Genomic DNA, 72,089 nt, shown 5'->3' on the forward strand with positions numbered 1-72,089 from the left:
TTGGAGTCCATGTACTTAGCTTAGAGGGAAATCTCTACAATGCAAATGTCTAAAGATATGTGATATTAATTCAAAGAATATAAGCCAGACTTCTCCAAGAAATTCTATGTTTTCCAGTATAGTTTAATACTAAACAAGGAAATTTATAATTAATATACTAAAATCAAGTATACCTATGAGTGTTTAAATCTTCCAATAGAGAATGTGGAAATAAAGGATGTAGGGCAAAACTGAATTTAGATGCTGCAACTCTTGTGGTGGAGACATTTTGATTTCATCCAGCTCTAAAAATGGAACCTAGTATAACATAAGTTCACAATGCAGGAATATATGTTACCAGATATAGGTAACTGTATTGTGGGAATTCAATAAACCATAATTTGTTACAGTAAATTGAGTTATGTGTAATAAAATCAGATGTGGATTTTTCAGAATGTTCTGTGACGTTATAAATGAATTTTTGATTAAAACCACAATTTTTGTTGAGGCATTTAAGGCAGAAAATAGGTTTTAACAATTAAAGCATGTAGCAGGATAGCTAGCTTTAAATTTGTTTTTAATTCATTATTGTGCTCAAATGCTACATGATACTTTCCCAAGTCAAGTAAACAGAAAGACCATGAATGTGATTAATGTCCAATGTCAATGAATACAGGATCAAAAGTCATAAGTATTTTGTTTTACATCATCCTTACTCAAGATATAACAAAGCTTTACAGAATCATTCAAATTTGTATTGGTTTTTAATTGAATAGTCTTGATCAGCATTTCATTTAAAAAAATAATATTAAACACATCTGTTCAATATTCAGTCTCAGGCACGTTGTTTTGCTAAACCTTTGAAAAAATGCCAACACTATCAGGCTTTAGTAGCTGATGTCAGTAACTATGTTTGATAGTTATTTCTGGTTTCTTTAATAATTTAACCCAATTTGTGTATAAATATGGGAAACCAGTCTTCTTAAAAATCCCATAAATTATTTTAGAACTCACTCCCCAGTTAAGTTTTCTTGCAATAGTCCTCTGAAGAGAATAAATATAAATGTAGTCTTAATGCTGAATTTGAAAGGAAACCTCATTCTGAAGGCAAATTATAATAGTGTATATAATACAAAGTAATTTGTTTAATATAATTTCATACAGTGACTTCATTCAGCAGTTGGCCTGAAAATGAGAACCTTTTAATTTATTCTGTTACCCAACATAGTTTTAGAAACATAGAGTGTAAAACTAGTGTGATGCCAGATCTTTGCTATTTTTATTCTGAAATGGGTAATTATATTTGCTTAATAATATATTTTCAACCTTGAGAATCCTTATACCAATTGCAGAAGTATTTTAAAAATTTAGAAGAGTGACAATAGTATTCCTATTATTCAAGATCTTCATTATAACTATAGAAGTCCAAACTGATTTTTTCTGTATAAAATGAAACATATAGGTACAGCAAACTGAAGATCTGGGTCTTACTCTTTTGTTGCAATGACTCCATGAAGTGCTACAGGCTTGGGAAAAAGTGTCAGGAAAGCTGGTAGAAAAGGACATGGGGCTGATAGTTGACAGCTGCTGAACATGAGCCAGCAGTGGGCCCAAGGTAGCCAAGAAGGCCAGTGGTATTTGGCCTGTATCAGAAATTGTGTGGCCAGCAGGACCAGGACAGTGGTTGTCCCCCTGTACTCAGCACTGGTGAAGTCACACCTCAAATCCTGTGTTCAGTTCTGAGCCCCTCTCTGGAAGATGGACACTGAGGTGCTGGAGTGAGTCCAGAGAAGGGCAAGAGAGCTGGTGGAGGGTCTGGAGCACAAGTCTGATGAGGAGAAGCTGAGGGAGCTGGGGTTGTTTAGTCTGGAGAAAAGGCGTCTCTGTGGGTATCTTATTGCTCTCTATAAGTAACTGAAAGAAGGCTGTAGCAAAGATTGATCTCTTCTCCAAGTAACAAGTGATAGGACAAGAAGTAATGGCCCCAAGTTCTGCCAGTGAAGGTTTCAATTGGTATTAGGATAAAATTCTTTACTGGAGGTACAGTCAGACATTATAGCAGGCTTACCAAGGCAACAGTGGAATCACCATCCGTAGAAGTGTTCAAGGTGTGCAGATGTGGCACTTGAGGACATGGTTTAGTGGAGAACATGATGGTGCTAAGTTAAGGGTTGAAACTGATGAACTTAGAGCTCTTTTCCAGCCTTGATGATTCTATGATTCTGATGTTTGGGTTAACCCACTTTTTCTTGGTGAAAAGAGAGAGATCCATTTAGCATCATCTGTATCTGCTCATCTCTTATTGGAAAATGTTATAATCGGACATGTTGTGCCTACAACATTGTTTTAAAAATAATTTTCTCAAAAGAAGTTCTAAACTTTCAATTTGGGTATATGTTTAGACTGTGCCATTATCTCTGAAGATTTATGTTTGACTAATGTCATGTAATACTGAAATCTTAGTTGGAAGTAAAGTTCGGTTTCTTCTTTCTCTAGAGTGAATCTGAAATTTGAAATTTGCCACTGGGAAGCAACATATTTTTTAGAAATTGCTGAGACCTGTTGTTTTGGAAAAAATGGCAATTGGTTGAAGTATTATTGGTATATTAAAACTCTAACAGGAAAAACAAATAATAATTTAAAATAAATATTATATCTTTCATCATTTCAGAACATAATCCAAAGTGGAAAATATTGGTGGTTTTTCTCAAGGATGGGTAAATTATATCTGTTTTATTGAGACATCTTCATACAAACTTTTCTTATAAGAAGACAGAAACAAAACAATATGACATTGTAAGGTTTATAATTAATATTAGAGATCAGTTAAATATCCTTAGGCTTCAGTGTTGTACACAAACTTGTCTTCCTAATTTTATTTCAGGTTAAGAAGGGAGAAACAGACACTTATCAGGCAAAATTAATCTGAAACATTTAAGATATCTACATTAAGGCAAAATCAATTATGTCCTGAAAATATACCATCTCATTTATTTTGTTAACCATTAAGACAGCACAGGGATTTTAACTCAGATGTATTTGACTGAGTAATTCCTTCTCCTTTGCCTCAATATAATATTTTTTCATATCCGTGACTGCCTTAGCAACAGCACAGCCAACTACCCCGCAGCTAAAGGAGGTCACTTTCATAGCTTCTCTTTCCAGAGATACTAAGGAGCAATACATAAGTTCTCTCATCAAGATCAACATCTTCATCAACTTTTAGTAGTTAAACTGATGATTCAGCCACTGACTGAATTCATTGAATCACAATCATTCATGGACTAGCAGAATGAAAAATGCGTAATAAGCCAGGATGCTAATATTTTATATGCTAAATTTTCTGGATTAATTTCCCAAGTGTGTGCACTTTGAGTTCATTAGGACTGAGGTAGATCTTTTACTTTCCAAGTATTGAAAGTTACCTTGAACTTTATGCCTTGAATTTTGAAACTGTCCAGAATTCAGCCCACTAGATGAACCTTCATGATCTACTTTCCTGTATTATAGTGTCTTCCTAGAAAGAGCATGCCTCATGTGGAAGAAAGACTTAATTTGTACATGGGGTTTCCAGGTTAATCCTGATAAATAATGCCATTATTTTTATTTTTATATTATCTTGCAAAAACCACTGAGGCACAGCACAAACATCTGTTGATTTCTAATGGTGGTAGCAGGTGTCCTGTGGCAGGTAGGCCATAATGATTCAAGGGCAGAGATGGTGTATTGTGAAACTGCCATTTCCAGTGATATTGTAATGTACTACTACCTCAGAGCTGATGGACTTCTCCTTTAAATCAAGCCTAATATTTTGATTTCATGCTAATTCACATGAATTCTCTTCTTATTGCTGGCAGCGTAATTGCTGGTTTCTCTCAAAAGGAATATCGCTGTGGATGAACCCTTTAGATGGATGTTTTTCTGAGGAGTTGATATTTTAATTATAAACATGGTGAAAGAAGTCACCAATACACAAAAAATTACTTTCATATGAGTTTTCCTTAATTTATCTAGAAGTGAATCCCACGTTTTTTGTCATTTCTAAGCAAGTCCTCAGAGAAAGATACTATGCAAAGGCTGCTAAGTGAAAGGGTGGGGACAGGGGCATACATAATTGATTGCTCTCAGTGGACTGGCATCGGCTTTTCCTTTATTACTTTCTAAATAGCTAAACCCCTACTAGTTTTTAGTAAATTGATAGTCATCTAAAAAGATTTGTCAAGGGGACAGTCAGAGCAACAAACCCACCAGTAGAGGAAGGTCTTAGCACACATCACCATCTAGTGTCATCCTTTTCAGTTTGCCAGGGAGCCAGAACAGCTGGGCAAGAATAAGTGTAATGCCCTCCAGGGTTGTCTTTGGAGCTCTCAGACCATAAAAATTCATTTTATTGGGCAGAGATGTACAGAGCAATCTTAAGCTGCATGACTAGTAAGAAAGAGAGTTAAAAAGCTAAGATCGCAATATTAGAATCAGGATGGAAAAATAAACTAAAATTTGAAGTTCTTTGCAATCATAAGCAGCCATTTTAAATTTTTGTTTCTGTAACATATAAAACCAGAAAATTATGTGCAATTTATTTCATTTTGCTTTTAGGTATTGATCATGCAAATCTAAATGTTTATGTATTAGCAATGTATCTCATATGCACAAGGGACAGAATTTATCCTTGTTTGTCTGAAATTTGAGACATTTTACTCTGTATTGAAGTATTCCAGAGATGCCTGCTTCTTTGACTGACACTGTGGGGAAAATCTGTTGTCTAGTCAAGGTGAAAATCTTTACATCTAGTCAGCTGAATCTAACCTTTAATCATTGCATCCCGATATTTTTATAATGCAAATTAAAGGGACAGATATTACTATATTGGTAGTTTAAAAAACTTATGATTGTGTTGAAATAAAGGCATATTGTATTTATGTAGAGCTTGGCTAAATTTTGTAAAGTAGTTTTCATTGACATAATTATGTTTATTGGTCTCAATTTTATCTCAAAATGTAATTTTTTTATCTTCACAAATAAAGAACCAAGGAGTGCAATATCAAGCACAGGCAGATAAAAATTCTAGTCAGAAGGATAAACAAGACTTTTCAGAAACATTGAAAAAAATATATGAGACTAACAATCCAGAAATTTGGGTCAATATTTAGAAAACATGCATTATTCAGGAGATCTACACACAAAACCGTATGGAAGTAGTATAGGCTAAAAATAAGAAAGTGCTTAAATGAGGAATTATTAAATTTTATAATTACTAAACATAATAAATATAATTATTAAATGTAATTTTAAAATAAAAATGTTAATTTCATAACAAAATTTAGGTTATGATTGTGTAATAGGTTTCCTACAGGCACTCTCACTATACAAAATTTGCATAAATAAAAACCTTTTATGAATCCAGGCTTTTGGTTCTGTTTATAGACCATTAGCTAATACATAGTTGTTTGCGGCTTTTTTGACTGTTTGCTTGTATTGCAATGTCTTTTTAAAAGAAATGAAACTATTAGATATATTAGAAAACACATCATCATATTTTCTCAGATATCTCTGTTCTTTATTCAGTATGGGACTGGTGTAACTTCTTTTGTAGTCATTAGCAAAATTCCCAGTGACTGCAAGAAGGAAATGAGGGAAGGCTTAATATGTAAACATAATCTGTTACTCTGTCTTGAATATAGCAGTTGTATCTTAATAGTATAATTTTTTATTATACAATATTTTATTGCCTGCTTGTATTGGTTTAGTTATTTAATGTATTTGAAAACCCCACCAAATTACTCTAAATGCAGACGTATTTACTACCAAATAGTAAAAGTCCTTAGAATATGTAAACTCTTGTGTTGTTAGAAAAAAAAAAAATCTCTTCAGCAACAACTTCATATATTGTATAAAGTGAAAGCAATTAATATTAATTGTATTAAAATGTTAAGCAGAACAGAGAGAGAAGAAAACAGGTAGACAAAAAAAAGAGCCATACGATAGACTGCTCAGCTACTTATTATCCTGAGCTACTTCTCCAAATCTGCTTGTTACTAAACTACATCTTATTTTGACACATAATCCTCTTAACAATTGATCTTCCCTTGTAAATGCAGCTCACTTCAGATTGTAAGCAAATTGGTTTGCAAGGATTGATTGATAAAGGGAAGCATGTATTCATCATGCACGATAGTTGCCTGTAATAGAAATGTGAAGGGATGACATTTTCCTCTGTCTACCCTTCCTTGTACTGGTCAAATATTGGTCTGGTTTAGCAAATACGAATTGTATTGCAGTAGCAAAGCAAAATAAAAAAAAATAAAGATTAATTTAACATTTAATTTGGAGCTTGACTCAAAATATGCACGTGTCTTATTAAGAGAATATTACTTAGCTAAACCTTAAACACTTTATTTATCTTCTTATTCCTAAACATCACTTGTGAAGCCTTACAGTCTTTCAGATCAAATACTGAATTTATTTATGGGTAGTCTGTGAAATTTCTACTTTCTGAAAGAATATAATTTCTCGTAGCAATCCCCTGACACTTCCATATATGACTCTTCAGAAAGTAAAGGCTGAATTAAGCTGAAGGTTCACTGCAGTGGTTATTATTTGTAGTATTCTTATACAGTATAAGACCCTGATACTATGTGACATTTTTATTCTCTGGTCATATCCTGCAGGAAAGTATATGAAATAATTCAGCTAAGAAAAGAAAAAAGGTTAAATTAATAAACATGTTCTATTACAATATTTTTTTCCATAAGGCATATTTCTTCCCATTTTTCATCCCATTTTTCACAGACCTGAATGCTCATCAGATGAGTAAAAGTAGAGTAGATAGAGTAAGCTGGGCAAACACAGCATATCTGGGTATCTTCAGTGTGCAAATTCGGGGCAAAAAGCATAAGGTCCAAGCTTAACACAAGATCAGCTGCTACAGAGCTCAGCATCATCTGAGAGCAAGTGACAGCTGCTTTCCTGCAGACAATAATCTGCTTTATGTGAGACAAGAATCGTTATGAGAAGTAGTAAAAGAGGAAGGATTTATGACAACTTTTTAAATGTGTAAGAGTCTCCCTAAAGTAGCATCATTTGAACAAGGAAAATCTTACACTGAAAGATAGGGATTTGGGGCTGCCATTGAGCTGTGAAATCAGCATTAGAGGACCGTATCCATCAAAACACCTTGCAGAAATTTGTGGATTGCATCTCCCAGTAAATTCTGGTGTCAAAGGTGGCTGAGGAGTCCTGAGAATGCTGGAAAACTCCCAGGATCTCTTGCCTCTTAAATTATTATCTTTTTAAAATTAACACCCAAGCACTTACCAAGACTCCGTCATTTCTTCTTTATAGTGTCTTGGAATTGAGTTGTGTTACAGATTACGTAAAATAAATAAAATTCACTTGAAGAGTTGCAAGACTCAGGTACTGTCACTGACCCACTCAGTTTAGACACAACTTTTGCTGTTTACCAGATCTTGCTACAAGAATTATTTCACATGAGTAAGAGACCAATATCAGATGATTGGCAGGTTTTTTTCATTCCCGAGGAGTGATGGCTTGTGCTCCTGTTGACTCTTGCAGGTTTGCTTGCAATAAATTATTTTGATCTCTTTAGTAATTCTGGATAAAATCCTTTCTTTAGCAAAGAAATTGTTTGCACTTTTTAACCAAAAAGAAAAAAAAACAAAAAAACAACAAACCAAAACAAACAACAACAACAAAGCCACTACAAATACTCCCATTAAACTGTGTTGTAAAAGAGGTTGTGGTGCTTCCAGCCATCATATATATGATCTACAGAGAGAGAAAAAGCGTACTAAAGCCATATAGTTTAAGTTTGACCTTATCATGTGTTCAGATGTGACATTCAAGTTCCTTGTTCAAATATGCCTGCTAGAAAAATCATGCCTCAGAGACTCTTTAGCAAAGGAACACATAAAACCCTGATCTATACAAATATAGCAATTTGTACAAATATTTCTTAAAAATACAGAAGTTTACAGACTCTGGCATTTAAAATTGCATACAGAAATATTAACCATAATAAAGTCATGGATTTTATTGCTATTTAGGTCACTAAATACTGCATTTTTAAATGTAGAGTAAATGGGACATATAAGAACCACATATCACCTCTTCTTCACTACAATATCTCTTTGACTATATGAATCCTAGTCCTTTGCAGTTTTTTGCATTTGTTTTGACTAAATAGGTGGGAATATGAAAGTAGCTACAATGAAAACAAATGCTGGTTTAGAAATACAGACTTTGAATGTAATCTGAACCAGAGATACATTATATGCTGCATCCACTGACACCACTGCATAGTACATTAGGTAATGAGGTGTTTTTTAAAGCACTGAGCCACAACTGCCTTGACCAATTATATAATTTATATCTGTCCACCTGGACTAAATGCAAAAAGAACTATTTTGCTATTATAGAAATCCATCAATTTTGAAGAGGCACAAATGACAGGCGTAGAGAATCTGACTTTCTTTCTAAGAAAAAAAGGGTTCTTGGAAGCTCCCCTATACAAATAAGGTTAAGAACACCAAAGTTAATGAAATTCCTCACATTTTCATGGGTAAAACATAGGTCAAAGATGCTGATACTCAAAAACATTATTCCTTATTATAGTTTGATTTTTCCTTATGAGCCTTAGGTTATCCTCCTAAACCCAAGTTTTTCTAATACCAGTTCCTCCCAAAATAAGATTTCTGGCCATTTTCCACTGTTATGTAGTCTGCCAGCACTGGAAATATCTTGATTCTTCCTTCTTTGGAACTAACATTCAAGAAGTTGACTCTGCTGCTAGGGCATCCCTTAGCCCCCTCTTCCCCAGACAAAGAAAGTTCAGTGTCCTCATTTTTTCCTCCTGAGCCATATAGTTAAGGCCTGATCACCTTGATAGGTTTCCACTGGAGTTTCTTCAATTTTCCTGGTCTCCTCTTCCAGGCCTTCTGAGCAAAAGAGCCTTCCATCCATTTGCTAGCCATATTGCTACTGAAGCACCATGGGATGTACGATGTACTTGCACTCATTGTAGCAAGTGGTTCATTCCATTTGCAATGAGTGAACTGTTGGCTTATACTCAGCCCGGTGTCCACTGTAACTCCCGGGTCCTAATCAGCCACCAGTTCCTTAGACTGTACCAAGGCTGTGTTTCTCCTTACTGAAATGGTACATACAGAGGTCTGAGAACAGAATTCCTGCTTACATTAATCAATAATTTTAGTGTAGTCCTTTCTTACCTACCTTAGTTTCCTCCTCTGTTATGCTTTGTGTTTGTGTCTTAGCTCATAAAGAAGGCCCTGCTTATTCAAGTAGATTTTTTGCTTAAAGTCTTTGTCCATAGTAGGATGACTTATTAATGAGTTCTTTTATAAAACGTATTGTTTTATGTAAAAAAAAAATCAGTAAAATGTCATCAACTTTCCTGGTCAGCCTTGTTCTTTATGGTTATTTGTCAGAGAGTAATCCTGATTAGACCTAGAAATTCCCTAAATAAGCCAGATTCTTCTGTCATGAATCCAGAATCTAAAATCCTCTGCTTCCTTCCCAAGACTCTCTCAAGATTCTGGGCTCAATTGTCTCGGTTTCTGAAGCCCAGACCAAGGTACATTCTCCACCAGTTTAGGAGTAGCAGATCAAGAGCAGCATTATGATCAGAAGGTCCTTCTAGCATATGCACCAGTATACTAGTGCTATCTAGATGCTTCTGGAGTCAGATAAGGGTCTATGACCAGTGCAATTATGACAATTAATTCTAGAAAGCCTTGTACAGCCCCTTCTCACAGAATCATTTAATATCTTGAGTTGGAAGGGGTCCAGGGGGTTCTTCAATTCCTGACTCCACACAGGGCAACTTAAAACTGTCTATGTAAGGGCCTTATTCAAATACTTCATGAAGGCCAACAGGCCTGGGGCCATGACAATTTTCCCAGGGAGCTTGTTCCAGTCCTTGGCCACCCTCTCACTGAAGAACTTTTTCCTAATATCCCATCTGAACTTCCCCTGGCAACTTTAACATTCTATTCTATTACCAGAAACCAGAGAGAAGAGATCAGCACTTCTCTCTCTCTCACACTTCAGGAGAAAGCATTGACACAACTCTTCAGTCTCCTCTAAGCTGAATATGCTTCTTAGGAAAGTAGTCTGACCCTAATTTAATTCTTTCACAATATCCCTATAATTGATTCCTCCTGATCTTGACTCAGTGTGGACACAGGACTAATTCTATACTGCAGGTAGTCAAGGCAATGTGGGGGAAGGTCATTCCAAACAACAGTCCTCAGTATCAAGCAGCTCTCCCTGACCTCCATTTTTTTAGCAATAGACCCGTTTTCTGATCTGGGACTTGGCTGCATGGCAAAGCTAAAACAATTTGGTCTGTGCAGTGCTGTGTCAGAAAACACAATAATAGAAATGAAGGACTTGGCATTTAATATTTATCTGTTATTCAGAAATTGTAGGATCATTTTTATATGAGATCCTTGAAAGATTTTAAGTTTTAAATATATCTACCACCTATGAGTAGAATGAGACATTAGTTTGCAGCCAATTTTTGTAGGAAAGGATACTTCTGAAAAACCTACAAAATTTGAAGCTTTTATTACCCAGCATATTTAGATGTCAGCAATTCTTTACAGCAGGTGTATTTTGATTATTTCCTTTGCAAGCTTACTGAGAGTGTTTTAAAAATACATGCAGTTTTGTAGAAGCTGATCCTTATAAGCATAATACATAAGAAACAGCCAATAGGATTAGTTGTCCAAGAGTAAACCTATACGTGAAACTTTACTTTTTTCAAAAAAACATAATTAATATACCAAATTTGCTTATAGATATCATTCTATACTTTTGGAGCTAAGAACACCAGATAACAGTGTAACTACTTTTATCTGAGGTAAAAAAAAACATTATCTTCCTTTACAGATGGTGAACTGAGAAACATCAAAGAAGTTTTCTATCTACAAAAGCGTAAAGTTCACTTCTCATGTGATCATTATCTACACAAAAGAAACAAAACAAAATACCAAACCCAACAAGCCTCATCCTTTTTTTCACATGATTATTTTATGCCACAGACATTTTGTTAAACCTGGAAAAATGCCAAAAGAAAAAATAGATTCATCTAGATATTCAAGGAAATACCTATGCTAAGATTCATGCATAGATTCATGTCTAATTCATTATATGAATCCTACTCAAAGTCTTAGTACAGCTTTATACCAAGATTAATGGAGCATCTGAAAACCATCACAGACCCTTAAAGTGTACTTAGGCACTGTTATCTTACTGAACAAAATGATTTTGTATATATTAATAGTACTGACAAAGATTTGTGCTTCTGCTTCACTTGCTTTCATAAGTAACTACATCAAAAACTGCTATCAGAAGTATAAAAAAGAGCAGAAAGCAAGCATGAGGTGATAACACCAAATGTTAAATCTCGTTTAAATATTCACAGTGTTTTTTTCCTTTCAGTTATGTACTCTGTCTTTCGATATAAAGTATGATCCATTGCCTGGTTTTATTTTAAAATGTTTTAAAAATGCAAAAAATACTACATTTGAAGAAAAAAAAAAAAGGCAATATAGCTTTGAGCCATTGTTGCTACTGTAAAGTGCAGTCCAGTTTTCTAAAAGAAAAAAGAAGAAAAGTTGATAAAAAGAAAAGAAACACAAAGCTTAAGCTGAAGTAATTCTTGCTAGTCATGACATTTCACTGGTAAGGCTTTTGTTAGGGAAGTACATACACACAGAGTTGCCCACAGTCACACACAGACACACACAAAGACACAGACACACAGACACACACACACACAGTCTCACTCCTATGAGCTTAGCAAAGACCAGGAAAACTTTTAGAAGCATCAAACTGTGTAAAACATTGCTTTTAGCTGCTTCTCTCCTCAGCAGTTCTCAGCAGTGTGTCAGAGAATACTCTCATTATCTGAGCTGGAGGGTTATTAAAACCAAATTAAGAAGAAGAGGAAGATGATAACAGAGAAACAAAACACACACAAGAGAGGAAACTCAGCTTTCCTTTTTTACCCTTCAGACTTTTACGGGAGTACTCAGTGTGTGAAAAGGTGATTTGTATTTTAAATGCTCTGTTTTACACCTGATACTAGGTACTGTGAATCTGGGTAGGGCACACAGGGTACCTATTCTGTGCAAAGTTAAGTATTTAGCTGACATTTCTGGGAGTCATCTAGATTCACCTTTCTGGTTCCTTTTGGTTAGGTTATTGCTCAAGCACTTTCTTATTGACCTTAATCGTGCTGTGCTGGATCTACGAACATTTTAGGGGATTTCAAGATGTAGATGATATTCAGTTCATGCATCTCTGCTCAGTTCCTTCCTTCCAAGCTAAATTACAGTTTCTGGATAATTGTGATCAGTAGATGCCCTATTGAATAATGCAGTTAGAATTCATTTTTAGCACTTTGTTTTGCACAAATTAATGTTATTTTAGTTTTTTTTTTTTTTTTTTTAGTTTTTTTTTTTTTTGTTTATAAAATATTATGTCTCCTTGGATTAAAAAGATAGGCTATAATGGCTAACATTGACATTAAGCCTTGGTATCAAGAAATTAGCAATGCTTTCTTAGTTGATGATGCCACAGCCAATAAAACTACTGGCAGCATATTAGTTTAATTTTGTGATATACCCCAGCTTTAAATAATGGCAAAGCCATTTCTGTCACAAGAACAGTCCTTAAGAGTGAACAGGCATCTACTGATAACAGAAGCTGATTCATGATAACTGACAATATATATCCTAAGTAGGCTTGAAAGGTCAGTGTTTTTCACCTTGGTGTGAGAAACATTTACTTCTTGTAGGAGATTTGTCTATCTAACAATCAGAAAACAAAAAGTGACTCATCAGATGGCAGATTAACTGGAAGAAGGATCATTTTGTTCAGAATTAGACATCAGGATTAGTTGCTCTTTATTCTGTGATTGCAGCAGAGATAGAAAGCATTACTTTTTATTTTAGGTAAAAGGCCTGACAGGATTTGTTGTTTAATATTTTCCTCCCATAAAACTGCAAATCATCTTCAACAGCAATACTATGACTGAAGTCAGAGCATTTGTCTGGGCATTTTTTAGATCTAACAAGGTAAGTGTTGCCGGGATGAGGCACTTTTGAAGGAAATCCCTAAATATGCAAACATTTGCTTTGGTGACCTAATTTCTTCTTATAGAAATGCTGCTCCATTAGGGAGAGGAAGAACTGCAAACTGAGGAGTCTGGGTTCAATGCAGAGTAAAGAACAACTTCCAGAGTAATCACAATCTTTAAAGATTCAGTGAGTTTTCATGATAGAAAAATGAACCTCAGCTATTTTCATATTTCATTCCATCTTTTAAACAAGCCTTCTAGCTCGGTACATCAAACAGTTCACCATTGTTTGTTCGATGTTATGCACATTTTAACAGCATCATTGCATGGTACAGAAATTACTGTTTTATGACAGGGAAGCAATTTCTCTGTGTTTAATGCATAGAATAAGTTGGGGTAGGGCTGCAAAAAATCATAAGGTACATCAAACACTTGCAAACACTTCAACATGTTTCAACCTTTTTGGTCCTGGCAATATTATCTATTCCTCTTTGGGACTTCAGCAGACTTCAACACACTTTGGCAAAATAAAAGTTTGAAGTCATGTTTCTGATGAGACAAAAGCTTTCATTAATAAATAAATGATAATAATTATTGTATCCATGTAATTTACAGTGCATGATTTTACAGTTTACTTAATTTTAAAAATTGGTTGTTCTGTTGTGAGTAGTAATTTTGTGTACTACAGTTTTCATAACCTTTGCAAATGATGTTCATATTGGGGTGTGATGAAAAACAAATTTTTGAATCCTACTGTCAACTTATTCACATTATAAATGAGATTATGCAGGAGGCCAAAAGAACATTATATTCTATCACACTTTATTTTAAGGACTTTGGTTTGATTGGAAAAATCATGTGCAATAAGTAAGTGTTGCATGTCCATTGTTATTATTTAAACTATCATTCTTCTATTTAATTCCATATATTTTTTAATTTGTTACAATTGCTAAAAATAACAGTCTCTTAAATTCATCTAATAATTTCCAATAATTACAGTGTTAAAAAGGGTCCAGAAAGTTATTAGATAAATTATATTAAAAATATTTTCTTAATTTATTCACTGTGCTTTTTCTTCTCTTTCTAATATCAAATTTCACTAAAAGAAAACAGAAATTAAACAGTACAGGTATTGCCAAGAGTGTACTCAAATGCATCTTAGAAAAATACTTTCAGTTTGTTAACTTTAGTATTTTGTTGTTTTAATGCTTTCCATAAGTGAATTGCCATTAACATCAGATATTAGAAATCCATTATGAATAAATATTACCAAGGGCAATACAAGGGCAATAAATATTACCAAGGGTAATGACCAAGGGCAAATACATTTACTTTGCAGAGAAAACAAATAGGGAACGAATTATATAAAGTAAATTTCAACAGTTTAGTACAGTAAAAATATAATATTAAGAGAAAAAGCACATTAAAATTTAAGAACAAAAGTGGAATTTATACAGAATCAGATTTTTTTTTTGTTATGATAGTGTTTCAGAATATATGTATTTTCTGACATTTGATATTTAGGTAAATAAACTCTCTTACAAAAAAACATAAATGTGAACAGAAACATTAATTTTAAAAAAATTGAGGTTTTCTATCCTTCTTTAGTTCTTCAAAGAGAGGATCTTTAAATAGAGATAAGTTCTTTCATTCATCATAGAAAGTTAAACATTTTGGCTTCTGTTATAATCATGACAGAGAATAGCTAGAACTACAGTATCATCGCTGTTTACTGGAACACTAGGTAATTTAATTGGTTTCCTACATGTGTATTTCCTCTACTATATTTTAATTTATAAGTTCATTAAAATTGAGAATAATCTTGGGTTTAGTAGTTTGGGAACTTAACAAAAGTTAACCTCATAAAAGAGAACTTTGGCTAGATAGAACTCTTTAACATATAAACAAGATTAAAGCATATAGATAAATGCCCTTTCTTCTCAAGGATAAATCAAAATTTAGACTTTTGTGTAAATTTGAGATTTGTTTCATATTATAATATCTTTTTTTCCATTTTCTGTTTTCCTGAGAAGGAGGAAAGGGAGTGAAATAATTATGTGGTTTAGTGATCACTATTCCTCATTAGCATCACCCCTTAATGTATAAATAAATAAGAAATTCAATAGGTCATTCTTTGCTCTAAGTAGACCTATGCATTTGCATTTCATTTTCATTTTTACCCTGTCAGTTCCTTCACAATCATATGGACTCAGTTTTTAAGAATATCCAGTTTAAAAAAAGAATCTGAAATAATTTTAACCAAATTTCTCAAGCATTTCAGGCAGATCTGAAATGTTTTGCCTACATTAGAACATTATACAAGTGGAGATGCTCATTATGTTCTGGATGAGTGGAGAATTAGAGGAATATAACAGGTAACTGGGTGGTCGGGCTTCATGGGCATTGATTATTAGGTGATATCACAGGGTTTGTATTGGGCTGAATCCCTTGCCTTGTCAGAAGAGTGTGATGTATCCATGACTGTTCAGCCTGGAGGAGAGATGGTTGTAGGGGAGAACTGAACATCAGATCCCCAGTGCCTGCAAGGAAGTGGACCCAGGTTCTTCATACCCATGTGTGCTGAAAGGACAAGAGACAATGAACATATGTTGGAAAAGAAAACATTCAGTTTGGATACAATGAAGATAAAATTCCCAACAGCATAGCAAAATGGTTGCAATTCCCAATAGGATAGCAAAAATTTGTTGTAAAAGTTTGTTCTGGTTTGAAAGCAATACCAGTGAGAGATTTTAAGTCAGAAATACAATTTATTGGAAAAAGGGAAAAGAAACAAAATACATGCAATAATACAAAAGGAAGACCACTGACAAAGTCAGAATACAACCTGACACCCCCTTTGCTAGTGTGTTGGTAGCAGTCCAAATTGGAATGGCTGCAGTCCTCTTGGTGTGGCAGATGTAGTTTTTATTGGAGCAGTAGTCTTGTAGATAAGATGTAGTCATTTAGTGGAAACTCCAGCTGTGTCTTCTTGGAAACTTGTGGGAAGGCTGCCTCTCTGCCTAAAAATCCTAGAATATATCTAGGTGGGAATGTTTAGCTCCTCCCCCCTAGACAGAGCATCTCACAATGGGCTGATGTTATTCTGAGTCATGCGGTGGGTCTTTGATTACTTGTTAAACAGAAGTGGCTCTTGGAGGGAGTTATTTCTGAGTCATGTGGCAAGACATTGATGGGCTCATTAATAGGAGATAAGGAAAACTGCCCAGAAGACAACTGCTACACAGATGGTAATAGAAAAGATCTTGATTTTCAATCTAGGACAAAGATTCTAAAGCAATGGTGATTTTTAAGACCTGACTAGATGTAGCATGAGCAGAGTTGAGCAGATCTGACTAAGCAGCTCTGAATTTAGCACTTCTTTTGGTGCAAGATGGACTAAAAACTTCAGGAGATAGTTTCCCAGTGGAATTCTTCTATGGTCGTAAGGCTCTATATCCAAAATATAGGTCAGAGGCATCATGATAATGGTAAAAAACTCAAGGAAATCTCACTGAAGATGATTATGTATAGTTCGATGAAACTATCTCAAAGTATAATCAATTTTATAACCTCTCTGTAAGATTTGATAACACTTTATGGCATCTCTATAGCTGGAAAGGGTGGGAAAGAGTGAAATAAACATATGCCAATGTGGAGAAACAACAAATACATCTTTGGTGGACTAACATTTGGCAAATGCAGTGACAAAAGTTTAAATTAAGCATAAGACTAAAATGTTGAGACAATTTTTGTGCTTGACATTGTCCTTGCTTGCTCATTTTCCCGTAAAAGGAAAACAAATGAAGCTGTTTTGTTTGTTTGATTGCTTAGTTTGTTGGGCTTTTTTCCCCAGGTTACTAATAGTATGTTTAATGATAGATCTTGTCCGTCACAGCTTCCTGGAAAGAAGCTTGGGCTTGGGGAGGGTGGGGTTTTCATTTGTTTCTGCTATTTTGCTTTGGGTTTTTCTTGAGTTTGTTCTGGGGGTTGTTTGTTTGTTTTTGTTTTTGTTTTTGTTTTTGTTTTGCTAATGAAAGCAAATTAAATTACATGCATCAAATTTGAAATAGTGTACTAATTGTACTCTAACCACAATTGGCATGCTGTAGCTAAGGAAACATAGAATTATCTTGTTCAATATTTTGTAAATAATACTGTGAATCTGCAAAGAATCATTGCTTAAAATTTACATAAATGTCCTACATTTACAAAATTACTGAGCAATTTCATTGTAGCAAAATGGTGCCATTTCCCCTCTTCCATTATCACACTAATGTACATACTCTATTCATGACAGAATTTTCTTTCAATAACATATATTTAGAGCCAGGAATTGACATCTCTATATGATTTATTTTTATTGAATGGCTCTGTAAAAGAAAGAGTCTTTGTTTTCCCCTCCCCTTAGAGGTATGTATAATCTATGACGGAATATTCCCTTCTAACTAACACAATTTTGTCTTTTGCATGGAGCAAGGCATTAGAATTCCTGTTCTCAATCTGTTATATTTATTTTGAACTGCTAAGAAACTTTGAATTCTCACACTTGTATTTCCATTATTATTTTTTAATGAGTCAGGCCAAGTGTGATAATTTGCAATATTATATTTCTCATGGTTGCTAGTAACAAACATCTGACTTAAAGTAGTTGAATTTTAATTTCTTTCTTTTAGACTAAAGGACATCCTTTGTTTTATTTAATATTATGTATTGTGTTTCTAAGTGAAATTCAAGACTATTAAATCTTTCTTAACATCAGTTATTCCTGCATGACAGTTTCGATTGTACCAAGCTTACTTTAAATCAATTTTTCCTTTTATGGTGTGAAAATTCCCAACCTTTTTTTTATTATCTTTTGCTTTTATCTAAGCCTAATTAAGCACTTCACATGGAGATGGAGAGAGACCACTCTGCTTGTTATCTTCTTTATGGTCAAGTGCAGCTGATCTCAATAAACTGTGTGCTTGAACCTTCTCATTTCTTAGTTATATAAAGACAGAGGATTACAAGAAAATGTCATAATATTTGGTCATAAATAGAAAATAATTATTCACACTTTTAGACTGATATAATTCCTTCCTGGTGGCTGGCCTTTTAAAGAATTACTTTAGATAAGAATTGCTAATAAAAATATCTTCTGAATTTCCTGTGAGAGTTAATCATGAATGTTTTTAGCTGAATTTTTAAAAATGTTGTGACGACTTATGATAGCTGTAAGTCTGGAAATTACTGCATGCAACCATTATCTCTCAATTTCTCCACCTCTTTCATGTCCTGGGAGCTGCCCCTTTCTTCCTACCACTCCTTCAACCAAAATAGTGGTCCTCACTGGTAAAATATGAAGCCCGTAGCAAGCCCACATGGGTATTGCTGAGGATTGTAAAGGATCAACCTTCTTCACTTCTGAAGAGAGACTGTGATATGAAGATGTATACAGAATATTCCAGTCAAGTAATCTTTAGCACATTACTGTAGGAATAAATTATATTCTGGCTCTGATAGTGGTAAATGGACATTGAATATTTGTGATTGGATTCTTCTGTGATGTGTGGGATATACTTTCTGTCAGACAACATAATCTTGTCATATCAGCCTGGACTGCCAGGTAAATGAAATGGTTCCATCTTGTTCCTGTGCTATGGTGTAAGGAAGAGATTAAGCTGTTAAAGAGCATCCAGAGGAGGGTTGCAAAGGTGGTGAGGGGAAGCCATATGAGGAATGGCTGAGGTCACTTGGTCTGTTCAGCCTGGAGGACACTGAGGGGAGACCTTATTGCAATATTCCTCATGAGGAGAAGAGGAGGGGAAGGCACTGATCTCTTCTCCCTAGTGACTGGTGACAGAACCCAGAGGAACATTGTGAAGCTGAATCAGGAAAGATTTAGGTTGGATTCAACTAGGTTCCCCAGGGAAGTGGTCACATCACCAGCCTGACAGAGGTCAAGAAGAGTTCGGACAATGGCCTCAGGCACATGGTGTGATTTTTGGAGCCAGAAGTTGGCCGTAATAATCCTTGTGGGTCCCTTCCAGCCCAGCAGATTTTAGAATTCTATTGATGTAAAAGAGAAATGTTTCACAAATTATGTTAAAACTAGTTCACAAAAAACAGTTTAGAGTGTTTGATAACTGTTGTCATATATCCACTCTAGCACTAAAAAGTTACTTTTCAGTATTTTCAAAACAGAAGATAGAGCTGTTGGCAGAGGGAGAGAGCACATAAGGGAGAGCAACAGAAAACTTTCCCCATTGGCCAGCTGCCAATAGAAGTGATAGGGTATCCAGATGAACATCATCCCCTGAGCATCATCTCCACTGCAGCAGATCATCTCTCAAAACATTTTCTCCAACTATATCACTTCTATCAGGAACTATTCAAAATGTCTGTGTTTAGGTTTGCTTATGATGTGCCAGTACTAGCTGCAGCATGTGTTGAACACGGAAATATACTTGCTGTTTGTTGTTAAACTTTCTTCATATGTATTATTTAGTCCCTTAAAGTAAAATAAAAGCTATTAAAAAATAAAAATAGGAAAAGGGCAGAAATGCTGACAAATAAAAGCTAACAATACTAGCTAAAGAGCTATCAATGCATTATACATGCAAAATGATTTTCCTTAAGAAAATTCTTTACCAGTGTAGGTTTGACTGAAACAACCTTTTTTCTTTCCCCCTCCCCCTGCTTTAAGAGAAAACAGTGTTTCCTGTAAAATAAGCTGAATGCAAGCACCTGCTACAAAAATGTAAATGCTGTTGAGATAATTATGATTTGAAATTTAAATTTCAATGTAACATTGTGAAAAACAGACCTTTCTGTCCTGTAGCTGGGTGAGACTACTAGTGTTAGTAATAGCAAAACCCAAATAATTTACTTCTAGGAAAAAAACCTAGATCCCAACCTGTGTACCTTAAAACATGTACGTACATGTTGGATAGGTGAAATTTGATGTTGCTTTGGGTTTTGCAAAAAAAAAAATAAATGCTTTTGGAAAAAGGTTATTTTTATTACTTTGTTTTTTGATTCTTTACTTGTTTTCTATAAAGTACTTTTACTAGAAAATGTCAGATCAACAAAACTGTATCTTATTTATGTGCTACTATCTGGCAAAACAAATAAATAAAATCAGATACCAGAATTTACCCTAGAAATTACTGTCTCCTTAACACTCAGCTGAATTAATTGATATGTGTCCACAGCAGAAGTTATTCAGAAGAGTTTTTGGGAGAAAAAATACCTTGTATTTTTACAATTTATGTTTATTCAAACTCACCAGGCCTGGTTACACGAATTATTTTTTTACCTATTCCAAAAGTGAATTCTTTATACTAAATATGGAAGTACCTTAGTTAGCTATATGAATCTAAAAGTCTTGAATTCCCAGACACAAATTATATCCAGGTGTTAAATCTGTGAAACCATTCATCATCTCTCTCAACTCGTTCACTGTGGGCGATTGCCTATGTAAAGACCTCCCATAAAGCATGTAAAATTATTTTATGAATTCCAGGACTTTGTGTGTGGATGTGCATGTAAATCTCACTGTGTAAAAAAGACAAGTTATTTGGAGACCACAAATAACCTGGTATAGGAATGAGGTATTCTTATACTGGGAATCTTGTTATCATCAATCAGTGTCACAAAGAGAAGAAAAAATGTTCCTATTTGACCCTTCAGATGACCTCTCTGAAAATATTTTTTAAAATTTCTTTTAAAGAAGTATTTATCAATATAGGTAGCCTACACAATAAAATGTTTATTATTCTTTGACTACCTTTTAATAATAATTTTAATCATAATCAAACTGATTCTATAACAAATAATTAATTATTTTAAGATAAATTCCATTGTAACAAGTATTTAACTGTTTATTCATGGAAAAGATACACTTGTTACTAATTTCTTCATGAGAAAGTTTTAGAGGATCTGGTCCAGTCATGTTTCGAAAAGGGTAGATATGCCAAAGAAGCTACTAAGCTTCTTCAAGTTTCCTAAAACTGTCAGCTGGGTAGGTGTAATAGATCCAAGTTAATGGTACCACTGAGTGAATGCTTTGGTTTGAAATTAAGGGTTTTTGGTTTTTTTCCCCTCTTGGCCATTAAGTACACAGCTTTACAATCTTTAACCTTCTGTTCAGCTATTGTCAGATCTTTGCATGTAGTGGTAGGTGGAGAAAGACTAAGGGGACAAATACAATATTGCAAGAGAGAGGAAGTAATGAAAATAATGAAGAAAGAAGGTGACTTGCAATGGAGATGATTTAACACAGAAAACTTTACCCACTGAGAACAAGATTTCTGTATCTCATGCTATAGACAATATTTTGTTGACTTGAACTTAGCAAATATTATTTATATACCCAGAAAATTACTCAAAATGTTTTACTGTAGTATATCTACAGATGTAAATTATTTGTTTAAATTACATTATTTATTTACCAAGTTAAAGTTTCAGAAATTGCAGGATCCATTTAAATAAACTGAAGCAGAACGTTGAATAGATAGAAGATTTTGAGTTTCTAATGCAGCTGAGGTTTAGGAAGCAAGATCTACAGCAGAAATATGCTTTAAGAGAAGCAAATTCTGCAACAAATTTTAAAATATTTTAATCTAATATCTAACTCCTGATATGACATTCAGTTAATTCTTCTGTATAATTAAGAAGTAGGCAGGCTTATATGTTCTTACAGATGAAAAAGAAAAATTTTGAAAAACCACACAGTAATTTGAAAACTTACTGTCTTTGATACATACAATAATTGGAATTTTTCTCAGACTTGTACTAATTTCTCAAGTGAGATAAAAAGGCACAGATATTGCACAATATCCTCCCAATTCATTGCATTATAGTAGTTAAATGCCTTTTTATCTGAAAATCTCCTAAGCACTTTCAAATATAGCAGTTCTATAAAAAGTTATGACTTTAAGCCAAGCTGTATTTTTAAAATATTTAGGCTCAAATTTCAGTGTAGAATTTGATAGGGTAGTAAGCATGTTATGAAGAAGGATCTGACTGGAGTGAAAAATTTTAACTAGTATTTGGACAAAATTTCCCAGGTTTTGTTACTGACAAAATTCTGAAGTATTATGCTGATTTACACATATTTTTAGACTTATTTGTTTACAGTTGAGACCAAAAAGTAGCCTTTTTTTCAACTTTTGTTCACAAACTATCAATTCATGCATTGTTGTTGTTTTATGAAAGCTATAGGGTTTGTTCAGTTCTTATACAAAAGCTTTGACACCTTTCAACATGCTATGTAAAGCATTGTCTTCAATTTAATTAATTTAATTTAAATTACAAGTGTTTAGCATTTAGTCCTGAGACTGGGCCATGTAATATGGATTAAAGACACAAAATGATATCATTTACAGAAACATGGATGAAGCATTTTAAAATTAAAACTTTTTTTCAGTTGAGAATTTGGGGCTTTCTTCTATTGAAATAGCAGAAAACAGTAAAATATTAATTTATATGAACTAGGATGTATTTCAGAACTAGGATGTATTTCAGAACTAAGATGTATTTCAGACATATTTAAAAAGGTGCCCCAAATGAACAGGTTTATCACAACATTAGGATTGTGTGAGGAAAAGATGGATAAAGATGTTTTAGTACACTCTGTCATTTCTGCTGCAAATCTAAATGGCTTGTGGTTATTTCTTCTGAACTTTAAGTCTGAAGAACTTAATTCTGTTATTTTCTTTTTTTCCCCGACAGTTTCATAGTTTGGAATCCAATCTTGTAAATATGTATAAAGTAGCATGAACATGTCATAATATTCAGATGATTATGTTAAACAAAACACAGATTAAAAGAAAATTGTTTTATGAGTGGCAGAGAAATGTAAAGACGCAGCTGAAGAGCTATTTATCCTAAGGATGAAGGAATAGTTACATAGGGTAAATTTGCACAGGCTTGCAAATTTAGAAGAAAATGCTGAGTAAAAAGTTTGAAAATTAAATTGTTTTAAAATGTAAAAATAAAAATATGATCTTAAAAACTACTTGTCACATTTTATTTATTAAAGAAAATAAGTTTGCAATTTTAACAACAGCAATATGGTCATTTTGAAGATTTAGCAAACAATCTTTTTCTTGTTTGTTTTTTTGTCAAAATGAGAACATATGGACATAAAATATTTGTGTAAAAACCTATACTAACCTTTTCCAGATACTGCATTTTCTTTGAATTCTTACAGTAGTGGTGTGAACCAACATCAGTTAAGACAATTAGAAACTATACTGAAGTTAATTTGTTCTATATTTAGTTTAATATCAGTTATCTGTGAATCATCATAAATCAACAAGCAATAAGAATTTCCCTTACTTTGGATGCATCAGTCTGGAGATTAGCATTTAATCTCTTGAAATTAAAATTAGTATGTATGCCAGTATTTTTATGTATTAGTGAACTTCAGTAGCAAGCAATGGACCAAAATATGTTTCAAGATTAAGAACAAAAAAATACAATACTGTACACAGCTGCAGTTCTGCTGACAAATGATCAATGTGGAGTCATGCAATAGGGTCAAAGATGTTATTTGAAGGTGATAACAAAAACACCTAATAAATCATGTTATAAATAACAGAAAGAACTTCAAGTAACAGTGCATTCAGAAAACTGCAATAAAAGAATTGCCCCTCATGAATTTAGCTGCAGAAAATTTTATGACAACATAGAAAATAAAGCTAGGATAAAAAACAACTTCCAGAGTACCATTCAGGTGGCACTCTTTGGAGAATTTCAGAGGGAAAAAACTTTGTAGAACATAAATTTCAATTTAATCCCTATCAGCATGACTAATATTCATAGAAGACTTAGACCATCGGTCCTCAAGAAAACAAAATTATTGTAAATAAAATATCGTTTCAAAAATAACTGATTTTGAATATTTGTGGACACTGAGATTTCATGGTTATTGCAACCAAGTTTGAACATTGCTCACCAGCCTCTCTTTGTTGGTGAGAACAAAGTCCAGTATAATACCTCTCCTTACTGGCTCTTCTATCTCTTGAAGAAGGAACTCATCTCACATCGCATCATACAATCATATTACATCATCTCAAATCAATCATCAGGGCTACTAATGGCCCCTCTCAATTAGTCTTGCACATGATTGCTGCTATTTGGTGCAGAACACAAAATCTGCTGATCCGATAATATGTATGCACTAATTGTTTTCTTTTCAGACATGGAGATTTTGGAATGTTAAATTTAGTGGGAATGTATCCAGAGAAGCCTGACTGGACATTCTGACATTCTAACCATCAATAGATCCAATGTGGCTCTAGAAAGCAATATTTAAGTCAAACTGACAAGGAAGTAGCTTTACAGTAGTTAAGATAAAATAACTGCAATAATTTCAAGTATGAATGAAGAAAAAATCCAAGAACCCAAAATTAATCCAGCTTTTTCTCTACCTTGAGGAACATTTGCCATCTACAGAGGAAAAGCATCTGTCCAAATATCTAGTCTGTACTCATCCAAATAACAACTGTCACCAAATCCCATGCCTGACTTGTGTCTATGAAATAATACTCTGTAAAACTAGAACTGAGTTCCTGCAAAAGATGATAATCTTCATGGATGCCTCTGAGTATATGAGCAAATAGTTTTAATATGTGCTTCTCCGTCTGAATTAAAGGAGTGATAACCCATCTGACAGCATTATTAGGTTGTTGTCTTACAGACAGGTCAATCAGTATAGAAAAAATTATCCCACATCTCTCAGAACATAATCAGGTTCTTATTCAAATAAAGTAAAACAAAAGCTGTTTTGCATAAACATGGGGAAGGATACAAAACAAAATGAAAATATAGCTGGAGGGATGCTGGTTTTAATCAGGTAAAGACTGGCTATTAGAACAAGGGAAGATGAACATAGGAGAAAATTATGACAGCTGACAAATTAATCCAATTCAAAAGCTGCTCTCTAAGTTAAGTTTTTCCTTCTCCATGGGTTTTTAATGCAGCATGAAAACATCCCCCAACAAAATAACAAAAATAACCACAAAACAAACCACATTAAATGAATGTGAGGAAGCCAGATCTTCCCAGGCTTAGAACATACTGAACTTTAATCATAGCCATTATTCCAGAAGTAGCAAGTCTTTATTATCAAAACAGCTTTTTTCTTTTGACAAAATTATTCTCTCTTTCCCTTTTTTTGGTAAATATATATATTATTTGAATAACAACTGCAGATGAAATATTCACATCTTCTATACTAAAAACAAGGTCTTTTAATTTCAGTGAATGTTATGCTCTGCCTTGACAGAGCAAAATTTTCTATAAACATAATAATTATAGCTAAAGGTTTCTCCTAAGCATTCTCTCTTTGTCTCACCTATCTATTACACCACGCTTCTGTTGTGCATTGGAAAACTGCAATTTGCTTGTTTGCCTTTTTCATTTTAAAATAATCTACCCTCCGTCACCACACTCGAGCACAAATGAAAACAGTGCTGCCAGAGAAGACATTCTAGTTATGACTGCATTATTAATTTTTTTAACTGAAACAACTGAGAATAAAAAGAAAATCAAAACAGTTTAAATGAATTGTCTCAAATAAACATTTGATTTGGAAGATGAAACAAAGAGGTATATACAGAGTCTCAAAACTAGCACTGGGAAAAATCACATGAAAGGAGCTTGAGAAAACTATTTATAGGAAAAAATATGAATCTTGAAATCCTGCAAATAACTAATAGATAAATTAAGACTATGATGCAATTAGCTCATAATTTCATTAATAAAAATTATATTTTACTGTTGGGGAGTTGATTTAAATTTAAGGGAAATGATGCTCTCCCTCTACTCTGTTCTTGTGACAGCCTACCTGTATTATATCAGCTCTGGGATTCCCAACATATGCAAAACACAGAGCTGTTGGAGAGAGTCCAGAAGAGGCAGGCGAAGATGATCTGAGGACTGAAAAACCCAGGATGAGAGAACTGGAGGTGTTCAGCCTGGAGAAAGAAGGCTCTAACAAGGCCTTACAGCACCTTCCAGTAAGAAAAGAGAGGGACTTTTTACAAGGGCATAGAGTTATTGCACAATGGTTTTAAACTGAAGGAGAGTAGGTTTTAATTCAACATGAGGAAGAAATTCTTTGCTGTGAGGGTGGTGAGGCACTGGAATAAGTTTCCAAGAGAAGTTGCAAATTCCCTGACCCTGGGAGAGGTCAAGACCAAGTTGGATGGATCTCTGAGCAACCTGGACTAGTGAAAGATATTCCTGCTCATGGCAGGGGGATTGGAATTAAACAACCTTTAAGGTATCTTCAAACCCAAGCCATTCTAGGATTATAATATTTTATGGATATTTTTTCCAAATTCAGGACACTTTAAACCGTATTTATTGAGTGATATTGGAATCTAAATATATAATAAGAACATAAGAAAATGAAAAACAAAAAAAAAATAGAAATAATCACTCACAAAAAAAAAAAAAAGAAAATAAAAAATTGAAGAAGTCTATTAAGAGCTTTTTTCCACAATTTATATTTTATGTCAGCAAGACAGAGCTCTACCTTTGAGCAGGATTCCATTGGTTTATGCGGTACATTGTTTTACACAGAAACAAAGTTATCTGCCAAACGTTAAATAATGTAGTTAGGAAAAAAAAAATTATTAGAAAATCTTATGTATGTTTCCTAAAACATTCTCAAGAATCAAAGGATAAATTTTGGGGAGTATACATCTTTCATGATGTGGAGCCCTCATGCCATGAGGTAATGAATTTGGTTCTAGAAATGCTAGCATAGAGTTTGTCACGTTGCATTCTAATGGCCCGAAACACTGCTATAATGTAGTACTACATAAAGTGCACCATACTAGCTCTATCAGCTCCTGAAAAAAATGGTCATGGACAAAAAGGTTTTATTAGCTAGCTGTTACCCTGAACTAACAGAAAGCAACTTTTCATTAATGACTGGCCATGAAGTCAGTCTATTTCTTCTCTCATATTTTATTACTATTGCCTTTAAGGTTTACTTACCACATCTCTTCATTTTCTCCCATGTTGTGATTATAATCTTCAACTTTTTTGTCAACTCCAATGTCTTCATCATTCTATATTCCATCTTCTAATTCATAACAGTCATCTTCTGTTCCATCTATGGGATATGAAAAACAGCCTTTCTTAACCTCTTTTGCTATAAATTTGTCTTATCTCTTCCTTTTAATCCAGTGACAAACTGTTTGGCACAAGGCGCTTTCATTCCCCTTGAAGGGGTTAAAGCATGACCTGATGCCAGAATACATTTCAACTATGACAACTGAATGGTCTATTGTATAAAGTTTTTGTAGTTGTAGCATCTTTCCTCCTAGGGTGACAAGATCAGAGTTTCCTTCTCTAGCAGCAATCTTCACTGCTGACAACAGATAATCTTTGAAGCTTCTAGGACAAACATTCCTGTTTCTCTCACTAGCAGACATATCCTACTGTAAATGACATTCAGGCAATCCTTCACTAAATTTGCAGATATTCATCCTGGGTTTGACACTTGACAACTATTCTAGTAGTAAGCTGGTACTTTGGCATTGTTTTATGTATCAAGAACACATAAGGTGGTAATTTTATACCATCTATTGACACTGCCAATGATAAAGCAGTGTAAATGTCTTTTCTGCCTTTTTACTAAAATGGATTTTATGCCTCCTGTTTCAACAATGTAACTTGATGTTTCAACTGCTTTATCTATTTGACTAAGCACATAGCCATGATCTTTACATTATTCCTGGAATGCAATGAGCTTTTTTGTGAGGTCAGAAGGTAGAAGTTGGCAAAGCACAGATCTCTCCCAAAGGAAAAATATATGAAATAGTATCATTCTTATTCCCCTCTACTGACATTTGCCTTCTTGCTCTGAAGTATTATCTGATTATAGTATTTCTTGATCCTTCAGGTTAATGATTTCCCAGGTAATTGGGATTCATCTTTTGTTTGAATATTTGCAAATACCACAAGTCATGCAGTTTAAGAATCATTCAGAAAGAAAATTTCTATCTAGTTCATCCTTCTACTCAAAATATGGCCACCACTAAATTCAGATCAGATTTTTTTCTCTCTGTTAAAAACATTCCTTTTTTGAGGGGTCAACTGAATGATTTCTGAATAATTAGCAGATGAAAACTTCATATTTCCATTTTCATACTTAAGTCCCCCCTTTCTTTTAGATTTCCTCTCATTCTCACCATTATTATGCTGTTGGGTTTGGTGATTCAGGTTTCTGTTTATTTGCAGGGATTCTTTTTTTTTTATTATTTTTTTTTATTTTTATTTCTTATAGAACCACCACAAGTATAAAATTTGAACCATAACTTTTCCTTATGCCTTTTTGAAGTCAGGTGTCTCACCTCCAAACCCTCTGCTATTTTACAATTAATAGCAGAATTCAAAAAGACTCATAAAGCTACCAAAATCATAATGAGCTGTGCAGTTCTGTAAGTAGGAAAGAGAAACAGTATCAGTCCACTGCTTTTGACTGTGTCATTACTCCATTTCAGGAAAATTTATCCTCCTCTTAGGAAAATAGTTTCCGATGGAAGGTAGAGCTGGGAGGACATCCTGCCCATACAGCACAGCAAGGAAATTTACCAGCTCTTTAATCTGTCAAGGATATAGTTCAAGAGTAATACAGCGTTTCCATGGCAGAGTAGATGATACTTTCAGATTTGTAAAATGGAATTTAATCTTTTTCCTAATAAGGATTTCAGGAACAATAACTAGATTCTAGTGAGAGAAGAAAACTGGAAACTCTTCTAGTTCCCCTATTTGAAAGACTCCCCACTTTGAAAGACTTTAACAAATGGAGAAAATAGTGTGTTTAAAACAAACAAGGAAGCTGCTTTGAGATCTCACTGCTGCCTTATGGGTTTTTTCTCTTTCTCTGAGAATGTAAGTGCATCCTACACCATGAAAATGGGTTCATGCAACACTGTAGTTACATCAATCCCTTGTTGTATTGCAGTATGCCCACCCTGAGGCCTTGGCTAGATCTCATAAAATTAATGAATCCATCATCATAGGGACTTTGGTAGTTCTATACTACATGTGAATTCTCTTTCAATCCTCTCTTCAGTAGTGTAAAAAAAGCATGGAAATGTCAAATAGACAAGGACCTAGAACAAATTCTTGAATGAGACTAAAAAATGCATTTGGTGAATTGTAACTAAATGGAAAAGCATTCAAAATAGCTGATTATCATTCCTATCAGACTAGGAGTTGACCTTGCAAAGGTTTTATTTCTTGTAAAAATTCAGTTACTCCTCAAGCACTTTCAGTATAAAGACAGATTCAACAGACTCTGCTCAATTTAAATGAAGAGGTAATTTAACATACTTGGAGTGATACCAACTAAGTATCACCCAACAGTAATGCTTCTTTCAATGTGTCCAAAGCATTACGGATTTTTCTTGATCCACCTCTTTCTGTCCAAGATTGGGGCCCCAGGTTTGTGTGAATACTGTAACAATCAGAAGCCATATTTCTTCACTGAATTAAGATATATTCAGCTACAATTGACCATCATAACCTTATGTCCAGGGCATAAGTAACTCTGACTGATATCCCTGTGTTTTTTCTTCACTTAAAGAAAACCCACATCACTCAACTCAGTAGGCAATAGAACCTCTGACCATCAACTTCATTCCACACAGTGAAGAGCTAGAGATGGGGATCTTTAGTTTTATGAAAAAACCTGTTATTTTTCTATATAATGACAAAAGATGAGAGAGAAAAATAATCACATCTTCCTTATGAAGTCCCAACTCCTGTCATCAAAGGTAAGCAGACAAGGACAAGTACAGCTCAGAAGATGTCAAGAGAAAAACAGCATGACCAAATAAGCTGCTGTAATAAAAGAGAAGAAAGAAAAAATATTATACTCTTTCCCACAGAGAGAAGCACATTCCTTAGCAACCATGAATTGTTCAGGTAGCAACAGCATGGAAGTACTGTAAGACACAGAGAAAAGCTGTAAACTATGTGGAAAATTCACTGAACGGCCTGGGCTCAAAGGGCAGGGTCAATGGTTTGAAGTATATTAGTAGTCAGTCACTTGCAGTGCCCCCAAGGTTAATGGAATAAACCTATGCAACAGTACAGCCATGGTGGGAGCTGCACAGAAAGCCATTCTGCCGAAAATAACATTGAGGTCCTGATGGACAACCAGTTGAACATAATTACGGATGTACCCATGCAGCAAAGGCCAATTGCATACTGGGCTGTACCATCAAGAACACAGCAGATTGAATGAAGTAGTTATTCTAATCAATGCAGAACTTTTGAGAACTGATATGGAGCACTGTGTCCCGTTTGTTATCAGCAAACTGGAAGAAGTGTGATGGAAAGAGGCTCAGATTTTTAGGGAGCTGCAGGTCATCATTTATAATGAGAAGTAGACACAAATGGATTTATTCAGACTTAAGAGGAGAAAGTTACAGTGAGATCTTACACTGCCTACAAATATCTAATGGGAAGTATATGCAAAAGAACAAAAGCAACAGGTACAAGTTCCAGAAAGAGAAACTGCAGTCAGATATTAAGATATATATTATTTTTTTAAATAATGGTAGTTAGCCAAGTATGGGAAAAGGGTTTCACAGAAGTTGTGGAATACCTACACTCAGTTGCATAGATTCAAAACTCAAGCAGACAGCATAGTGAGTAACTTGATCTAATTCTGAAGCTTGAACAAACTTGAAAATTGTCCCTATGGAATTGAACACCTCCATACGCCTCTTCCAACACACATGATTTTGCTGCTTCTCTTCTAACAATTGAAACAACTGAGGTATCAATCAAAGTCTTACACATCTGCAAGTAGAAAAGGCAATCACTTTTTATGAAAGGAATTCTTTTTAGCTAGAAGTAAACTTCAAATCTTTCATTCCCTCAGGATATCTCTGTAGTGGGTTGACCCTTGCTGGATGCCAGGCACCCACCAAAGCCTCTCTATCATTCCCCTTCTCAGCTGGACAGGGAAAAAAATTATAACAAATATTCATGAGTTGAGATAAAGACCAGGAAAGGTCACACACCAAATACCAGCATGGACAAAACAGATTCAAACTGAGAAATTTAAGTGAATTTATTACTAACCAAAAGCAGAGAAGGATAACGAGAAATAAAATAATTCTTAAAAGTAACTTTCCCCTACCCTTCCCTCTTACCCAGTCTCTATCTTCTTCCCCCACAGTGACAGGAATGGGGATTTTATAATCATTTCATCACACATTGCTCCTGCCACTGCTCAGGGAGAAGAGTCCTTCCCCTGCTCCAGTGTGGGGTTCCTCCTACAGGACATAGTCCTCCACAAACTTTTCCAATGTGAGTCCATCCCATGGCTAGTAGCTCTCCCCAAACTGCCAGCATGGTTCACTTTTCTATGGGGTGCATTCTTTCAGGCACAGCCTGCTCCAGGATGGGTCATCCACAGGGTCACATGTCCTGCCAGGAAATTTGCTTTAGTGGGTTCCTCTCTCCACAGGTCTTCAGGTCCATGACAGGACCCTTCTCCAGCATGGGATTCTCACAGGTTCACTGACTCCTTTGGGAATCCAACTGCTCTGGCATGAGTCTCCTCCATGGGCTGCAGGGACTCAGCTGCTTCACCACTGACTTCACCCCAGGCTTAGAGGAACCTCATCTCCAGTGCCTGGAGATGAGATTCCTCCTTCTTCACTGACCTTGGTGTCTGCAGAGTTGTACTTCTCATATATTCACAATCTGCTCTTCTCTGACCACAATTAAAACTGCACAATATATTTTTCTCCTTAAATATGTTATCAAAGAGGTGTTACTATCATTCCTGATTGGCTCAGCCTTGGCCATAAGCAGGTCTGTCCTGGAGCTGACAGGCATTGGCTCAGTCTGACATGGGGAAGAAGCTCCTTGCTGCTTCTCACAGAATAATTCAAGACTGCAGGCAGGCAGTGTGACAAGTTACCAGGAATGGTTAAGAGATGTTCCCGTTGATTTTACCTAATTACCAGACACAAGAGTTGTTGAAAATCTGAGGTCAGAAATAAATGACTTGCAGCATGATCGATTTTGCTGGTGATGGTATGAGAAGTAACAGTTAAGCATACACATACTTTTAAAAAGTGCCAGCAAAATTTGAGGAATATATATGAAGAATACAGTTGATTTTGTTCATTATCCAAAACTTGTCTTTAATGAAAGCCTTGTGAATGCCAGAGATCAGATCTTAAGTAACACAGATTGATGATGATGGTGGAAATCAATGAGAGAATTTGATGTAACCTGTAAATGTAAGAAGTTACCCAGTCCTTCACTATAGATTTGAATTTTTCATTTTAAACTTGTAACAGGTTGTAACAGCTTCAAAGAGATTAAAGAAAGGCTTTGCATTGAGTTCCTTTACTCAATTTCATTTTATGTTAAAGCTCAGAGAAGACTTCAGGGGTGGGGAGAAAGTGTAGGCAGAAGAAAGATAAAAAAGAGATAAAAGAAAAAATGAAGGAGCAAAAAAGAAAAAGTCTTTGAAAAAAGCTTTCTAAAATCTGAACTCTAATGACAGGCGTATAATTTTCAGAGTCTCTGGGAATACATCAGAATTCATAAAAGCAGAGTTTCCATTTGCCACAGTGTTATTCTAGTGTAAACATTTGCCAGTCCAGTTGAGTTGCTGAAGGCAGATTACAAAGATGAATTATTTCTCTCTCTTGTGTTTTTTTTTCCTGATAACTTTTGATCCATGTGATAGATGTTCAACCTCTGTCAGATGATCTTGCACACTTTTCTTAGGTGATTGTACTCCTAATTAAGAGTATTCTGAAAGTAATTTTTCCTCCAAAGTACAGCCCAAAAAATATAATTTTTCCTATTACAAGACCACAATCTGTGATATTTATCTCATTGTCAAGTGAGTACTTAGTCTCTTTTTGTATTTGCAGCTCTGTGACTGCTGCCTGTCACAAAAGGCTGACAGACCAAAGACATCCCTGCCGGACAAAATCATAGTCCTTTGTTTCATGTGCCAGGATGAGGGCTACTATGAAGGCAACTGGCTGGAGAGAGAAACACACAAATAGCTCCAGAACTTAAGAGGATGGAAAGCCCAGCTCTAACATCGAACTCCTAGCAACAAATTCAGTAACCCTGACAACTCACTATAACACCGGCCTATACTTCTTAAGCTGAATTTTCAACATCAGATTTTATTTTCTGAAATAAAGAATTATTGAAGTGGCTATGTAAGACTATAAAAAAGCACTAAAAGCAATCTACCCCTGCTTACTGCATCATTGCAGGCACATCCTACTTTTTGCTTCAGTTTCAGCTAAGTCATTAATTTTCTGTCACAGCAGACACTGTTTTCTTTACTTTGTCAGAAGTCTCTTTCATATGATCTCTGAGGTTTGACTTATGTGTTCACTGTTTCTTACAGAAATTTCTCTATCACCATGGGATCTACCAGCTCCAGTTCCTTGTTCTACCTCTCCTCTCCTTTGCTCAGCTTCCCACCGCACACCCTGGAACAGTAGCCATTCTGGCTTTACACTGTTGCCATAAAATAAAAAAAATATGCCAAAACAGTTAGACATTGTCACTCAAAGACACTCTCTGACACCAGCTGCCCATTTGTACAACTAAGATCAGATCACACCAGTGATCACACTAGTTGCATTTTTTCCTCTCTGAATAGATTTATTCTAGAAATTACATAGTGTAAAACACTCTTTCATTACTCTGCCTGTCAAAAATGCCTTGCTTGAAATTGAAGTCTGTGGTTAAAAACTAATCTGAGTCTTAGCAGTCCTTGGAGAAAATGGAGAAAGTTCATGTGGAAGAAAGAATTTAAAACTGAGTACCTGATGTGGTGTCTGCCTACAGTCTCAATGTATTGCTGAGAATAGACTGAATAGTTGCATTTCTCAAGCTCTTAAATGTTTTTTTTCAATAGCTTATTTTGTAGGATGCTCTGTTTTACCTGCTGCTTCAAACTTTCTGAAAAATATTTTAAAAATAAAGCAAAAATCAAATAAATATCTTCAGGTTATTGCCTAAAAATTTCTCCAGCTGGAAGTGAAGAGGCCAAGAGTAAAATTTTAACATCTTGATTTCTCTCACATGCTTTGTCATTTTCATTGACCAGTAGTTTCAGTCTATCTTAGTATTTGTCTACTTGAGTATACAAAGTATGTGCAGGGACAGTGGAGTCTCAACATTCTTAATGGACACTTCTTGAAGACTGTTCCAGTTTGTGACCCATGCCCAGAATTCTTATCATAGAAATAAAGAATTATAGGGTGTCCAGCTTTTTCCTGAATCACATAGAGATGAGGTGTGGATGCTGTATGACTGGAATTTAACTCTCTAGCACACCTCTACATGTTTCTCCAGCCTCTCCACTGAATTCAGTAGATTATATTTTTTAAAAACTGTTATTAAAAATGAACACAAATAGATTTTTTTTCAAATGTATTTGCATAAAGATATACTCTGAACCATGTGCATAGCTACAATTATGAGCAACATCTTGTTGTGAAAGGGAGTACCAATGTTCATAGACTCATAGAATAATTAAATTGCAAAAGATCTTTGCAATCACAAATCCAACCATCAAACTAGCATCATCGCCTTGTTCACCATTAAACCCTGATTTTCAGGGTTTAATGGTGAACAAGGTCTTCACAGGTCTTCACATACCATATCCACATTTTTTCAACACTTCCAGTGATGGTGACTCCACCATTTTCCAGAGCAGTCTGTTCCAATGTTGTTCAACCCTGTCCATGATTTTTTTTACCTCTGCTGAGACCATTTCCTCAAGTTTCTGAAACTCTTTCTCATGTGACCTATGATACAACATCTAGTACCAACATTTCTATGTTGATAATAGATGCCGTCCCATAGGTCATGTGACAGCAGACATCTTAACAACAACTTGCACATAAAATTCCTTAGATAATCTCATTCTGTTGTCACTGCTCAACCATTCATGGTCATTCAGGTAATGCTGCTAGTCCAAGATATACATTTAGTGATATATAAAAAGGTATATTGCACAATGAAAACATAATTGTAGTCACTATGTGTCCTTTGCTTTTCACTTCCTGTAAAACAATTACATGAATAAACATAGCACAGCAAATATTAAAAAAAACCTAAGGGCTGATCTTCAGGCTTGGTTGGAAATATAGATTATTAATCCTTATAATCTTGTAATAAATTAGCTTCTCTAGCCCCTTAGTTTATTTTTCAAGTTTTCTGAACATACCAAGGAGTATAATGCCCAAAATTGGTCAATAGTGCAATAATAAAATCATAGTATTATTAATGTTGGAAAATACACTTAAGATCATGGAGGCTATCCATTAACCCAGCACTACCATGTCCATCACTAACTCAAGTCTCTGATTGCCACATTCACATGTTTTTTGAACTCTTCCAAGTTCAAATGGTGAATCAACCATTTCTCTCAGCAACCTGTGTCAATGCCTGACCAGCCTATCAGTGAAGAATTCTATCCTAATATCCAAACTAGATCTCCTCTGGCAGAACTTGAGGGCCTTTCCTCTTGTCCTATCACTTGCCTGACCTTGCTACACCCTCCTTTCAGGTAGTTGTAGACATCTATGAAGTCCCCCCTGAGCCTCCTCTCTTCCCTTAGGCTAGCCATCCCCAGTTCCCTCATCCCCTCCTCACAGAACATGAGCTCCAGACTCTTTACCAGCTTTTTTGCTTTTCTCTGGACTTGCTCCAGCACCAAAATGTCTTTCTTGCAGAGAGGGACCCAGAACACGGGATTTGAGGTGTGCCCCCTTCAGTGCCGAGTAAATGGGGACAATCATTGCCCCAGTCTTGCTAATCACACTAATCCTGATAAAAGCCAGGGTGCCACTGACCTTCTTGAACACCTGAGCACTCTGCTGACTACATTCAGCTGCTGTTGACCAGCACCCCAGGTCCATAAAACCTCAGCAGAACAATCTGTCCTTCTTTTAATTTTTCCTCTGGAAATACTATCCTGCCTCTCCAAGGTTTAATCTCATTTTGCTGTTTTTATTCATATTTACGATATCTCTAAGCCCCTTAAATTTGCATCAATGACCTTGTAAGACTCAACCAATTTAACAGTATGTGATTTTATTTCCAGTTCTGCCTGAATAGCAAGTAAACGAAAACTAAATCTAATAATGATGGTGTTGTAGAACCTCAGTGGAGACAATTTCATACTTATTTTAAGCAATTCATTTTATCCTTTGCAAGCTTCAGACAATTTAAATATATATGCTGACAACTCAAGGAAAAATTAATTTAATAAATTTAATTTTGTGAGGTATAGTATTAGCAATATTACAACATCCTCAATCTTTTTTATTTATGAACTGGCCTTAGGAAGAAGCTGATCTTTAACAAATGTACCAAAAATAAGCATCAAGCTCACATATCTTAGTTACTTTACTTGATCTATGTTCAGAGCATTTTTGTATATGAATGGTATTTACTAAAGTATTGTAAGTATTCTTAGATTGTGCGTTTCACTGTTTTTTAATGAATTTCTTTCACTGTCCTTAGATTCATATGTATAGATGTAGAGTCATAGAGAGACATATATTAAGGCTGGTCTTCATCAAGTTCATTCTGGTTCTTGCTGTCAAAAAACTGACAAATTACTGCATTTACCATGAAGTACTCAAACAGTAGTGACAAACAATAATCAGAAATACTGGACTTCTATTAATATTCTGTGCTTAAGAAAAAGATAGTTTCTGAAGTTCAGCATTTGTTCAATGTTTCCACGCCGTTCATTGGTATAATTAAAGTAATAAAAAAGGGGGAATGGAAGAAGTTATATACAACAACAGCCAGATTTCTGTTTATATTTTTGTAAGAATCTGCTGAGAAAATAATTTTCACTTTATAGGTAGTAAGTTGTATTGTTCATATTTACTTTCTGAGAAAAATGCACCTCAGTTTCTAAAGATATTGTTGAAAGCTGCATTTAATTTCCCATAAAAAATTATTAAGAACTAAAAAAAAGTAACCAAACAAAAAATTAAATCAAATTAGCATTATTCAAGGGTCACAGTGGAATATCTCTTGACAACATATCTCAGAATATAATCTTTCTTTTTATAGCTCTTAAAAATATGGATTCTTGTTATTTTTTACATGGTTAAAAACTGTAGAAAAAAAAGCTGAGGCATTAAAAGTATTGAAAAGCATCATAAGATTAAAAAGCATAGTAAATATAGCCTAAGTCAAGCTAAAGTCTGTGAAAGCCATTGTTTCTGTCTGTTTAAAAAATAATTAATAGAAGAAAACACTATACTACAACATGAGAGGCTGAGAGAGCTGAAATTGTTCAGCCTGGAGAAGAGAAGGCTCTGGGGAGGCGTTATAGCCTTATAGCAGCTTTCCAGTACTGAAAGGGTGCCAACAGGAAAGATGAGGAGGGACGTTCCATATGGGCATGTAGGGATAGGGCAGAAGGGAACAGCTTTAAACTGGAATAGGGTTAGAAAGATATCAGGGAGAAAATTTTATTGTGAGGCTAATGAGACACTGGAACACATCACCCAGTGAAGCTGTGGATGCCTCATCTCTGGAAGGGTTCGAGGCCAGGTTGTCACAGCAGCCACCCATGTAGCCCCTCCAGCTATCAAAATCCATGCAAACCAAATACAAATATATTTTTACAAGGCAATTCATTCCATACACAGAGTAACCCAGCAATCCTATAAGATAGTTTTGTGCAAAATTTCTGTTCTCATTACATTCCTTTTGAAGAAGAAGATCCAAATCTTGACTAATAGATCATCAAATCCCTGTAACCTTCTTTGCTGTTGATATGCCAAGTCCTTACTAATAGAATATCACACATTTAAAAATATTAGACAATCTAATACCTCTTTTCATCAATCATTCTGGCCTTACATGCACATAGTCACTTTTCCAAGAAGCTTTCACATTAAATCTCCTCACTCTAAAATGGCTTAGTCTCCTTGACATTATAGATTCATTGTACAATGTCAGAAAATATTAGGAACATACCATTTATGCAAGAGAGACAAGACTCAGGGACACTGTGAAGAACGCATAACTGCACTGGAGGAGAATCAGAAACCATACCAGAATTCTTCCTTCTTCCACTGAGAAAATTGGTGTATTAAGTTTTCAAATGAAATCCTGAAGATGAATGAGCCCATGATGCATGTTGTGCTTATGCACTTTACCCTGTGTGTACTACAGAGAAAAAAGAAGTGAGAAAAAAAAAATCTCTGAAACAGTGAGAAAAAAAGTCTCTGAAACAACAGAATAGTATGAGATGTCAATTGTTTTGTAGGTTTTTTTTAATATATATGTGTATATATATATTAACAGCTCAGTTTACATGTATATTAAATGTTAGCTTCACAGAATCGTTGTTATACCTTTAAAGAAAATATGCATTTAAAACATACTAATTCAGTAAGAACACTCCATAGAATTTATCAAACAACTTCTGTTTTTTTAAATATACAGGTTTTTATTTTATATATTACTATTATTTTAGGGCAACAGCATTATAGTCATATTTTTGAATTGCACGTTTCACAATATTTAAAAGTCTTAGGAGAATATCCATATTTTTATTTCAAAACTAAGCTAATATAAGTGTTAGAATATCTGGAAGCCAACAGCCAATCCTCTTCATACATTAAGAGCAAGGAAGCAAATACTCACTTCAGTGAAGATGAAATTCTGCAAGGCTATGATTGCCCTAAAATGTGTGACATAAAAAACTTGTAATGAACTTGGGCTAATAATTTTACTGCAAGGCCTGAATCCTATGAGCTGGAACTTTCAAGTGAGTAACTGTGAAAAACACAAACTTATGAAGGATGGAAAACTTCTATTTTGGGAACTGACCTGTAGGGTGGACAAGACCACAGTAAGTTATGGCACTGGTTGTGTCTCATACTGCATGTGCTGTATGACTGCTTAGAAATGCCTGCTCCTGCACCACAGAGGTACTGACAGTTCCATATCACATGCTGTTGAATACTTTCTGCAGCACTAGGTGCATCAGAGTTATGACTTGAGGGATAAGTTCTGCCTTTGAGTGTGAGAAAATTCCTGAAGTGATACCTTTTGATAGCAATTTCTAATGAAGAAAATTTGCCTGCTAAAAAGCAAGGGCAGTTTACTTGAATGCTAGACATTTTGTTCTAAAGTTGCATGTTTTCATTGATATAAGTTAAACTATTTATTATATGCAGAGACAACTTGATACATTAATAATTTGGTTTATTTTTAAAAGAAGCATTGCTTAGAAAAATGATTTTAATCTCTAACACAAATAATTATATTATTTTGTCTGAAATTATACCTGATGCAGACAAATCTTGATGTAATTATAATGATAACTTGAAATCTACACAGAATAAACTGAATTTCCTTAACAACATTACTAAGAGAGACTACACAGAAAGTTTGAACAAACTAATATGAGTATGCATATGTGAGAGAAAAATGAATGGCACAGTCTTCATTACAGAGTCCTTGGAGAGTCCTTGATCTGTCAAATTACTGACATGATACTCAGTTACTGCTTCATTGGAGCCCCGATGCACTGTCATGTCAATATACACAAGGGAGATGAATTTTGCAAATACATCTGGGCAGAAGCAGAAATAGAGCACTGAGAACAGAACTGATGACAGTTTTCCAGTGAAATGGTTTTCCATCAAGAAATAGCATTTTGATTTATTTTCTTTTCTGATTATCTAACAGGTACCAAGGACAAAGATATGGGAGATTTTTAAGTTCCTTTCCCAAAATTTTCATGTAGCAGCCTAGCAAGACCTTGTAGATTATACACAGATATGACCTAGTCTGTCTTCTAGTTTAAGAACAGTAAATCTTATAGTTCTGGCCTCAAAACCTCTGAACTTTATGGTGTGAAAGAGAAACAGGTCATTTTGGAAAACTCTGAAATGTCAGTTCACTTTTATCCAGAGAAAATTTAGAAATTCTGGTCCTATTAAAAACAAAAACAGTAGTTGGTATTTATCCAAAATTGTATGTGTGAATATTCATATGCATACACATAGAAATATACGGCAATGCTAAAATGTGTCAATATTCTTCAGAATTTCCCCTAAAAGGGACTCTCTCTTTTGTCCCTGATAAATTATAAGATTTAAAGAAATTAAGTACCATGAAACCATGTAAATGTAAAGGCAAGCAAGGGCTATGTCTAAATAATGATATCAATCATACAAGCAAATCTTAAAACAGCTGTAAGGATATGATGCCTGCCCTGCTTATTTCAGGGACTTTTCTTCAAAGTATTTCTAGTCTGCTGCCATAGACTAAGTGCCCAGTAGTGTCTAGGACATAAAGAGCACTCCTTGAAAGTTATTTTCTACTTTATTTTCATACAGTTACTGCACTTCACTACCACTGAGGTGATTCACTTCAAAAACATTAATGATAAGCATATTCATGTACAAGCTTTTACTACCTATGCACTCTTCTCTTACACTCTAGTAGCCATTGAAATTACTGAAATTGAATACTGTGGGGTAAAGTCTCTAAGTGATACAGTGTGAATTGTGAAAGTGATTCATTGAGATTCATAGTTTACAGTGTATAAAGGTGACGGGTTCACTTCTATCAAATTGAGACAGAATCAATGATAGATCCCAGATAAGAAATGTACATCTGTATGGTTAGCCAAAATCCTGGCAGCAGAGTGGAACTGAGTAAATAGCCAAGAATATCCCTACCCAGGACCAGGAGTGTCAGCCAGAAAATATCAACCCAGTAGATAAGCCTAACCCACCACAACACTCTATTTCTTGATATAGGGTGTGTAATGTGCAAAATAGCTCTATGCCCTCAGAGAATTTCAGTGACAGAGACCTGAAATCCTTCAGAAGACATTATAGCATTGTGGCTGCTCTGAGTTATCCACTGACAGGGTACACATGTGAAGACATTTGAAGAAGCAAGTCTGTTTACCTCTAAATGGTGTCCTGTATGAATTTATATTGACATGTATACTTGCATTCCACTAGACCTTCCTCTTTTTCTCAGTCTCTTTCAGCTTTGACTTTGCCATTGGAAGAACTGTGATGGATGTGTTCCATTCTACAGGCTTCACAGTGAGTGAGATTGTAAGGAACAGGATCAGAGGCCAGAGTCCATCATTTATAAATAATGGATTCTTTGCTTACACTGTGAAGTAAGACTTATTGACTCTTAGAGGCTGGAAGTGTTGACTACATGTCTCAAAAAAACATATGTTTCTTGTAAGCAGCCCTTCTCTTCAGATTTCAAAACTTCCAATACCATTTCTGAGAATGACTATGTATTTCTCAACCTAAATTTAAAAATGGGTATTTAAAGAAGCCAAAAATAATAAAAACCCCCACCTGTTTAAAATTCTTTTACACTACCTACATTTCCAATATCAGAAATGTGTAGATATAGTTATGGATTTAGAAACCATTGTGATGGGCATGTTTAGAAGACTCATAAACAGGGTAGGATTTAAGTGTCAAAACTTTATTGGACTGAAATTCATTAACACATACTGCTATTGGATAATTCAATCCATCATGATACATTATCAGTCATTATCACTACATGTTCAAAGCAATCACTTTTTAATAATCCTAGGCTACATTAGCTGTTAATCCACTTTACCACCAACTTGATATTGCAATGCTGTTATTGGTAGGTACATCTCCTAAAGGCTTCAGTTACTGAGATCAGGGTGGAGAGTCTCAAGAGGCCTCAAGGAGAAACACCAAAGAGAAGTGCTTTCTTTAATATCCCTCATTCTAAATTCTGGATCTTAAATCCTAAGGTTTCCAGAAAGTACTGTTTCTCTCGTCTGCCCCTGGGCTCCATGTTGCACAAATCCTGAGGGGCAAGGTAGGGATTATTTTCCCAAGTCCAGGTGTCATAAGTGTCTTATCCTCTTCCTAGGCATTTTTTTTTGTTTTGTTTCTTTTTTCTTTATTTGGTTGGGTTTCTTGTTTTTGTCTTTTATTTTCCCTTATGTAGCTTCTGCTACTTCCCTTAAAGCAAAAGCTGACTTTTCCCATTTCTTGAGTGTGAGCTTCTTCAGTGACCAGCATTTGACCACCAGTGAACACTTTATGGTTCTGGGGTGCCTGCTTTTGATATCCGTCATATTTTTCAAAACGTTTGCATTATCCCGCTCTTAAACTGTGCATCATAATAAGAGACACACTGTATCAAGATCACACTGCCAGTTCCCATAATAAATTTGTAACAGCTGACCAGGACAGGGCCGCTGCATGGTCAACCTAAGGCATTCTCAGAGAAAGGCCTATGGCCACTTATTAGCTATGGCAATCCAATTTTAATTGGGCCACCTGATAAAAAAAATGCTTCTCCATTTCTACTACATTAGCATAATTTTTTCTGGAATCACACAGAACTAATTTATGGTATGTTAAATGGGTTTCTATTGTTTATGAGTGTGACAGATCTCTGCTGTAGCTAGTCTGTAACTAAGTTGTATTTCAGTCCCTGATACATCATTCATATATTCCATTACATCTGTCTAGGTATTACACCTACCTTTCCACTCATACACAATATTTGAATACAGCTCAAATTTTTAGTTGTAGAAAGTATTCCTGACAATATTTTCTAAATGAGGGCACAGAGAATATAAGAAACTAAGCCTCAGTCTAGCAATACAATATAATGCATGCATAAATTCACTTTATGTGTTTTATGTAGTATGCATGACTGACTGTTGGAGTTATAGCCTAAAAGATTTAACGCAAGTCAGCCAAGAAATACTTTGAAGAGCCAGGAACAGAATCTAAATATTCTCAGTTACACAATGTCTCTTTTCACAAGATTGTCCTAGTCAATATTCTCTAAAAATATTAATATTATTATATACATTAATGTTTTTCTACCTCAGAAAAACATTAATGTATATAATGTCATCAGAATTCCTATCAGTTACATGACACCATCTTCCTATAATGGAGAGAGAAACACTTTATTAGTGTTTATCAGTTTCTTGTAGTCATAACTTCCATTTGTTTTTTTCTTTTCAAGATTTCCCTTCAAGATTTTTACATAAGTATGGTACAACCGCAATATTTGGTATTTCAGAATTATGAAAAACAGTGAGATTTTTCTTGTCAAAAAAACCCCACACAAAAGAACAAATAAACAAGAAACCACAAAAACAAAAACATAAAAAACAACCCTCCCTACTGCCCCCATAATACTTTGCAAGGTATAGCTCTTCAATATGAGTGAGGAACTTCTTTTTGTCTCATTCTATGTGAATCCCTAACCTATCGTCTTAAGGAGGCCATATCACATTTTTAGTGAGATGGCATTATTTAGACCACAGAGAGGTATTTAGACTGTGTGATCTTTGAACTGCAGGTTTTCAGGTCGAGCGCCAATACAAAAAATGTCCTAATTATTTTTTTTTAACTATATCTCCCTGAGGTTTTTGCCCTGTGGCATCTTCCAATATTCCATTGCTTCAGTCTTGACACATCATTCATGCAAGGCATTTTAAGATCAGTTACCAAGGTTATCATCAGGTTGCTTTCCATTATCTTGTCCTTGTAAAGGATCTTTCATCAGATTTCCTCTTCTGTAAATAATTATGCAGAAGGGAAATAATTTGCTACCCTTAGTTCTATCTTTAATATAAAACTTTCATTTCCACAATAATATCAACATGTAATGTTGAATAAAGATTTGTGAACCTTGTGGTCTGTGGATTTGTTGCAATCCAAAAGCAATATAATACAATTTAGAGTATTTTCTACAGTTTTCAAAGGGATGAAATAAAACTAAATCTTGAAAAATCATCAGTTTTGTTAGAAAGTAAAAATAAAACCAAATTCTGACGTTAAATAAATGTGAAACTACAGAGCATATTATGGTTTACATAAAATTGAAAAACATCTGTCAGAATTCTTTTTATACCAGGGTTTATTGTTTCAATAAAAATGGAATTAATTTTATGAGATGAAACAAACTCTGCCATGCTGTTAATTGGAATTAAAGAAACCCAAAGATTTATACCGACAAAAATAAGATAGTTTGATACATTGATTTGACTGAAAAATAGATACTTATATATGCCCTAAAGCAACACAATGAGCAAAAAAGCACTGGTGGCAAATAAACTCTCAATTATGGTTTCATCCTGGTTATATCTACAATGGGCAGTTTTTTTATAATCTATATTGTAAGATGGTGTGGTAATATTTATACATTAATATATGGATTAGTTAAGATGTTGATGTAATAGCTAACTAATCTTCACTGTAAACGCTCCGTTGTCTTATTCTAATTCCATAGAAAGTGACATTGAGATGAGCCAAGTGTCATTGAATGGTTTTAAAGCATGAGTTAGTTAGATTTCTAATTCTTTTTCTAAGTACAGGTGTCTCAGGGGATGAGAACTCTCTATTTCAGATCCTGATAACAGGAAATAGTAATGCATAGGTTTTATCTTTTGGTATTACCTGTTTCATTCTACTTTAGACTTCAATTGCTTGACAAGGAAACTGTCATTCTTTATATGGCATATTGGACATGGTGCCCTCTGGAAATTGTCAAAGATTCTAAATTAGATGGGCTGATTATAATAAAATCTTTCCTGGCCCAGGAAGGAGGAGCTGGGAATCTGTCATCTAAGTCAAGTCTGTTAAACAAAGTAGTACTGAACACAGACAAATAGATTAGATATTTCTGCTTTGAATTTGTGCTACACTTGGGTTTCCTGAAAAAAACAGCATTTTGACATGTGAAGAAACACATGAAGAAAAGTAAAAAGCAGATTTGGGTTAAAATTATTCCAAACTTTAAAATGCTAATAAACAGTAATATACCATCTCTGTTATAGGATGATGAAATCCTTTGATGAAAGTTTCAAAGCACCCATTAGCTGAAACAGCTGGTCACCATTCAACACAGGTAATGTTGAGCCAGAGGAAGATAAAAAAATAAGTTTTGATGAAATATCTTACATCAGAAGCATTGATTCTTCAAGCATTAAAATCCATCAGCATTAAGACAGGTTAGAGACTGAAGAACCACGCTAAAATGCTTTGTTAAAATATGCATTTTATTATATCGTTGTTCATGGTTCAGAAAAGATTCATAAAATAGATTAAGTAGATGCTTCAACATAATAATCCAGAAAGAGCTCAGTTAAATATGACTTTTGAACACGCAAAAGAATTTTTTTCTTAAACGCCAGTGCTGACTATAATTTCTACTTCAAAGGGTCAAACCCATAAAGCAACCTTTTTGCTGCCATAAGGCTTGGGAAGAACAGTTGAGTATATTTTTATGATATAATTTTGATATTGAAAATTTGATTGTCATGAATTTTGTCTAGGCTAAAGTATTAGAAATTACAAACTTAATTTCTCTTCAGCTCTCAGTTTTCCACTTTTCAAATAGAGCTGATCATAGAATTTGGGTTTTGAAAATATTTTTGTACATTTACTAGACAGAGATGGAAGGCATAATCACTTTATGATTTTTAATCTGTATATTAAGTGCATTATGTTAACTATGTTTTCAGTTGTATATTAATCTATTGTAAGTGCAACTTGCCCCCAGTCTCCCCCAAGGAATTAATACAAAGACTACTCTAATTTATGTCTTCTTAGTAAAAACTTTCTTTTTAATGAATAAACCATTCTGAATTTTTCTATACAAAGATTAGGAGTACACAGCCTTCTTAACACTTCATTATTTTCAGTAGGATGTGTTATACTGAATAAAAGAGATTTTTAATTTACTGTTTTCAGAAGCTGATGTCCAGTTTAGTTTGTTTTTTTAGGATTTATTTCAGGCCAACATGGAGATTTTTTGTCTTGTTTTCTCATTGGAAACTGATTTCACAAAAACAAGAATGGAAATAGCCGGTGACTAAGCTAGGTGTTGAGGGTAGGAAGAATCTGCAGAGTGATTTGGACAGTCTGGATAGATGGGTAAAGGACAGTTTTTAGGACGTTGACCCAGGCCCAGTGCTGTGTCTCAACACATTGTGTATCAACAATCTCATTCATGACCACAGGCTTGGGGAAGAGTGGCTGGAAAGCTGCCCAGCAGAAAAGGAAATGTGTGTGCTGGTCAACAGCCAGCTACACATGAGCTGTCAGTGGGCTCGGGTGTCCAAGAAGGCCAATGGCATCCTGGCCTGTATCAGAAATAGTGTGGCCAGTAGGACCAGGGAAGTGATTCTTCCCCTGTACGCAGCACCTCAGTTCCTGTGCTCAGTTTTGGGGCCCTCTCTACAATACATTGAGATACTGAAGCATATTCAGAGAAGAGCAACAGAGCTGGTGAAGGCCTGGGAGAAGAACTCTGATGAGGAGCAACTGGGAGAGATGGGATTGTTTAGTCTGGAGAAAGGAGTCTCAAGAATGGACCTTATTGCTCTCTGCAACTACCTGAAAGAAGTTCTAACAGGTGGATATTTTCCCCCAGGTAACAAGTGATAGGACAAGAGGAAATGCCCTTGAGTTTTGCCAGAGGAGGATGGGCTGAATATTAGAAAAATAGGGTGGTCAGGAGTTGGAACAGATTGCCCAGAGAAGTGTTGGAACCACCTTCCCCAGAAGTGTTCAAAAGGTTGCGCAGATGTGGCACTTGGAGACATGATTTAGTGATCATGGCATTGTCAAGTCAACAGTCAGACCCAATGATCTTAGAGGTCTTTTCCAACCTTAATGCTTATATGATTCAAACCTTTGTTTCTCTGTAGAAGCTGGTCACTGGACTGTGTTAGAGCAAATTCATACATAAACCCCTCTGTCATTAAGCTCTGCAGTTCAGTTTACAAATATTGATTCTTAGGAATAACATTGTGTTTAGCTGCATTAGTTTGGTTTATGGTAAGTTCAATAGCTATAGCACACCAAACTCATGTGAACAGTCTCCCAGTTAAGAGAAAGCCCCTGTCCCCAAACTCAAGCCAAGATATACTTTAAGCTTTTTTTTTTTTTTTTAATCAAGGTTTCCATGACTTAATTGCCTGGAGTAATATGAAGTTTCAGCTTTGTTACCTGTTTTTTTTTTTTGTTATGGTAATATATATGTTGAATTCTGATAGTTGTGTGGCTGTATAGACAAAATACTTTTTACTACTTTTTTCTTAAAACCTACTTTTTACCTGTTTTTTACATATATTAGAGTCATTAAGAAATCCTTTGTTGTAATTTCTGTTCATTATTCATGTAATCGAGTATTTATTAATAAATCTTTATTAGATAAAAATATTTTACTAGCTCTCAATTTATACTATCTATTTAGGTCAGTTATCTCATGGACTACAGCATATCCCAACCTAACTAGTCCAGACTTTCCATTTGATTTAAAAAAAAGGAGATAATATTTTATTTCAAAAAAGAAAAAAATTAAATAGATATACTAATTTTTAGTTCAAAACTATTATATTTTACTTATCTTGATAATTTCAGCATTAGGTTGAATTAATGCTGAAGATACTGAAAAATACAAGTGTAATTCTTTTTCTTCTTCCATATGATTATTTATTTACCAGTTTTACCACTGAACACTAACCAAATTATTCTTCCACAATTGCATATATGTGAACCTTCCATTCTCAGAATGGATTATTGAAATCTGACAGTGCAGAAAATTTAAAAATTTGCCATTGTAGTGAGAAAGCTGAAAAACCTACGAAAAACTGGGAATTAGTATTTTCGTTTTGTACTAACTTTCTTTCCAGAACTTAGAGCTCAGTAATCATGAGCAGTAAACAGGAAAGAAAATTAGTGTAGACTGTGATTTACGGTGCATCCTGTAGGAATTACTATGCACAAGGCTTGACACAGCAGGGTATGGACTGTGCCATGGCTACCTATTTTCTCACAGAACAAGTGTGCTAGGGTTCTACCCTTTATCACGGCATTGAGCACAGTCAGTTGATGCAAAGGGTGTCAATGAATAACAGAATTTTTCTTCAAAGCAAGCAGAAATAGGGAAACAGACATATGTGAGATAGCAGTCTCCAGAGAGCAAACCAAGCATTTCAGCATGTATATATTTTCCTCCACCTAGAAAAAAAGAAAAACACTCTGTCATTAATTTCCTTTTTTTTTTTTTTTAATAAGCTTTCCAATTATAAGAGGTCCTTTAATTAGGTATATAACATGTTTCTAATGTTAGGAGCTAGACAGTTACACAAAGTAATTAGTTCTTTTTTAAAATTTTTATTCATTCTACTAAATAACTGTCATCCTTTAATGAAGGATGGTTGAAGAGCTGGTTATTATGTCGCTGTAGCTGAGGATGTTGATAAGAACTTGTGGAGAGCTATTTTATACTAAAACTGCAAATATATGAGCAAGTATCTTTCCCTCATGATATCACTCAAGCAGAGTCAGAAGCCTGATGTATAGGGAGAAAGGGAAAGGTAAATTGGATGTTTCCTACTAGTCCTACCCCATTGAGGATGACGCACAGTAAACATATCAGTGAGCTGTTTTCTAACTATCTGTTACATACTGGTATTATGTTATCCAATCCCATTCTGCCTCTCTTTCCACCATGTACTTAGTCTTTAATTTCCGAGATTAAATCCTATCTTAATCCATAGCTGAGGTCTCATTTTTAATTTTTGTGCACTGTTAGTGCCCTCCTCTGGATTTTTTCCAATTTTTCCCACATTTTTTTACATTATTCAAGACTTCAAAATTATTATCTTAGTGCCCAGAAGCAATAAGTTCCCTGTTTTGACTACCTGCAGCATTCTTCCTAACAAATCCCAGAATTCCTGGGTTTGCCATTGCTTTAGACTTCTGGTTCCCAACCAGGTTTTGATATTTGATAGCCTCTTGCTCTTTTTCACAAATACTGATATTTTGCATTATCACCCATTTGAACTGTATTTTTTCTTCCTGCTTAGCAAAGTAATTTTCTTTTTTTATTCACTTTTAAAATTTGTAAAAATTTTTTATCAACTATGCCCCAAATTTATAATTCAGAATTTTGATCCTTCTTTCTGATTGCTTTCACCTCTGCCAGTATGATGAAATACACAAATTTTATAAACCATTTCTCTATTCCATCGTTCAGCTTGTAAGAGAAAATATTTATTAAAACCATCTCAATACATGGTGGTAGGATTTTAGTTGAAATCCTCTACCAATCTGATGACAAAATATTGATAAATAACTTTTATGGCTGATTTCAAAGAAGTAGGACTTTCATCTGTATCACTCAAGAGGCTCTTTGCCATATTTTTGTCTTGATAAATTAATTTTGTATCTTTATCCTTTTAAATGTGTATAGCATATTCCATAGTTTGTTCAATGTCTGTGTAGGTATTAAAGTTGATTTGGCTACATTTTACCAGAAGCTCTGACTGTTGAGGACTGCTTTTTTGAATTCCATTATCTTCATTCAATTACTTTTATTCTTTCTCTCAGAATAGTGAGGTTTTTCTTTGTTTTTGCTTTCATAAGAATCACCTTACAACTTTAGATTTTCAATTGGTTTGTTGCTTGTAACTGGAATAATTCTAAAACAAATGCATCTCTGTGAACTACTATTTTACAAACCAAGGAACAAGTTTTTTTTATCATGTTCCAGAAAATTTTTGGACATTGTGTGCTATAATATCGATTGGAACAGGTTGCTGGAGATGTAATTAAAACATCACATAAATAAGTTTGATATTCAGTGAATCAGCTTCTCATGTTTCTCTAATTTTAGAACAAATTGTCTTATAATATAGTATTTGTCATTTTTTCCATAAATGAACTACAACATTGGAATAGATAGACTAGATTGCAGTATTTTCATTGAATTTGAATTGTATCAGTAAGGCTGAAAAATCAATTTATTACCTTATGCCTGGTTGTGAAATTGTTTGGTTTTTATGATAAGTTTTGCATGTTTTTTCATAGCACTTTTTTTTTTTTTAATGAGTCCATTGACATTAATTTAAAATTTTGGCCTTCTGTCAACCTATAAAAAGATATTTTGTTGAAAACTCTTAACTAACTCAATGTAACAAACAACCACTTTTATAAAAACAATGTTGGTGAAAAAGCACATAACTAGGAAGTTTCTTAGACTGATAAAAATATAATAAATTATTTTGGCACTATTAGATTATAAATAGAAGAGGGAGATGTTAGCTTGATGCTTCTGCATTTTCTATGTATTAGATTAAAGAGGGCTTTAAAACATTTTAGTTTAGATTTGGCTGCCCATCATAATGAAAAATTAATTTAGATACCAAAGCCTGCTACAGTTTCATCTGCATGAGTTGATGGAAGTAAACAGACATGCTGAGAAGCATAGTAAGATCTGAATAAAAAAAGAATCTTTAGGATCATCCTAAGGAAAAGCATGCTTTTAGGTCATTTTTTTGGGGGTCCTAATAGAAAATATGAATAAATGCTGCATTAAAAAATCCTCCATTTTCTCTTCCAAAAATGACAACATGCTTGTATTATTAAGGAAACTTCCCTGTCCAAACATCCAGGATCCACCCAGGCATTCACACTTGCAGCACCTGAGCTGGGACCGAAGCCCGTCCACAGCTACACACCCCACTCACACACAGTCTGACCAGGTTTCCTCACCAGCTCGACAACAGGTTTCCCAAAGCAGAGGCTCAAATGTCCCTATCCTTCAAACAGTTTAACCTTGCTACAATAACTAAATAAACAGCTCAAGCTGGTGCCTCCAAGGAGAGGCCCCTGACAAAGGAAACTCTGGGCTTCCATACCCTCAGAGTCCCAGTGAGAAAGTGTGGGGTCATCGGCTCCTGCTGTGTCTCTGAATGTCCAGTCACCTGGCTGGGCCACAGGCCCCCGTGCCCTCTGTTCTGCAAAGGGTCAGCAGTTCACAGCCTCTTGGCTCAGGCTCCAAAGGGCTCCAGAGCTCAACCCACAGCTCAAACTGCAGCTGCACTCTGAGCTACCAGCACTGAAAGTATTCCTCAAAAATATTCACTTTAACTGGCCACAGAAACTAGTCAAGGTTTGAGCTGATAGGCAAACTAACAGTATGCTTGCTGAACTTGATAAATCAGATGTCAATTTATGAACCCTAAGGTAATTCTTACATTGCTAAAAGCAGGTCTTTAAACACACTGTTTATTCAGACTGGCTGACAGTGCTCCTAAAATAGAGAGGAATTTACCTATAAGCTTAAGAACATGATTCAGCCAACCTACCAAATAAGGCTGCCAGGTCGTGAAGATACTCACATTTAATCAGCATGTTGTTTTCTTTCTGCAAACATGTACCCTGATGCTTACTGCCTACACTTTACTGTGATTCAGTGATAAGTTCAGAACTACAAAAAGTATCTGCTATACACTTGGGGGTCTTGACATTGTGGGCTTGATCTAAAAACACTTAATTAACACAGATATTAACTTCAGCTCAAAACATAGCCATAGTCATAAAAAGTAGAGCTTCACCACAATTTACTGTAAGATATGTAATATTCTGATTGTTAGAACATTTCTGGAGTTTGACTCTCCTAACTCAGCAAGATACACTCTCCAGTCCCTCGGGCACTCCATTTTTTCAATTGTTAGCTAGTGACCAGCATACAAATCTGGCACAACTTTGCACCTTCTTTTTTTTAGTGTCTTAACAAAAAATTGCCTTTTTTTTGTGTGAGCCCTGAAGAGTTTTATGAAAGCACATAAAAGTCTTATGCAGTAAATGAAGAAAAGGAAATACCTCACTTTTGTGATACTATTTGTCAAATTCTTTTCACAACTCTCACTGCAGAGGGAGTCAAGGTCCTGACTCGTTATTGTAACAGGTTAGATGTTTAGTTGAACTGTTCCCTGGGGCAGAAGGAGAGTAGAAACAAACAGAAAAATAGACAGATACCCCTATGATTATTTTTTTATTATCTTTTTATTATCTTGTGTGTGGATAGCACATTAGCATATTTAAATATTACAGACATGGCTTGCAGCATTAACTAGCAGCAGTAAGTAGTACAAATAGCTTGGCTGACTGGTGTAGCCTTTTTATACAACTTATGCTTTTATAGATGCTTTCCATGTAGTTCACAGAATAGAGTACTGGTAGAAACTTGACTGACTGACAACAGAATATAGACAGGCCAAAGATATGACAAAAAAAAGAAAAAGAAAAAGAAAAAGAAAAAGAAAAAGAAAAAGAAAAAGAAAAAGAAAAAGAAAAAGAAAAAGAAAAAGAAAAAGAAAAAGAAAAAGAAAAAGAAAAAGAAAAAGAGAAAAAGAAAAAGAAAAGAAAAAGAAAAAGAAAAGAAAAAGAAAAAGAAAAAGAAAAAGAAAAAAAGAAAAAGAAAAAGAAAAAGAAAAAGAAAAAGAAAAAGAAAAAGAAAAAGAAAAAGAAAAAGAAAAAGAAAAAGAAAAAGAAAAAGAAAAAGAAAAAGAAAAAGAAAAGTTGTCAAAGCCCCATCCAACCCGGTCATTTCTGTGCCCATGCTCTGTTTCTGCTTTAACAGGTCCCTGTCTTGTACCGGTGGCCTTGAACAGGAAGAAGTACTCCAGGCGGGGATCTCACTAAAACAGAGGTGCAGAACTACCTCCCTCAACCTACTGGCATTAGCTCTTTTCAAGAAGATGGCTTATACTGGCCTTTCAATACTTAGAGGGATCTTATTTGAATGATGCAGAAAAGACATTTTGCAAGAGCATGTAGTGACAGAAAAATGGGCAGTGATTTTAAACTGAAATAAGTAGGATCATATTGGACCTAAGGAAGAAATATTTCTACAATAAGGGTGGAGAGAAGTAGGATCAGATTTCCTAGTGGCATTGTGGATTCCCAGTCCTTGAAAGTGTTAGAAGCAGATAGGATGGAGCTTTAACAAAACTGACCCTAGCAAAAGATATCCCTGCCCAATGCCAGGGAATTGGACTAGATGATTTTTAAAGGTTCCCTTCAAACCCAAACCACTCTATGACCATACAAACATAAATACATATTCTGATATTTAGCAACAAGGTATTTTTCCCATGTCTTACAGAAAAAGTCTTGCAATTCTAACGTAAAGAAATAACTAATGGATGTTGGCTGCTAACTGTCTTAGATTCCATTTAGCTTTGCTTTTGAGGTATTTAAACTGATGTATTTGATTTAAAATCTAATCTGTTAGATATTATGCCCTGAAAGGTAGTCTTAGACTAACATAAAATATACAGATAATGTAAGGTCCTAATTTAGTAACAAGCAGCAAATAACAGAGTGCATGTCAGGTTATATCAGGATCAGTAATCTATATACAGAATGAAACAGAAGCATAATAATGGTACAGTCTTGTTGGTACTTGGTAACTACATGTCCTAAGATGAATGCTGAAAGACCAAAATAAATAATTGTAAGTAGAAACTGAGTTAATAGACAGCTCATAATAATCATAGGGCATAATAACAGATCAAAAAACAGCATAGGGGTTTATTTCCCTCTAATTCTGATAGCTGAATCTTTTGCCTTACAATGTATTCTTCTTATATTCTAACTTTGAGACATGCACTGCTTTTTGTGGTCCTTAAAAGCTTTATTATGGTATCCAAAAAACAAAAATTTTATATGTAACTTTCATTTGAAATTATTTGTCTTTTAAAATTATATTTAAAATTATTTTATTTATTTGAAAACCCCACAGCAGTACACAAAGCTAAATGTATATATCAAAAGGTAAGAATCTGAAAAATAGATAATCTTTTACAAAATCTGCAGCAGTCAACATAAAAGTTAGACATATAGTAGCATATACAGGAAAAAAAATTATCTCCTTTTAAGTAATACAAGACAACGAGAGATGATCCTTTATAAAATGTAGTAAGTTTAAAGAGTTTATTATATTCTTTATCTTTTTTTATAATTGTTCTTTATCTGTATTTTATAATTATTATAAGCATTTCACTGTCTTTATGTAAATCATGCCTCTGAATCCCATGTTTAATAGATTGTAGGTATAAAGATGACTTAGTATGTTGAACCTGAATTACAGATATACAACACAGAGTTTTACGAAGTTCCCACTATGTTAGAGGACAAGCTAGTGGTTGCATTTAAATTTAAATCCTAAAGATTTTAAATTTTGTACATTAGGCAGCCTAGATTATTGTAATAAGCATTTAATAGCACAGAATAATTTTCGTTTTTAGATTAAAGAAGCTTTTAAAATTCAGTGGGAGTATCTCAATATATTATAAGTTGACTGATTCTTTCTTTTATGTTCTTTATAACTTGATAGCATGGTAATAGGCCTTAGGAGACTTCCAACTACTGCACTAGGAAAAAAATGAAATTATTTGATTAATCTGTATGATGGATTTTACTTACAGAATGAAGGTAACATGTTCCCTGTATTAAAAGGAGAAAAGAAAAAAATGTTACAGTTCAAATTCAGACTGCCATCTAGTGTTGAATAGAAATGTAAAAAAGCAACCATATTTAACCTGAACACATACATCTTTTAAACCAATATACATCAAGATAACATAGTACATTACAATAAATAATTTTAAAAACTGTGATTTATTGGCACTTGACGAGACTGCAAATATTTGTCTAGAAACTTTCTTGTATACCACTGTATTTACAGTTCAAAATATCTGACAACATAACATATTAAATTCAAATATTTCTTTCCAGTATGCAGAAATTTTTCATATGAATTCATTATGGTCCCCCATTCTGTCTTCTTTCCTTGATCATCTATAACAGCAAATATTAATTTTTTTAAAAATTAGTTTTCTCACTTGTGGACCACAGTTGCTGTTATGTTGGGTTTGTTTTTTGACAGGTATTGAAGTTATCAATTTCTCTTTTTTGGTGTATCTTATTGGACTCCTTTGTCAATAAAGTATATTTCTTGTGAATTTCTCTTCCAATGCTGATAAAAAAAATCCTTAAGTCTTTTACTGAAATATATCAGTAGGATTGTTTATATTATTTCTTTTGTTGGTTTGTTTTAACATTTAGAATTAAAAAACACATTTAGAATTAAAAGGATCCAGGATTCAGAGAAGAAATTTTTTTCTGTAACGTCACATGAAAAAAAAAATAAAGATGCCAAGATATTAGTGATGACAAGATATTAGTCTTCTCTTTTTACCAGAAAAGCCCCAAACTAAAGGAATAATATTTTTGAAAAATGTGCTTTTACTCTATCAATGTAGTTTTGGCTGTCACTCATATCTTCTGGAAATACCAAATATTTTACTGTGGGAACAACTAGAGCTTTCATATATAAGATCCCACTTTACACATTGGCAAATCTGCTTCACAGACCTGTTGACAGTCCTTAAAACAAATGTCTCAATTCATTAGTTACTCCTCAAACTGCAACTCACCAACAAATAAGCAGATTTTGTTAAAAATACCTAAAACTAAAATAAATACAAAATTTATTAATATCTTTTCAGTACCTTCAGCATTTAATCCAATCCTTTCCTCCAATAAAATAGGCAAACTATGTATATTTTTCAATGAAATTGAAGTTTTTTACTGAAAGGATATTTTAGGTCAGTAAGTAAATATCTTGACAGAATTATTCCCTATTTTACAATTATGAACAATATATGCAGTTTAAAACAGCACATGTTTATCTGCGATCTCTTACTGGCTATGTACACTCAACCAGCACTCTCTTTTTTGTGTTAGGATCATGCATTTCAGCCTTGATTACATGGCGTTTGTTACCACATGAAATGTGAGTGGTTAAGGAAAGCTGTAGGCAAAGTGCTGTAGGAATTCCACCAGAAGAATTTTAAAACCAGATGAAATGCATCACTGAATCTCTTTCCTAACATTTCTCTACTGCTTTCCTTCCAGCACTTGAGAAAAATTTATTCTGGTGGAAAATCCTGTCTCTGGGCAGACTGCCTATTGGGACCCAATAGATGATGGATCAATTGGCATTTATTTATTTTTAAGTTCCAAATGATAACAAATGACCTGTAGGTTAAGCAACAAATAAACAAAGCTCAGAGACTTTCTTCCATATGTTTGGAACTGATTGCAAGGGAATTTAAACATTCCCATACAATTACCTTCAGAATCAGGAGGATGCTGTGCAGATGTGCTCTACAGAAAAATCAGCTGATCATTTCAACTTTGTCTCTCATTTCTTCTATTGCTTGAGAAAGATAAATTACTTCCAAATTGAATACAATTAGGTTTAAAATATAAAAATAGGAATTATTTTCATTATTTCCAAAAGGAAATTAGCCTCTCCTTCCAAAATAACAAATAGAATCATAGAATCATAAAAAATTAAGGGTTAGAATGGACCATAAAAGTCACCTTGTCCAAACCTCCCTACCAAGGCAAGGACACCTCCCTCTAGCGCCAGTTGCTCAAGGCCTTATCCACCCTGGCTTTGAACATCACAACTTCCCTGGGCAACCTGTTCCAGTATCTCACCACCCTTACAGTAAGGAATTTCTTCTCAATACCTAGGCTAAATTTCTTGTCTTTTAGTTTGTACCCCTGTCTTACCTCTTACAATCCCTGATGTAGAGTCTCTCTTCAGCTTCTCTGTAGGTCTCCTTCAAGTGCAGGAAGGTTTCTTTGAGGTCTCCATGCAACCTTCTCTTCTCCAGGCTGAACAGTCCCAGCTCTCTCAGCCTGTTTTCATAGGGAAGATGCTCCAGTCCTCTTATCAATTTCATGGTTCTCCTCTGGATTGAAGAATTCCATGTCCTTCTTATACTGGGGACTCCAGAGCCAGATGAAGTACTCTATGTGGGATCTAAGAAGAGAGAGAGACAGAATCACTTCCCTCACCCTGCTGGCCACACTGCTTTTGATGCAGGCCAGGATTTGTTTGGCTTTCTGGGCTGCAGGTGTACACTGCCAGCTCATGTTGAGGTTTTCATCAAGCATCACACCCAAGTTCTTCATAGAGCTGCTCTCAATCACTTCTCCACCCAAACTATGGGTATGCCTGGAATTGTTCTCATTTTGGAGGACTTCGAAAGTGATAATAATTGTCTCTTTTTAGTTACTGACAGACACTTAAATGCAGAAGTCTGTGTGGTTGTAGAATCTTCATCCAGGAAGATACTCAGAAGCCATCTGAACATCATTTACTATTTCTTTAAACAGCTGAAAATTCACTTTTCTGAAGTTCATGGTCCTAACTTGGCTCTTTGTCAGGCCCATATTTTTTGAGATGACAAGCTCAACCAGGGCATGGTTGCTACCGCCCAGGCTACCTCCAAACTTATCTTCTTTAATGAGCTCCTCTGCATTGGTAAGCACTAGGTCCAGTAAGATTTCTCCACTGACTGATTTGTCCAGTACCTGGACCAGGAAGTTATTCCCAATACACTCCAGTAGTCTCCAGGATTGCTTGCAGCCAGCTGTATTGCTTATCCAGCAGACACTTGGGTGGTTGTAATCCATCGTCCAGATGACAGTTGGTGAGCTTGGTGTTTTCTTTATCTGAAACAAGAAGGCCTCATTAAGAGGCTTCCCCTGATCAGCTGGCCTTTTGTAGACCCCAACCACAAAGTGTCCTTTATTGGTTTAGTCCCTGATTTTCACTCACAGGCCTTTTGGTGGCTGTTTCTTAGAGGTAGCTCTTCAAAGTCTATTCCTGCTTTAACATGGAATGAAACACACCCACCCCTCATTCTCAGACAATCTCTCCTGACAAACTTTTGGCCCTCAACTGCAGTATTCCAGTTGTGTGAGTAATCCCTCCCATCATGTTTTCATAATAGCAGTTAGGTCATAGTTTTCCAATTGCACTATGGTTTCCCATTGCTTGTTTCCCATGAAGCACGTGTGCTTGGTGTAGAAGCACTTCAGCTGAGCTATTGGCCTCTTCACCTTTTGGGATCAGCACTCCCTAAATCCCTTGGGACAATTCACAGCTATTTTCCTGATACTTCCTAAAGTGTTGACATTTCCTGGTTCTTATCTGTCACTCCTTTTGCCTTCCATATGTAGTTTCATATGTTAATAATTTACAATTTGTGACCAAAACAGTGTTGATAACACACCAATGTTTTAAATATTACTGATCAGTACTTACACTGAGTTAGGGATATTTCTGCTTCTCAGTTCATCCCTTAGTAGGCCAGGGATGCACAATGAAGGAACACAGTTGGGAGAACTGATCCTAACAGATCAAAGGGATATCCACACCATATGATGTCCTGTTCAGCAATAAAATTTAGTGGAAAGAAAAAGAAAGAGGATAACACTTGTAGCTATGACATTTGTCCATCCAAGTAGCTGTTAACTCATGATAAAATCAATCTTTCCTCAAACGGCTGGCTGGCCAGTGAGAAGTAGTGAATGACTATATTTCATTTTTCAGACACTGGGAAGTAGTGAATGACTTTATTTAATTTTTCTTGGATACACAGCTTTTGCTTTATCAATCCACTTCTACACTTCTGATTCTCTTCCCTATACCACTGCAGGAGAGTGAACAAGAAACTGTGTGGAACTGAGTTGTTGACAGGGTTAAACCACAACTTTCATATGTGTATTGATAATAATAAATACATGCAAACATATATAGAGAATCTGGTAGCCAGAAAATCTCTTCTGCTGAATTCCTTTTCTCATACCCCTGAATTGGTCAGACATTTTCCACCGGAAGAGAATGGAACTAGACTCTTCCAACTGGCACCAAGCAGGCAATGGGCTGAGCAGAAACATGAAGTTCCACCTGAATATGAGGAATAACTTATTTAATGTGTGAGTGACCAGCCACTGGAATGGATTTTCTAGAGAGGCTGTGGAGTTTCCCTCACTGGACACATTCTTGCTCAATGTGCTCTGGGACGGCCCTGCCTGAGCAGGGAGATTGGGCCAGTGGACCCATTTTGGTTCCTTCCAACCTGACCCGCTCTGTGATGCTGTGAACCAGCAAATTCTTTTAATTCTTATACACTAACATATACACACTCAGATGCTGACATATTATTATTCATATTAATAGATATCAACATATGAACTCATAGTATAAATCTAATGAGTAAGAATATGCACTTATATTGAGTTTTGAATAGAAAGATTCCTTTTCACTAATTCAGAAGTTGCTTGGTGGCATTAATATGAGCCCAAGGGAAATAACATGTTCCAATTAATTCTACTTAAGGCATTGTTATTTTTTCCCAGTCTTTTAAGTAATAACACTGCTCAAATTAAGTAACAACTAATAAACTACTGCTTCCTTCACTGTCTACTTAATTGACAGCCTCTGCCTTAAGGTAGTAACTAACAAGCTGGCAATTAAATGTCCAAATTCAGTGAAATCAATTTCAAAGGATAAACAGAGTTATATGTCAGGACTGCATAGCCTCTTCTATGTTTTTTTTTTTTTTTAATACATGGAAAAACAATGCAGATACAAATTCAATTTATTTTTTTCCAAATAGGAATTATTGAGTTCCGCAATTTAAATTAATTTGGTATCTTGTGAAAGCAACTCTAGAGATTTTATGATTTTGACTCCAGTAGGACAATTCAATAACCAAATCAGGTTTTATTGACATCTCTTTTCCATTGAAATGCTTCACATTTTGTAAAATTAAAAGTAGAAAAGGCTATCAAAACACAAAAGTGGGTTTACAGTTCATTATTAAAAAAAATAAGAGTAGTCAGTAACTTTCAACTACTCAGACATATAGTTTAGGTCATCTTTAACTATCACAAAGCTATTAATCTAAGACAGAGTTTAACTTACCTGTAGTGAGTATCTTTCTTAAATTAGGAGAAATACATTAGAAGTGTCTCTTTTCTCACTCTTTTACCGAAAGAGATTTCTATCTAGAATGTCTAGGCTTCTGGAGGGTAAACAACCTTCTGAGCTATCTATTTAACAGCACCAATAAATATTTTCATTATCGATAACCTATGGTGTTGATAAAGAACAATGAATTATGTTAAATTTACTGGTTTTAATCAGAGTTCAATGATCCTAATTATTAAAAAAATCCTTTTTTGGTATCCATACCATCTTTCTGAGGGGAACTCATTTTTATTTTATACTTAAATTCTTATTTGATAAATATATGTGACCTATTATATGTTTTTTAGTTTATCTCATCTTCCTAACTTATGTTCCTGTTGTCTTTTTTTTAAGGAGGAGAGTTCTAGTTTCACTGGAAACCTCTCTTTTCTTGTAACAGAAAACCTAATAAATTATCATACTGTAAAAAAAAAAGCCATGTCACTAATTTTCTGAAATTGCTGCAGATCCCTGTTCCTCTATGCTCTTCCTTTTAATCTTTTCCAGATTAAATATAACTTTACATTTAAGCATGAATTTACTAATTTTTCATATGGAAGATATTTTACATCATCACCCTTTTCATACTTTGTAATGGTTTGACACTGGCACGTTGCCAGCGCCCCCATGAAAATATACTTTTCTAAATAATTGCTGTGAGATGTGATCAGGAACAGAGCAGAGTAGGCCCATCTTAGTAACAAAGGAAAGAACTTTATTAAACTACTACTACTAGAAAAACTACAAACACTAAATCCTGGATGAAGACTTTCTAAAACACCCCTCCTCCTCCCACCTAATTTCTAAACAAACTTAACAGTGAGACACCACCCAGGATCCTGATCAAGTTGCCACCCTTCAGATATTCAAATACTCAGTCTTTCAAGGGAGACAGGAGTCTCTCCTGTGCCACAGACTCCCCAGGAAACACAATTGCCACCCTTGTGTTTCCATGTCACACACGGCAACTGCCCGGAGAAAATCTGCCATGGTGACACTCTCCTTTCCATGTCACAGTGCTCTCACCACCGTGCATGGACAGACTGCTCACAGGGCTCTTTTAAGGATGCTTTGCCAAGGACCAAAAGAGACAACAGTTCAGTTTCTTATTTTGGGACTACAGTCCCCCCCATTTTCCCCTGGGGCTGAGGGTCCAAGAACAGAGGTCTTCTTCTCCTCTTCTTCTTCCTTGAAGATAGAGGGCTTCTCCACACCTTCTCTCTACTCCTCTGCTGGTAATCACTGAAACAGGTCTCCTGGCACACCAACGCACCACCCTAAGTGCAGCTTCTGTTAGGAGAATTTGGTTCAGTCTATGGCTAACAAGAGAAGTCCAGCCACAAGCCACTCCATCATCTCCTTCCAACTCGAGAATTTCTTCTTCCATCATCTCAGATCCCAGACTGTCTCTCTTCTACTTCAAATCAAGGAGGAGTAATATTTTACAAAGCCTTCATTTCTCAGGAAAGGGTTAAAAGCTCAGACTCTCTCTGGACGGCTGATATCTCTGCCCAGCAGCCGATTCCCAAGGCCAAGGCTGGGCGCCTTCCCCCCCCACTCCTTCTCCTCCACGCCAGCAAAGTTACAGGTGCCGTCCGGACTCTCTATCTCTTCCCTCTGGGGGGGGGAATGACAAAGACATCTCCGCTTCTCTCCACCCTTCCGTCCACAGGAGCTGGCTCGGTTCCAGTCCTTCTACCCCTCAGCTCACCTCGACCAGGCCTCATGGCTTCCCCTCCCCCACCCAGTCCATGGCTGGGCAGGGGAGGTCTGCACAGCACTCTGACCGGAACCAAAGAGAGCGAGCTCTTGGGAGTTCTTGCTTTTAACCCCCTGTGTTCTCAGAGGCGTATCCCTATCTTCAGTGGTCACTTCAGGTGCCAATATCCAAACTTGACCACTGATTGGTTTGACCCAACTTCCTGAAAAAAAAAATCACTTCCATGTCAAACCACGACATACTTCCATAGACATGGGTCTTCAGTTTTACTGTTGACTTTAAAATAGCATAAAACTCATTCTTTTTTATCTTTGGTATGAATTCTCTAATAATTCCTATAATGTGAATCTTTTAAGAACTACTGTACTCATATTTTGTATACAATTAACAATTATAATGTCAAGACCTCATTTAGTATGCAATCATCCAATTAGAACCAGTGACTGTGCATAAAAAGATGGGATTTTCTACATCACTTTATACTTATTTTAATTTACTTTCCTCTGCTATTCTTTCAGTATCTTATTTCTATTCAAAAATTATTCTGCAATTCCTCATACTTGGCTTTATCTCTGCCACTTCAATAGCAGCTTTTTTTTCACTTCAGTATTTACCAGTTTTTGTAACTTTTGGAGTTCTGCTGAACAGTCCTCAAACAATTCCAGTGATGTGGCATTCATAACTTCACTGGGCAACATGTTCCAGTATTTCACCACCTTCATTGTAAACAATTTATCTCTTATGTCAAATTTAAAGTTAATTACATTAATTTTAAAGCAATTGTCCCTCATTCTGTGAGTACAAGTAAAAAGTCTTCCTTCTTTTATCACAAGTGTCCTCTAAGTATTGAAAGGCTTCAGTTAGCCTTCAGTAAGTTCTCAGAGCTTTTTTTTCTCCAGCCTAATAAACCCCAGTTCTCTCAGCCTTTCTTCATAGGCAAGTTGTCCCAGCCTCCCAATCACTTTTGTGGTCCTCTTCTTGACCTACTCCAATAAGTCCATGTCCTTTTGTTGGAAGTCTCAGAGACGGATACAATATTCCAAGTGGGATCTCACAGGAGAGGAGTAGAGGGGTAGAATCACCTCCCTCAAACTGCTTGTCACACTGCTTTTTATGATGCCCAGGGTGGTTTGCTCTGGGCTGCAAGTCCACATAACTGCTTAATGTTCAGTTTTTCATCCAGCAGTATCATTAAGTCCTTCTCTGCAGCACTGCTCTTGATTCCCTCCTTCTCCTGGGAGTCTGGGAAATTTGGGTTCCCACCTACCTTTTTTTCCTTGCACTATTCTGGGCATATTAAGATTGGTCTTTGATAGGCATATGGCTTCTGCAATTAGCTTAGAAACAGCCAGAACAATGAATTATTTGGGCTATTCCATCTGCCATTCTTTCTCTGTGCTTCTTTTATGGGTGTGCAGATGAGTTTTTATCACATAACTGAATGTAAAATGCAATTAATTATTCAGGTATTTAATCCTTCATTTCCTATAGGATTTGGAGTAGATGCCATGTTTACAGAAAGCTGTTTCTTTTCACTTTCCTTTTCCTGAATTATTACTGACCAGAAAAAGCTGGGATGCAACCCTTCTCGCCCAGTATAAAAAAATAAAAAGAAAAAAACTTGCCAAAGTGGAGAAACTTTCTGCTTTGTTCATTGTGAGTAAAGATGGAACAAAAATTCTTATACCTTCCAGCTCTGACATTATCTTCTCTGAACACTTATCTCAAGTGTTGATCATCTACTGACCTTATAAAGTTCCCATCAAGCTTAGTTCACCTGATCTACTTGAAGAATGACTTGCCGGGTTTTTTAATGCATTTCAACACTTCTTTTTGTACTGACTTACTGTGTTTTCAAATTTAACCTGTCAGGTTTTAAGATTTTTTTTATTTTCTTTTTAAACTTGAATTTTTCAACATTCCTTCCCTGCTGTTTAGCAAAAATGTTTTCCTCAACACATTTTTTAGACTTTATCCTGAAGTAGTATAAATGGAGGTTCTGAAGCTCCATTACATTATCTTTTGAAAGCTCCTGAAATTTTAAAATGTTTTACCCTTACCTACATTTTCTTTATCACCTTCTTTGTGAGCTTCATAATTTTAATGTAATTCACACTTTTTTCTTCAAAATTAAACACAATAGATATAAAGGCTTCTAACTTTTGGTAATCCTGGAAAGGCCTTAATTCTAAGTGGATTGTGGTCATTGCTATGGATCAGATTTGGAGAGTAATGTTATAAACCTGTGGCACTGACCAGGACCAGGTCCAAATAAACACACACACAGAAAGAAATATGTATTTGCATTTTCAGGTGTCTATCTGGTCCATTCCTGAACTGTCCAAAAATTCAGGCTAATTTTACTTTCTTTGTTTGTAGTTAGTATTTTTCCCTTGATGGTCATCAACACCTGTGTTTTCTTTATCTATGGCACTGATGATTTCATTCAGATTCAATATGCCACAATTTCTGTTGCAATTCTCATTGACTAACTCATAAAATTGTGATAGTATTACTTTTTTCCTAATCAGCAAATTAATTTCAGTGTTGTTGATCTATGGAATAAACTTCAGTTTATTTTTATAAATAAAAATATTCTTTCACCAACCAAAGGAAGCTCTTGCCAGCAAATATTTTGCATCCAGGGTCCTACAGATAGCATCCCATATATATTTTTTCAACAGTTTCTATTGTTATTACTATGAAGTCATTAGCTGCAAACTAGGCACCACAAAATGCATCTCTGTTGTTTACTGGCAGAATGTTCAGGTGTTGCTAAAAGCTGTTCACTTTTGAATGTACTTGATAGAGCTTGCTTGTGTTTCAAACCTAAATATGTATAAGCTTGATGACCAAATGAAAAATGTTCTTTTGGCAGATATCACCAGTGCAAAGGTACATGTTACCACTTTCCAGAGGAGAACATTAAAACCACAACTTCTTATCCTTTGAGGCCTTCCTTTAAGTCCTTTTTATGAGAAGCTGAGTGTGTTAGCCTGAAGACAAGGCTGTTCTGTTCTCTGAATGTTTTTTTATGATTTTCTGCATCCCCCTTGCTCCTTTCTCAGTAACACTGATATTGTTCTAAATAGTGGTCTGTTCAAACACTTCTTTTGGGACACTGCTGATCTCACTCTATTACTTCTTGAGCTCCTCTGAGTAAGCCACCCTGGTCTCAAGAGTTAGTTTGTTGTATCAGAGGATGTAACCTATTTTCCTGGGTTCACCTTATTTTGCTGCAGGAAGAATACAATACAGTACAAAAATTTGTAAGCATTTCAACTAACACATAACACCGAACTATAAAAATTACCTGCATTTATATATTTATTTATTTAACATTTTTCTACTTTCTTGAGTCATTTTTCCACAGGGAACTTGTATTCTGCTCTGTAAAACCCAGAAACTCTTCAGCATGAATTGGGTTCTTCCTAACCCATCAAAAAGATACACATTTCCTTCTTTCCTTTTGTCAAGTGGTGCAAAGCAAGGCTGCTCCAAGGGGGGTAATTAGATGGGAGTTTAGGGTGACCCAGCACAGGTATTGTCTTTACTGACCAGGTTGAAATCCCACAGCACCTGAGTAAAGAGATGAACCAGGGCCCAAGTGAGGCTGGGGTGGCCTGTCAGTAGAGTGGGACAGAGATGAGCCCAGAGCTGAGGCCAGAGACAGGTCATAATGTGGGTCCAAGGGGCCCAACCAGGAAACAGACACTGAGTATGGGACATGGCACTGAGTATGGGAGTGGGCACAGGTACCCCTGCAGCATCACTGGCAGCAGTCTGGAGATCAATTGATCCCAAGACCCATCAGTGGAGAGAAGAAAAAATCACCCTCCACTGAGAGGAGAAAACATCAGTCTCAAAAACAGAACTACCTGAAAATACAGTAGACTAAAACTCCTCTGCAATTTAAGATAACAATTCTATTTCAATAGGACTAATCTTCATGAATAAAAGAACTATACAGCTGTAAACTATTATTATTATTATCTTCAAAACCAGCAGCTTTATGCTTCAGCTATGCTGATTGTTTTCATCCTGTTTATAAGAAGCAGAGTTTGCATTAATTCATGAGAAAAGGTGCCATCTAACTCATGGCCTTAAGTGTAGCTCAGATACTAATCTCATGTTGTCTATATATAATTTCTAAAACTTGTAATAAAAATATTTTCTACCTTCTTCCAGGCTTTAAATTAAAAAAAAAAAAAAAAAAAAAACCCAAATAAAAAAAAAAAAAAAAACACCAAGAAAAAAAAAAAAACCTGCCTGAATTAATAAAGGAAGAACTCTTAGTTTACTTTATTTGGGGACCTTTTTTTTTCCGATAAGAAGTTATTACAAAAATAACATCACAAGGAAGATTCCATATATTTGTCCATGTAATAGTATGCCAGATTTTAACTTCACAGAAAGTCAGATTCGAGCTCCGCCTCAGATAAAAAAAAATTTATTTGAAAAAAATATGGGGGAGATCGTCCTCTGCTACCTGCCAGATGCCCACTAAAGACTCTTCATCGTTCCCTCTTCTCATCAAGAGACATTGGAAAAATGTGATTAAAAGCAACTGGGAGATCACTCACCAATTGCTGTCACAGGCAAAATCATCTTCACCTGGGGAAATTAATCTAATTTATTGGCAATTAATTTTAACAGAATAGGATAGTGAAAAACAAAGTTAAAAATGCCTTCATTTTACTCCTTCCTTCTTCCCATGCTCCACTTCACACCTATCTTCTTCCCTAAGGAGCCTGCTCTGGCAACACTGCTACATGGGTTGCAGTTTACTTCAGGGTGTATCCACCTGCTCCAGGATCGATTCCTACAAGGGCTGCAGGTGGATATCTGCTCCATCACAGTCCTCATGGACTACTGAGGGGCAATTTACGTTGCCATGGTTTTCTCCATGGGCTGCAGAAAAATCTTTGCTTTTCCTACCTGCATCTCCTCCCCTGCCTTCACTGGCCTTGGTGTCTGACGGGGCTGTTTCTCTCACATTTACTCATTCAACTTTCTCAGAGCTGCTGTAGAGTTCTTTATCCTTTCTTGACTATGTTATTGCAGGGACACCACTAGTATCGTTGGTTGGCTCATCTTTGGCCAGTAGCCAGTCTATTTTGGAGCTAGATGGAAGAGGCTGTCTCTGACAAAGGGACAGCTCCTGATCTCTTCTCACAAAGCCCACCTGCTACCAAAATCTTCCCATGGAAGCCCAATGAAATATCTTAATCATAATATTCAATGAATGCACTTTAAAATCTATCTATTTTGTCTACAGCATTACATATTTAGCTTTGTCTGTCCATAAAATATTTTAATTGCAACATAATATTCTATGGAAAATAGCTATGATGTATACATTGGCCATGGGTATTAGATTTATATATATATACATATATATATTTATATATTATATCTAGAAATGCATCTATGGATAGGAATCTTTGTTGCTAGATAAAAATCAGATTTGGAGTGTAAACCAGCTGGTCTGCTCAGAAGGGATTCAGCTACTGACACAGAAGTGCCTGATGTAGTTTGTGATTCTCTAGGGTATCCTATACACCTGAACAGGACGAAGCTGTATGGCACAGCACTTAAATGAGATCTGCACCCTGTTGAAGTAGAAACTTTGAGGCCAGCATATGTCACAGTACCTCAAGTCACAGCAGGGACCTATTTTTATGCACTGCAGTTGCAGTTTTTGTCTCCACTAGTAATAGTAAAGACTTGATGTGCTAGCTCAGATTACACACCCACATTTCAGAAGTTCAGAATTGGTGCTGATGAATTCTCTCCTCCAGTATTTTGTCTATCTTATGTTATAGCCATTCTTTCTCTAGAGGCTTTCATTCTACCAACTGTTCCCCCCTAAGTCTAAGTTAAAAGGATTTAATAGATGCTAAACTGGTCTGTAGTGAGAGCTAGCTGGCCAGAACCCAACCCAGGAGAAAACTCATGGGATGAAGCACTACTGCAAAAGCAAATGAAATGGAAATTGCCTTTCAATGTGTTTGCCTATGATGCTGGTTTCTGTAAAACAAACCTTCAACCTACAGTTGGGCTAAACTAGTATAATTACAGTGAAATTATGCAATATCATCTGAGAAAATAAGAAAAATAGAGGGGACTGACAGAGGAAGGGAATTCATAAGCATATATAAGTTTCCCTGATTTGCAAAAATCCTTTACTCACCTTTTACAGAATATCCTCCATATCCTTTTGAAGGTAGGAGGAACAAGGAATCTGGTACAAACTTACTCTTCCTTGGAAAGGAATAACTAGCAAATTAGGAGAAAAAGTATGAGTCATAATCTGAATTTTTTTGTAAAATAAAGAAATTAGAACATTGATTGACAGCACATCATCTAAGAACTCTTTTCAGGAAATTATATGGTTTCTCTCTAACTGTTCAGCAGCAGACCTATGATTTGTAAAATATGACAGCCACTTTCAACTATTTTCAAACTGAAATTACCTAAAACCCACAATCTTTGGGTTTTTTCTGCTTTGTTCTAAGAAATGTTTTTAAAATATCATCTTTAAGTATGAATTTTCTTTTATGAATATAGCCATTTAAAGAGGGTGAGAAGGCTTAGGCCATTTTTTTTAAATTGTCAATCACCTGCCTCATTCTGTAAGATAAAAGGAAAGTATGGATAAAAGGAATTATATTACTTTAATAAATACTAATTTCAACCTGTGCATACCATCTGTGACAGGGAATTATATGGCAGTTTCATTTTTCATGCCGTAATGAGCTATTAAAAGTAGAACAAAGCTAGTTATCATCATATTTTTCAATTTGGCCACCTGCCAGTGTTTATGGAATCTAGATCTAGTAATTCAATCATTTAAGAACTTGAGGTTTCAAAAAGCTTAAACCCCATCCAATTTAGTGTGGATTTTAGGTGACTGAGTCCAAATAGTGATTTGGTCTGTCCTCTTTTCAAAACCTCCCAGTATTCCTCTAATTTCACTGAACATTTTCTTATTTAGCCAGAAAGCTCCTTGAATATCTAACATCACACATGACTGTTCTGGAGAGCCAGATGCTAGATGCGGTTTAGGGCTACAGCCGAGCTTGTGACTACTTTGTAGACAGAAGATTAATGGAAGTGAATTGAGATGTTTGATGTTTTCTTATCTTGAGGAAGTTTGAACCTACATCTTCCACATACTGCAAAGGTGTCTGTGCTGGTTTTGGCTGAGGTAGAGTTACTTTTTTCACACTGGCTGTATGGGACTGTGTTTTGGTTATGTGCTGAACACAGAGATCATAATATAAAGATGTCTTTTTGATTGCTGAGCAGGGCTTAAACACCGCCAAGACCTTTTCTGCTTTTCATACTAATATGCTGGCAAAGAATTTGGGGATCCATCAGAGGCTGAGAAGTGACACAGTCAGGACAGCGACTCAAATGGACACAGGCGTATTCCAGACCCTATGACATCATGTTTAGTATATAAAGCTGGGGCAAAGAACAAGGAGGAATGGTGTTTTCTTCCCAAGTCACCATTAAGTGTCTTGGGACCCTGCTGTCCTGGAGATGGCTAAATGCCTGCCTGCCCATGAGAAGCAGTGAAATAATTGCTTGTTTTGCTTTGCTTGTGTGTGAGGCTTTTGCTTTTCCTACTAAACTGTCTTTATCTCAACCCACGTATTTTCTGACTTTTACCCTTCCTTTATTCTCTCCTCCATCCTGTTGCTGGTGGAGGGAGCAAGCAAGTGCCTCCATAGGGTTTGGCTGTTGGTTGGGTTTAAACCATGAAAATGTCTTAACTACCAGGCCATTAAAAAAAAGTCTTGTTGTGCTTTGTTTGTTTGGTAGGTTGGGGGGTTTTATGCTTTGTTTACTTGGTTTGGTTTATTTCTTCCATTACCTACTAATAGTGTCCTCTGATGCAGCCTCTTCATTAGAAGATGCACAAATCCTGATGACAGACTCTTTAAGAAGTCAAACATCATGCCTGTATCACAGGTCAAACCATGGGATGCCCACACCATAGCAACAGCAGTTACCATGTGCTGAGAGGCATGTGAGGCTCATGATGTACCTTGGAGGGGAATGCCTGACGGGGTTTCTGAACCCCTCTGGCTGTGTGTGTGGAGACACCAGGCAGCAGCAAGGATGACAATCTACTGAAGAACACCAAAGATGCTGGGAGTCTGTGGCCTCACCAACCAGATTTCCTGATTCCAGAATCTTGCCCCTAGCCCTGCTCTCCACACAGGAATCTCTAATAATTGTGACTACACATCAGAATATCATGTCTTCTGTGCCTCCTGTGGTGCTAACACCCAGAGACGCTACCCAAACACATCTCCCATGGGAAGCAGCTGGAATCCAAGTTTCTGCCTGCAGAGTGTGCCTGAGGTTTCCCCTCATGTCTGAGGGCAGCAGAAAGAATGACTGAATGATGTGTCCAGATAGAAGAAAAAAGTGAAACAGGTTGAGGAGTATCCAGAATTCTACCTTACCTTCCCAGGTACATCTACAGAACATATAGGAGGCTCTGGAGTTAGAAGTATTGTTTTGGAAATCTGGAGGGGTCCCACTCAAATGAAAGCTAGCAAATAGTTTTTCAAGTTTTCAAGGACAAGAAGGAAGACCCTAGTAATTATAAGACTTTCCAATTCCTAGTAAAGATGCTTGGTAAAATTATAGACAGATTTTTTTCTGGGAGTTATTGAAAAGCACTGGAAGACTGCAGCCATTTATCAAAGACAACATGGGTTCATGAAGCAAAAATCGTGCCTTATTAACTTACTATCCTTTTGTGATAAGTTTATCCATCTTGTGAATGAAGGGAAGACAGTGGATGTGTTTGGGTTTTCTCTCTCTCTCTCTCGTGTCTAGTGTGAGGATGTTAGGGAATGGCTTATGTCTCTGTCTGGGGTGACCACTGAGAGGGTGGTTAAGTGCTAGAACAAGCTTCCCAGGAAAGTGGCCATGACCCCAAGCCTGTTGGTGCTCAAGAAGAATTTGAAAAATGCTCATAACTCATAGAATCATAGAATGGTTTGTGTTGGTAGAGACATTAAAGATCATCTAGGTGCAACACCCAACTCACACCCATCCCCCCATAAGCTGCTATTAGGTTTCCCTGAAGCCTTCTCTTCACCAGACTAAACAGTCCCAACTCTCTTATATCTTCATAGGAGAGGTTCTAGGAGAGGTTCTCAAGCCATTTGATCATCTTTCTGGTCCTTTTCAGGACACACAGTTTAGCTTTTATGTTGTCCTGTGTGGGGTGAAGACTTTGATCCAATAATCCTCACAAGTCCCTTCCAACTCAGAATATTCTGTGATCCAAAAGCTTAATTTGCTAGATGTTAAAAGTGACTATTTCAAGTGGAATTCCTGCACTTGATCAAACAAAGATATAGGAGCCAAGGAAGTTAGTGGAATATTTTTTTCCTGCAGTCACAAACAAAGTTGTAGTTGAAGTTGTCTTGCATAATACTTGCCATTGTTAAGTATAGAAACACTATGAGTCAAAAAGAAAACTGTTTCCATCTACTGTAAAAAATACTTTTCCATAAAATTTGTACAATTTTACAGATAAGAAGGGATATTTCCACAACATATTTTTAACTTCTCAAAAATGAAACAGAAGGTACAAGCAAAATAATTATTGGACATGGTAAACCTTTCAAAATAAAGTATTTTGTAATATTATTGATTAAACTCCACAATCACTTTATCATATCTCATGACTACTTCTGATAATATAGCATATAGCAAGGATTTAAATGTCATGAAGATAATAACAACTCAAACACTGAAGAAATTTTATCTTTTACAGTGCCCCAAAGATAGTGATAACAAAATGGACACTGAATGACATGAACAAAAGTATTAAGGAAGAAAAGATCAACAAGAATAGTCAATATTGCTTCATGGAGGGGAAAACATGACTACCTTCTACAATGAAATCACTGGTAAGGTTGATGAGGGCAAAGCAGTCGTTACTGTCTACCTGGACTTTAGTAAAGCTTTTAACTCTGTCCCTCATAAGATTATCAGAGACAATCTGTTGTGTGGTAGGTTGACTGGAAGCTGGGACAAGAGGGTGGTGATCAGAAAAACAATGGTTGAAAGGCTAGTAGGTAGGTGTGTATCACAGGGTTGAATATTGGCTCCAGTGCTGTTTAACAGCTTCATTATTGATGTGGATAATGGGGAAGAGCATACCAGCAAGTTTGCAACTGGTGATGGGCAACATACTCTAGGTAAACCTGCTGGAGCATGGAGTCAGACAAGATGATTTCCAGAGGATCCTTCCAACCTCAACAACTCTGTGACTCTCTGATGACACTTACCTTTAAGTTATTTCTTGCCAAATCTGTGGTGCCATTGTCATATAAAAACCACAAAAAAACTGTATCTGGTGTATCTGTATCCTTGGGTTTTAGCAATTTTTTTCACTTCTTCTCCATTATCTCCATTATAGAAGAATCTCTTCTTTTCATTAATTTCCTTTCCCCTTCTTTTCTTAGTTTTCAGTTCTTATAT

Source organism: Anomalospiza imberbis, chromosome 2, assembly GCF_031753505.1.
Source record: "Anomalospiza imberbis isolate Cuckoo-Finch-1a 21T00152 chromosome 2, ASM3175350v1, whole genome shotgun sequence".
Taxonomy (NCBI): Eukaryota; Metazoa; Chordata; class Aves; order Passeriformes; family Viduidae; genus Anomalospiza; species Anomalospiza imberbis.